Source organism: Leptosomus discolor, chromosome 4, assembly GCF_034619465.1.
Source record: "Leptosomus discolor isolate bLepDis1 chromosome 4, bLepDis1.hap2, whole genome shotgun sequence".
Lineage (NCBI taxonomy): Eukaryota > Metazoa > Chordata > Aves > Leptosomiformes > Leptosomidae > Leptosomus > Leptosomus discolor.
The window spans coordinates 71,544,407-71,616,495 of NC_141394.1; the positions used below are offsets into that span (position 1 = coordinate 71,544,407).

The 72,089-nt window shown below is 40.7% G+C and overlaps 1 protein-coding gene across 1 annotated transcript; it reads left to right on the forward strand.

Moving 5' to 3' along the window:
• Positions 1-18,855: 18,855 nt before the first annotated feature.
• Positions 18,856-44,732, forward strand: HTRA3 (HtrA serine peptidase 3). The gene is made up of 9 exons (XM_086464180.1): positions 18,856-19,279; positions 28,520-28,619; positions 30,349-30,571; positions 31,266-31,460; positions 34,099-34,131; positions 34,788-34,902; positions 41,639-41,687; positions 43,488-43,583; positions 44,567-44,732. Exons 1-9 carry the CDS (start codon positions 18,856-18,858, stop codon positions 44,730-44,732), a joined length of 1,401 nt encoding a protein of 466 aa, XP_086320306.1.
• The last annotated feature ends 27,357 nt before the right edge of the window (positions 44,733-72,089 follow it).

The window sequence follows — 72,089 nt, forward strand, 5'->3', positions numbered from 1 at the left end:
CCCTTCCCTAAATAGTTATAGCCTAATAGCAAAGGTAACACAACTACTAAGAATTAGAAACAACAGCTAATGATAGCTGTGGGCCACAGAAAAAGTCACACCATACTGAAGCTTCTAAGAAAGTCACAGAACCACCAGTGAAAGTGGAATGAGTAAGGAACATATCAATTAAAACAAAACAAAACAAAACAAAACAAAACCAAAACTAAAAACCTCAAAAAACCCCAAATGTCCATCATAAGTACCACAGCATGGACTGGAGAAATCACTGTTTCACAGAAGCTTATGGCTACAGAAATTCAGAGTTTCATTCTGTCCTTCCATTCACCAGTCTGGTCATCTTTGACACAAGTTATGCATAAAGCAGCTTTTTCACAAGCTCTTTGAGAAGGCAGAGACATGCAGTCTCTTTCCCTATGACCTTACACAACGATGTCCTAAAAATGCTTCCTGTGAACAGAGCTGTTACCTCTGATGGTTCCTCGGGAAATGAAATGTCTCACACTCTAGACTCTGGGAAACAGAAGGATGTATTGTCATATATATATATATATATATATATATATATATATATATACATGATTAGTTTCTATCTACAGGAAAACAAGATACATTTTGACTTAGATATGTATGGAATAAAAGGTAACACAATCTTGAGCCTAGCTGAGTGCTGCTTTATCAGCTTCTGAGAAAAAGACATTTTTTTAAAGGAAGAACACATTGATGGTAAGTTTAGGACAGTGTAATTTTTTTTTCTTTTTTTAAGATAATCTCTGCCTTCCTATGAAATTTATAATGATAGCACTGGACTAAGGGATAATGAGCCTAATATGAAAAAATAGAGAGCACACTGAAAAACAGCTGCTTGAGCTTACTTAAAACTATGTATACAATCAAAAAATGGTAACAATTTATCTGTCTATAGCATGTCAGATAATTTCTAGGTCAAAACCAAAATGAAAGACTGGAATTTCTACTACAGCAAAATTCTTCATTATGTTCCACTGTAACATGGTAATTTTTGGAAGTATTATTGCACAGAATAAATATTCTCCTATCTATCAGGGCTTCAAACTCATCAGTGAAGAGGCCTGACGCAATGCCAAATGGAAGCAATGGAAAACCTAGGACAGACTTGAGTGAGACCTAATACAGTCCTTGGAGGAGGAAGCCTGTTGTCAATAAAGTTACTTCCTTATGGTATGGCTTTCCTTGTGTGGATGCGTATTTCTACAATTAAAACTGTTTTCATAAGGACAGTACGTTAACTGCTGCGGCCTTAATGAAGCAGACAAACTGAAGGTCCTACATTACCTTCTTTGCTCCACAGCAAAAGTATGGTTGCTACATCTCAAGTAATCTACTCACAATTATTTGCTGAAGGGCTTTTAGTAACATTTTTGAAAGAAACAGGGAGGAGAGACAACAAATATTAGAATGAAAATCAAAGAATCATAGAATAGTTTGGGTTGGAATGGATCTTTAAAATGTCATCTAGCCAAGCCCCCATGCAGTGAGCAGGGACATCTTTAGCTACATCAGGTTGCTCAGAGCCCCGTCCAATCTGACCTTGAATGTTTCCAGGGATGGGGCTTCTACCACCTCTCTGGGCAGCCTGTGCCAGTGTTTTACCACCCTCATTGTAAAAAACCTCTTCCTTAGATCTAGCCTAAATCTGCCCTCTTTTACTTTAAAACCATTACTCCTTGTCCCATCACGGTAGGCCCTAAAAAGATTGCCCCACCTTTCTTACAGGCCCCCTTTAAGTACTGGAAGTCTGCAGTAAGGTCTCCCTGGAGCCTTCTCTTCTCCAGGCTGAACAACCCCAACTCTCTCAGCCTGTCCTCACAGGGGAGTTGTTCCAGTCCTCTGATCATTTTTGTGGCCCTCCTCTGGACCTGCTCCAACAGGTCCATGTCCTTCTTGTGTTGAGGGCTCCATAGCTGGACACATGTAGCATTTAAATATCAAACTAGGATATTGAGGAGAAAGTTAGCAAAAACAATGCAAACCTTGCTAGTGTTTCCTACAGGACAGATATCAGAACAGTTCAAGGTCCTTAATTTCATACACTGAAATAATTTTAGGTTCTTTCTTTCTGAAATTATACTTGTCCCACAATCCAGTTGGTATCATCAGTTTGGTACTCGTGCAGTGGAAAGGAATTGATGACACAGGAGGATCCTTGCCCAACCCAAACGAGTCTATGTAATCAATTTTTTAGCTAACACAGATTTTCCTGCCTCTCTGGTAATCCTTGTTATGCAGGATATGTTTTTTTCTTAAGGAAAGAGATATTCTTTATATTTAAAAAACACAACTCTTTGAATGCAAATAAAATGACTAATGCTTCTTTAAGCTCATAGTGGTTCCATGCAGTAACTTAAATGAGAGGCTATTAGTTCATCTGTGACTGAAAACCAAAACCAGATGGATTAGCTTGTTAGAGTTCTCACAAAATACAGCTATGAGTTATGGTCATGGTGGGGAATACATTTCTTTTTCAGTTGCCTTCTTTTAAGCTTCTCTTTCAGCTGTTTCACTATACTAGGCTTTTAGAAAATTGTTGCATCTAATCTCTTCTAAAAAGTCTTATTGAGTAAGAAGGAAGGAGCAGATGTTATTTCAAATGTAAAAATGTAGCTAAAAGATGAAACACAAGTTTGCTAGGGACAATTCATAAATCCTGTATGTTCTACCACTCTCTCTTCTGTCAAAGAGAAGCCAAATTTTAAATACAGTTACAACAACAGGAAAAAGAGATATCGGTCTCCTTTTAAAAGCATTTTCTTCTTTTTGAGTTTTTGAATGAAATTAGCACTAAGGAATTAACGTGATGGTGCCTGCTATTCATTGTTCTCTGTGTGTACATGAGCATGCCTAGTGAAACAAACTTGTCAAAGGAATTTGGCATAAAGGTACCAACAGTGTGAATCGTAAGGGATTTTATCAGGAAACAGGCAGCTAGATATCCAGCTTGGTCAGGACAGTACAATTGTATGCATGCCAAGAAGCACAACTCCATACGCATAAGGAAATTTTAACAGGAAAATGACACATATTGCATTTCAACTCATATAATGCACTTCCTTGGTTGTAAAGAGCTCCTGCTCCGAGACTTCTGGCAGCAGCAGTGTGTTCTGTTCATCCTGGAGTCAGTGGCAAGGCCTCCGCTGCTGTCAGTGAGGGAATGGATTTGTTGGCTCATTCAGCATGTTTTAAGAACACTCTAGCCACTCTCAAATTTCTCTGAATCTGACAAGCACTGTGAATGCTCAGTTGCTGACAGAAATGCCTGAAAAGGTTCATCGGGACTCATCATACCATACCTGTCCACTATACAACATGCCTCAACTGTAACTGTTAGGGTAACTGTCGTGCCTCAACCCTCAGCTGTAAGGGTAATTGCTGTGCCTGTTTGGCCTTTGCTTGGTCTACTGGGACTACCAAGCAGTGTCCCACTACAGAACTCTAGAGCGAACAAGCTGAACCAAAGTGCATTTATTGTATTACAAAATATGAGTTTGGGATACACAATCTAGTACCAACTTAATTGGTTTTATTGAGGATGTAGATACCTATCTACAGGACTGAGATACCAAACAGCCATTGGATGAGAGTAAGTTTTGACTCTGACTAGCTTCACTTTTATTTAAAAGGAAATAAAGCAGTCCAGATAGTATCAGTTTGGAGGGCTATTCAGTCTCCCAAGCTGCTACCTTTATTACACATAGCTGAGCTGATACCCATCAAAACCCATGGAAAGACTATTGGTGTCTTCAGTGAAAGATGAAATAAATCCATTTCGAGTTCTCAACTGAAATTAGCCACAATCTATGTGATTCCTGTCAGCTAACTTCAAGGACAAAATTCAGCTCTAATATCAGTGCAGACTGTGATTTTTAACACTTTAAGGTATTCAAATATCTTCACAGGGCTGCCAAGTACAACAGGGCATATGACAGAGCTCTGCCTTTCTGGAATGTCTGCGCCCTTTTGCAGACCAGATGGGAAACCCTGGAGTAGGTCAAACGGCAGTAGATCCATATGTGTGTAACTGAACTGAGTCCTAGCTGCAACATAAATGTCTACATGTAACTCAGGTGTCCAGGCTAATCTTAATATCAACAGAGTTAATATATCAGTAAAATATAGAAAATAATTTGTCTGATCCAGAAGTAGTCATCCACTTTTGATCAAATGAATTGGACCTTAAAACTCCATTGATGATATTCATCAAATGAACTAAACATTCTGCTCTTCTATAACCCGAAGTCCGTAACAGTAAAAATAACTAGAGCCTTTGTTTTGTGGCTGACCACTGACAATGTGCTGAAGTTTTCCTTTCTGAGCCAGTGCCTCCAGATTATATGTAAGGATTTTCTTTTCTCAGAGAACTGTCATGGTTCTCCAGCTCATACCTCCACTTCTATATCTCCACCAAACTGAGTAAAGCTCTCTCAGTTTAAGCATAGACAGATATCTAAGAGGGAGCTGTCAAATTCAAGAGACAGACTTTTTAATAAGATGTCTAAGTTCCCTATACATTTTGTCTTTTCACTAGCAAGAACTCATTTGTGCCTTGAAAGCTGTATTCGTACTGTGCAACTCGCACACTGATAAATGTTAGCCTGCCTGTATAATAAAGAACCTAGTTATCTGCTATTGATTTAAAGGTTTCTTAAATTATAAGGCACTTTCTTCAAGTCAACCACTATACAAACTTAGGTTATGATCTCTCTAGATCTTTTAAAGCAATGCAGGCTCAGAGTGGCTAAAATCTGAATGGAAGCTGTAATCTCAAAGAACTTCCAGGTGCTGCAGTGAAACAGCGGTAGTGATTTAGAAGATCGCAGAATCATAGAATGGTTTGGGTTGGGAGGGACCTCAAAGATCATCTAGTATCAACCTCCCTGTCATGACAGGGACACCTCCCACTAGACCGGGTTGCTCAAGGCTCCATCCAACCTGGTCTTGAACACTTCCAGGGACGAAGCATCCACAACTTCCTTAGAGAACGTGTTCCCGTGTCTCACCACCCTCAGGGTGAAGAACTTCTTCCTTGTATGTAGTCTAAACCTGCCCTCTCCCAGCTTCCAACCATTACCCCTTGTCCTATCACTACCTGCCCTTGTAAAAAGTCCAGCCTTCTTGTAGGCCTCCTTCAGGTACCGGAAGGCCGTTATAAGGTCTCCCTGGAGCCTTCTCTTTTCCAGGCTGAACAACCCCAACTCTCTCAGCCTGTCCTCATAGGAAAGGTGTTCCAACCCTCTGATCATCTTGGTAGCCCTCCTCTGGACTCACTCCAACAGCTCCACATCTTTCTTGAGTTGGGGGCTCCAGAGCTGGATGCAGCACTGCAGGTGGGGTCTCACGAGGGCAGAGTAGAGGGGTAGAATCACCTCCCTCGACCTGCTGGCCACATATCTTTTGATGCGGCCCAGGATGCGATTGGCTTTCTGGACTGCAAGCGCACACTGTTGGCTCATGTTCATCCTATCAATCATCCACCAGCACGCCCAAGTTGTCCTCTCCAGGATTGCTCTCAATCCACTCTTTGCCCAGCCTGTATCTGTGCTTGAGATTGCCTCGACCCAGGTGCAGGACCTTGCACTTGGCCTTGTTGAACTTCATAAGGTTGGTCTGGGCCCACCTCTTCAGCCTGTCAAGGTCCCTCTGGATGACATCCCTTCCCTCCAGTGTGATGACCTCACCACACAACTTGGTGTATCTGGAAAACTTGCTGAGGGTGCACTCAATGCCACTGTCCATGTCGCAGACAAAGATGTTAAATAGCACCAGTCCCAGTACCGATCCCTGAGATCACACAGAATTACAGAATGTTATCAGTCTTCCCTCCAAATCACCATCAAACCAGTGCCCGATGAGCTTCAAAGAGGCACTGTACTGCTGAGAAAGATAAACCTGACTCTTGGAGACTTGTGGTCAATTAAAGATCTTGCAGAACATTTCACATGGGGAAAGACACTAACCTCAGTGTCCTGGGCAGATTATAGAGTACTAGTAAAAGCAAGTCTAGAACATTTTGAGTCTAGTTTTGCATTCCTCACTCTGAGTTGGGTGCCAGGATCTCTCCTGGGAATTCAAATGAGTTCTATCACCTAAAAGCTGCCACAGATTTGGCCCTAGAATCAGTCACCTTCTATATCTGCTGTCAGCTGTGCATTGGGAAATTCACTAGAAGCAGATGGGCTTTTGTTCTGGTTTGGTTTTGATGCTGTCAGGTGTGTGGGAGTTATTTGAACTCCAAAGACAAGTGAAAATCAAAAAGCAATGTAAATCCCAAGTGATTCTGTCCACAAGCAGGTGTTTTTAGACCATTGTGATTAAAAAGCATCAATTACAATAGAAAAAGATTGTTGGCACTTACTGCATTTCAAGAAAAAAACATTACAAAAATTGGGAAAAAAACATTTAATGTTGCTAAATCATATTTACTTACTAAATATTGATACCAGATGAGTTGCCATTTGTTTACAAAAACATTTCAACATGATAAATTCTTCCATCTAAATGTTTTGTGAAGCATATTGTAAGATGTGGAAGAAGAGAAAAAAAAAAAGGGAGGACAGGTTGGTTTATACACGAACAAGCAAAACTTTTGAAAATATCTTGAGTATGATACGAAGGGACAACTATTGTGACAATTCAGTGGGTTGGTTATACCCTGGGAACTAGATACAACAGAAAAACATGAATGATTAGTTTGGCAAACTAAAATTTTGAGGTGCTTGCACTAAGTGTCTGAGATACCAGTGTGAATTTGCACTGAAAGTGTCCCTAAGCTGACATACACCTTTAGGAGCAGTTTTTTTCACTATTCCATGGAATATTTCACCATTCAAAAAACTTTTCAGCCTGATATGAAACACTATAAAATGAGATCCTTACATAGAATCCCTGGGAAAATTAGCTATATATTGAAAAGGGACTGATTTAACTTTAACAAATCATATAATTTATCTGAGTGAAGTTCATTGCATCCAAGTCAGATATCTGGGATATGAGTTACCTCATTAAATGTGGGGGGTGAAGAAGTGGGGGGGAATGAAGAGAGAGGAGAGAGATTCTTCAAGAAGCCAATGAGAAGACAAAGGTGAGGTTAAACAAAGTAGTTCTGATAAGAGATCCTCTCAGGAACTTGTTGAAGTCACTATTGATAGATTAGCTGAAGAGCCAAGAGGAACTGGTGTGGATGAGGTGAAAAGAAACAACAATTATTTGGGGGAAGGGAATGAGAAGTTTGAATTTCAAGTGAGGAGAATGAGTGTATAATGATGGGCCAGTGGTAGGGAAGAGTCAAGCAGTAGCCCTACCCGGGAATATTTAGAGGAGGGAAATTTTGCAGTCACACTGCAAAAAGTGGCAGAGTCCTGCGCCAACATCAAATACCTCTGAAATCCCATGTTACAGCAGTCTAAAAGATCCATATCACATCCTTCTTAACCCTTGCTGTTCCATATAAGTAAAATTAAGCCATTAATGCTATGTTACTCTTTGACACATAGTCTGCATAGCAGCTCCCAAATATTGACCTTTGCTATGATTTTGCAGCATGGAATTCTAATTTTTCACAAAATTTAAAAACAAAGCAAAAGAAACCCACGACCAAAAATTTTCTTACTACCTCTTACACACAAAAAAAGTCCCATCAATACAGTGGAATTTTATAGAACATGTTGATTTCAGAACTTACCTACCAGATAGCGTGTCACAGAAAGGGCTGGTAGGGAGATGCTCATTTTTCAAAAAAACCCTGTCCCTGAAGGAAAGATAGCTGTTTGGCACTGTTAGATTGTTGTGCACAAATACTGCTTAGCAGCAAAAGCCTAAGTATTTACAGGACTTTAGTAGACTTATCCCACTGAGCTGAGTATCCTAAACACTAGACTGTAGAAACCATCTCCCATCTGGACCGTTGCATTTTTACGGTCAGAGAAAATGGTGGGAGCTCTCAAAGAAAATTGCCAATAGCTTGGCAAAAAAAAAAAAAAAAAAAAAAAAAAAAGGGAGATGCAGATTGAAATTCCCTCTGGGTGAGAATGGTCCAGAATTCTGTTGCTTGCTTCCAGGATGAGGTCTCCAACCAGTATATTGCCATATAAAACATGAAAAACTCTCCTTCTCCAGCAGACCTTCTGAAGAGAAAAATTAGGCAAATGTGCAGTCAAAGATGACATCCAGATGCCTAAGTGCAGAAGCTATTTCAGTCCTAATTTTGTTTCACTGCAGCGACTGCCACCAGCAATGTCACACTCGGCCCCTTTCTAAAATTTTCAGCTACCTGGTTGTGAGGAATCCCACCTCCTCTCAGTTGCCCATGTATGTCTTTGTGGCACTGTGCAATGCCAAACATCTCCTCTAGCACCTTTGAAAACTGAAACTCACCCTAATTCTACTAACAGAGGATCTGTGGGTTAGTGCAATGCCTTCTTCCTTCTGTAAGAATAATAGGAAGGGCTGGGGAGAGAGGGACAGGAACATAATGCTTTGAGACTCTTTGGGCTGACTGAATAGCAGCTCAAACGGGGGAAATACACGCCATTTGGAACCTGACTGGTTCAATGCTGTTGATCCTGAACACCAAGAAACTGGCAGATCCATAAAAGAACCTGTCCTTCCAACTTATCCTGCCAAAAATGTCCAAAATTAAAAGGTTTGTCTCTGGACAACCTTCCTAAATCTGTGCACTGCTTTTTTGAATCCTTTTTTACTCTTGCAACAATGAACACCATGTTATTTAAGTTTCTTTTCATATTTGACCTCAACTGCAAATACTGATATATTCATCTTGTTCTCTTCCATATGTAGTCATTGCTTTTTCTAACAAGTCTGAAATGCAGCTGCTCCATGACAAGTAAAGGATGAGAAAACAGGCATGCATGACTCCTTGACTAGTAAAATTTTCCAAAGACTGGGCCAGGAGCACACAGAAGTCCTGGGGATAGCAGTAAATATACATTCCCTTGGGTTCTTTGGAGTGGAGAGAAGGCAAGCATTTTCCTCCCTTATACAAGAAAATACCCTTAAGCTCTGCACGTTTCCAAATACATTTTATGCTCTGATTTCACTGTAGTGATGATTCAGTAATTTCATTATGCAAATTTCTCTAACTTAGAGCACCTATTATTTGCTCTTCTTTTATCCAGTCATGACCAAAAAAACGATGATAGTTTTAACCTATTTGGCTAAAGCACATTGATAAAAAGAATTTGGTGAGAATAATGATTAAAACAAGTTTTTTTCATCATGAAAAACTGCAGGAGATTTCATATACAAGGCAGCTCTTGGCCCTGAATTGAAGAGGGGTGTGAAGCAGACGTGAAGGAGGTACAACACCCATCTGTCTTTCTGTGTGGCTTCGATAATGATACGCAGAATTTCAACAGGCATCTATGTAGAGGGGGTGGCAAGCAGAAAGCCGTCCTGACCGCTAGTGAGTTTTCACAGATAGTCATCCGCAGAGACAAACCAGAGAAATGTGATTAATGAGCTGGAATAACACGATCTTGACGAGGACTGCAGTTTGTGCTACAATGTCTCTTCACACTGCACACATCTGTCACAAACAGGCTCATGAAATCACTTGCCGTTTGCTTTATCTGCAGAAACATTCTTTGTGTGCTGACATCATACAAAACGTGCCAGGGTAAGCAAATAAAACCCTATGGCAAACAGCTTGGTCTAACAGTAACACCTGTCCGCTTAACTTGCTTTGGCCAATTATTTCACAGGGCTAAGCTGATAAAAATGCCCATAGCTCGAGTGAGAAGGTCTAATGACCATCTTTGCAGCTAGCCTTTTCGTTCAAAGTCAGTCTGAGACACAGAGTTAGGCGGGGAGATCCAGTTTAAAATGTAGTAGTGGTGGCAGGATGTGAGAAAACTGCTGCTTCCAAATCAGCAGCACCGTCGTCTAGCGTGAGAAGTGTCAGTTCAGACCTGCTCTATTCTTCTGCAAGGATCTGGTTTAAGTCACCAGAAATGAGAGGACACTGGCCCTGTGGACTGATCCAGAAAGACCACACTTAAGTTCTTATCTTCTCCACACTTGATTCACTGTTCTCCACTTTATGTTTTCACTCATCCTATCAACCTCCCTACCCTGGCATTTGAGTTCTACTAGCTCCTCTCTTGTGCTGTCATTCAGCCTTCAGAGGGAAAATTCAGGCAGTGTTATAATTTTCCGTATTGTGCTTATGTTGTCTTTTTCTTTAATTCCTCAGAAGCAGTTCTACTTACCTCCAACTTAAACCAAAATTTCCAACTCTCATAATTTTACAGCAAATCTTGAAAATGTGCTGTTTTTCTTAAAAACATTAACTACTGTGGTAATTTGACTGTATCCATTCCATAATAAAACAATTTTCTAGCTCTCATTTAATGGAGGGAAGCTCAAAACCACAACTGCCAGGCTTATAAAAAGAAGACAATAAAAAGAAACAAAGTACAGATTATTAATTTTTAAATTCATAATTAGAAAAATGCTCGGGAGTTTGAAAACTTGAGGCTGGTAAGACTCCTAACCCCACCTTTCTTCAGCAGTCTTCCTTTGGACTGATTGTTTAATTAGATACATTTGATGAAAAAAGCACCGTGTACCCTAGGCAGGCACCATTTTTATGGTAAATCCCCGAACCTTTTCCAAGTCAAATTGAACAATTTATCCTTTCATTAATTAAGTCAAATAAAGCTTTCTTCACGAATTTAAACTTCTAACTCTGACTTCTAGAATTTATTCTATATTTTTTTCTGGAATTAATTCTGTTCAGCCTTCCAATCCTCATCTTTCCTAGCACCCACTGTGCAGATCCTCTCACAGAAAGACTGGCTGATATCCAGTGATATCCACACCACCCTTCTACAACGCCAAGCCACCATAAAAAGATTCATAAAATCTGCAGGCCCCTCAACCTTGTTACTCTGCCAGCAAGGAAAAAACCAGTCACAGGAAATGGGATGGCATCAACACGAAATACAGGGAAGAGGTGGAATTCAGAAGGATGTTGATTTTGTGACATTTTAGACAATATCCAAAGTTATAGACGGAATGCCTAGTGATACCACTAACGATACTACAAAGGCAGCAAGTTGGATTAATACATGGAATTTGCACACTTAAAAGAGCATACAAGAAGTCTTTCCTTACTTGCTGAATAGAATTTAATACAATACACTTGATATACCTCTATTTACTGTACATCCCCCTCTTGGCAAGATTCTCTAATCTTGCCAGTCTTTCTAGGAGATAATACGTGCCATCTGGAGGAAATGTTTCTCTTTCCCCAACCCTCCCATCTGTTATATATTTCACTTTGATCTCCCCACCCTCAGCACTTTATCCTCTGATCATCCCTAGACCTCAAAGTCTATCCAACCATTTTCACTTTCAGTCTCACTGTATTTCTATTTGAGTTTTGCCTTGTGGTTTTATCACACTCCTGGAACTACTAGTCTGCAATAGTCTTAACTGATTCCTTCTTCATCTCTAATTCTAATCCATCTCTTTCTTTCTTTTCTCTTGAAATTCTGAGTGAGCTTCCTAAATTCATTTTAGGACTTCTGCCATCTGATTATATACCCTTTAATTAGGCAGATGGTCTGCATCAGAGTCACAAAGGCAGAAAAAAAAGTAGGAAGAGAGTTCAAGATCCTACCTACCCAAGGTAGGATCAGTTCTTTCTAGAGTGATTTCTCAACCATAACTATGCAAGCTTTCTTTTGAAGAAGGCCTTAAAAAACAGAGATTCCACATCCTCTCTGCAAAACTCAGTTCCAGTGCTTTGCTATCTTTATATTTAAAAATATCAGTCCCTTTATATTTAAAAAGATCTTTGTAGTATCAGTCCTAAAGGTCCCTAGCAGCATTTTGAGTCTTTTTCTACTTGAGCTACGCCAGTGAACATGGAGAACAGCTTGTTACCCTCTTCTTTCAGCAACCTTTTACATATTTGAATACTCTTATCATGTCCCTTTTCTGTCTTCTTTTGTTTTAGACTAAACAATTTCAGATCTTTCAGGTTTAGCTTTAAGGCATATTTCTAAACCTCTAACAATTTTACACTCTTGTGGATTCTCTTGAAATGATTCATGGTTTTTTTTGAAGCAGCAAATGCAATCCTAGGCACAGAATTCCAACTGAGACTTTACAAGCAGTAAGGAAAGAGGAAATATGAGGGGTAGGGTTATTTTTCTTTTTGGTAAGATATACAAATATTCTATGTATTTCAACAAAGGGGAGAGGCTTGGGTGGTATTGGTGGGGTTTTTTCCCCTCAATGTGTAGGCTGATGGTCTCTCATAAGCTTGAAACCTTGTATGCGTAACTATATTGAATCAGTCAGTCCCTGTCTCATTACTGGTTTGCTCATTACTTGTGCCAAAGTGTAGTACTTTGCGCTTGTTCTTATTGAATCGCATCTTATTTACTGGAAACATTTCTCCATTTAAAAAACTGAAATTTCCAGTTTTTCTGTTCTTTTATCTTGCAGTCAGCTGCAGTTATAAGAACAGTGCAGGTCTCAAGATATGTTCCTATGGAAACGCCTGACACAATTTCAGGTAGACTATGAAGGACTGATGACCTTTTGGACAGAATTCCAAGAAGTTATACACCATGAAGTTTCACTCAGACTTCAATTTTACTCTTTGCTTACAAAAATATTGTCAAATACAGTATCAAAAATATTAGTAATGTCAGTATGTATTTATATGACAGCCACAGCTTTTACTCAGTCTACAATCCCCATTATTCTATTATAGATGAAAGTAGGTTTGTGGGACGTTGTACATTCTTAATCATAACGTCTGTTAAGTATTACTTTATGGTCTCCTGGAGGTTTATAAGCTGACTTTATTTTCACTCTACTGTGAACCGCACTTCTAGGTTCCTTCTGACAGCTCATTAAGAACGTCCCAAGGTGAAAAGTATTGGGCCCAGCTGAGTAGAAAACATCTAAAAGCGACTCTATCCCTGTAACTCATTCAATTCTAATTCATTCCTCTTTTTTCAATGCACTGTATGCTTTTTGCAGGATCTTGCAGGACATGTATCTCAGGGACGTATCAGCTGGGATGAAGTTATTTGGGATTCTAGGCAGTTGTTCAACAGCAAACCAGAGCACGGAACAGAGAGAAGCAAAATCCCATTTACGTTTGTTTGTTTTCCTCCAATTCACTATAGCCATTTACTAGACGAATAAGGAGTTTCTATGATTCATGATCATTTCCATGTGACTGTTGGTTCCACAAATTCGAATCACACACAAATCTATGAGCTAGAGCAGATGAAGTGTGGGTCTGGCAACATGTCTTGTCTGAAAAACCCACAAAAGTGTGGTTTGAATTGAAGGAAATGTCTCTTTCTTTCAGATAGCCCCACACATACTGAACTGATAGCAGCTGGTGGCACTGTATGTCTCTTTGGAGAGCTAATACGAGGTAAGGAACAGCACAGCAGTATTTTTAGAGCACTACAAACTTAGGTATCCTGCTGAGCAGTGACCTGGCCTTAGGTCTGCCTGGTCCACCTAACCCCTCCCAGCAGCTAGCTAAGCCTGCATGTTGCAGCTTCAGACCTGGTAGCTCTTGCCAAATGGCCCTTCGCACCTTTGTGTCCTAGTAAAGGAACAGCCCAGAAGCCCCTAGAGGCGGGTGGGCTGCAAAGCAGGAAATCTGTGTACGACAGTGGGTTTGATATTTCTTGTCTTTTTGCTTCTGCATAAAACTAAGTATTCTAACACTCCATATGAGAAATCTGAATCTTCCAGAGTAGACAGAATATTTACCTGCAACACCAAAACATCAAAGCCAAGTCCCTGCTCTTGACCAGAAAGATCAGAGAATTGATTCTGAGTCTTCTACAGCTCAGAAAAAAATCACAAAATTTGGTTCTGGGATCTCATGGAGGTCAAAAACAAAGGAGTCTTTTCTTTCCCTCTTTTGTTCTCCATTCTTCCCTCTTCAAACACACATTTTGAGCAGATCTATCGAATTTTATTGTCTGCTTATACACACCCTCATGCATCAAACAGCTCTTCCAAACACAAGTTGACATGCTTTGCTCCTCTGGATACCTTTCATTTTTAGGAATCAGTATTTTCTAATAAAAAATTAGACTTTTTTCTTGTTCCCAAACACCTGCTCAAATATACACTTATCTTTTCACTGCAGACCTTATATTTAATCATGAAGTTTGAGATACAATTCCCCCTTCTACAGCTAGAAAAAGGCCTGCTAAGACTGTGACAGAATTTAAAACATACGATTTCTAGGCCATTCTGTTATTAACGGTCTGAATATCCTCCCCTTAAACATAGCAACACAAACTGTTCTTTTGGCTAGAAGCAGTGAAGAACAGAGCAGGCTGTGGCATTTCCTTCAAATCATCCTGGCTCTGTGCCAAAAGCCTACCTTTCTTCTCTTGCACCAATGCAATGCGTTCAGAGCAGCTGTGCACCACGTTAGAGGAGAACGAGCTCTTGAATTTTTAATTTGCTTTCAGTATACTTTGAGATTATTTCCTGAATACAGTTTTGGACTCATTAACACTTCCAAAAATTATTTATTGGCACTGGTTTGACCAGAACACAGAGAACAAAAATGACCCCTGCTTTTCAACTGCTGTTAGGGGAAGGGGGAAAGAAAGAAATTGTCCTTAAAAGTGTATTTCTGAGAAACAGCTAGCCTGGCTTATGAAGGCAGACGAAAAAGTTCTCACTTTGTTTGAACTGATGTGTTTGTGAAAGCCTTATTTCTCCTCCCCCACCTCTTCGTTTCTTTTGCAGTGTCCAGTCCTGAAAACAAACTGACAGATGTTCTCTTGGATCAGCTTGTGAGACTTGCAATGTCAGGAGTGCAAACAGACTTTAGCTGTTTAGTTCAGGAAATGAGATGCAGACAATCTGATAAATAAACAGTGTTTATTACTCCAGTTTAAAGTGTGCTTTGGATTTCTTTTCAAAATACTCCTACGAGGAACTGAGGATGAATATTAAACATGTGCTCCTAATTTAGAGACCTCAATGGCAAGGTCAGAGTGGCCTTTAACTCACACAATTTTTATAGAGAGGTTATAACAGAAGTGAATGTTTCTGAACTTTAATCATATTAAAGAAACAATTACAAGAAATTTGAAATACATAGAAATTTACTCCAAAGAAACTCCTAAGACTTATGAATACACAGAGATAAAGTAGAATAATAGGATTTAGGACAGTGTGTGAATTGGAATACTTTGTGATTTAAATTGAAAGACAGAGAGACAGATTTAAATCATCTGACGCATAATTACCCAGTTTGGATTGGGACAAGACAGAGTGGAAAATATTCTTATACTCAAGCAATTAAGTATGCATTTTAATGGTTATGGGGTCATAAATTTAGATTTAGATATCATGCAAATTGCACTTCCTTTACCAGCAGCATATAGATCCCCAGTGCAGCACTAAGGCATCATTTCACTATCAATTCTGTGTAGTGTCATGTGCCACCCTACTTCTCTGTCACGACTATGTGGACTACACAGCACAGAAGAGACCAGCATCCGTAACTCTGACAATACACATGCAGCCAGGCAGAAGCAGGAACAGCCAGGGACCATAAACCTGCCCTGCATGTACCCCAGGAGATGCAAACAAGCAGCCACAGTAGGACAACTAACTTCATAAAAAGCCAACAAGGACTTTTTTCCCATTGTGAGAAAGGGAAGATGGTTTAGAATGCAGTAGGTGAGTTTTGGAACTAACTCCTGCTATTCTCTTAAAGGCATGGTGACTACATGCCTCACTGTCCATTGGGACTTGCATAAAATCACAAATTGGCCCTCAAGAGAGAAGACAGATACCCACTGAGTCACCAGTAACATTTCCTGCACTGCTTTGGATTTGTCTTGAGGCGCCTCCCTTCCAGCTATGCAGTAAGCATCATTTCCACCAGACGGAGGTGATTCAGACAGAACCCATGAAACGGTCATTTTTCCAAGTGATGGAGAACTATTACTGAATGAGTTATCATTTAAATAGCTTTTAGAGCCACATTTGAATTTTGAATGAATTCAAATTCTAGTGAAAGCTGTTCAACAAGTAACGCTCACCCATGAGAGCTCTTATTCACTATTCCCAAGAAGAACACCCAATACTCAGTGTGACTTTAATTTTTTTCCTAGCCTTACTCTCTGCATCGCTCTCTTTTCCTAGAATAATGAATTTTGAAAAAAAAAAAAAAAAAAAAGGTTGCAGAGACTGAGGTATCCCTTATAGTTTCTGTTTCATCTCCTATGATAAGCAGGAGCCTGATCAGTGCCTCTCAGAATATAATTAATACCCAGTCCTATCAGTGGCAATACTATACATATGCTTATCTGAGAGAAATTATGTCATCTGTTTTATTTTGGCTACAAGACAACAGTCAGCAGAATATACCTTTCAGATTTTTTTTATCCTGCAGACTGATAAGCCAATTATGAAAGATTCTGTCAAACTCCTTACACGCATCCTAGACTGCAAACTCTCCAGTCAAAGTTGCTGTATTTATCTGTCCATATTCACCCTGTTTCCCATATCCTGTTTGAATATGTGACTACAGAAAGAGGTAACCAATAGGAATACCAATACGACTATGAAAGATTCTGTAGTCTAACTCACAGACTGCTATTAGTAATTTGAAACATTTTCCCCAACCTCTTCCTTGTAACCGTCATCATAAATAACAAAAATACTCACATTATCTACACAGAGAGCTCTTGTCTCTGATCCATGTTTCAGACCTAACACTTTTAATTTTTATTACTCTCCTGTTTCCTTAAAGGGCAAGTTTATATCAAACCACTGACATTTTTCATATTTTAGATATCTCTCTGTAACGAAAGCTTTTTAGTAAATCTTACCTTTTCAAAAAGTGGCAAGATGTGTTCTACAGCAAAATTTTACAGTTTTCCCATCACAACACATGTAGTGTCTTTAGCTATCACATATATAGTTTTTTTGCCATAAGTGAGACTGCAGCTGTTTGGAGAATCCAGTCTTGGACTAACTCTGCCCCTATAACAGAGGGAACAACAAAACACTAACTGTAGCAGGGGATTCTGGATGCTGCCTGCTACATTCAAGAGGTCCTTAATTAGAAGACAGCATGGCAGTTTCTCCCTCCTCGTGATCCTATAGCCAGATGCAGCTGGTCAGTAAACTGTGCCTACTTAAACCTCGTTCACTGGATCCGATCAGGAGAAAGCCTAAGGTAGTACGTTGCAGGATTGCATCAGTTTTACCCCTTGCATGAAAAGGAGGGAAGGGGGAACTGCAGGCAGAAGTCAAGGTTGGAAGTGTCATACGCAGCAAGCAAGACTTGCCAAGTTTGGTATGGCGTCCAGGTGAGCCATGTCAAAGGCCTTTCTCCTGAAGTCAGCTTAACTTTTCCGGGTGCCTGCTCAACTCACACTTAGATTAAGTAATTTGAAAGTTATGACTAGTTGCTACCTCAGAGCAAATGCGAGTGTTTTGTTGATAAAGATGGCACGCAAGGCAACGTTTACTGCGCACGTTATGAAAACTGTGTAGGTGACTAGTTAACAGAGCTCGACAGATGGCTGTGTTCCACCTGACACTGTTACTGAATACTTTGTGATTATTAATAGATTTAAAAAACCCCAAACCTCAGGAATTAAGGCTTTGGCAATACTTTCGATTACTATGATATAGAAGCTACCAAATCTTTTGTTGAAGTAAATGATGGTGGGGAGCCCACTGGACCCCTTTGGCTGTTGTAAAATATCTCATACAATCTCCCGTGAAGACATGTATGAACGAGTGGCTAGGAGGCATATGGTCAGCTCTATGCATCTCTGCTGCATCACCTGCAAAAAGGGATTCACGTCTAAGTGCTGTTGTGTTTAGTACTACGACAGGGGCCCAACCCCGATTACCCTCTGGTGGCAGTGGTGACAAATGTCCTTATTGACGCTGACAACATTAAAGTCAAACACGAGGGACGACAAAATGGCTGCTGGCTTTCTGCCCCCTGCACTCACAAAGGTCACAACTGCTGTCTTCACGTGTGTTCTCTCACATATATATACTCGCATTTTCTTAGCGCACGTCGCGCACCAACAGCTGCTGGCGTCGAGCACATCTCCGCACCCCGGCTCGCCCCGAGCCTCTCCCCCGCGGGGCGGTGATTTACCCGCAGACGGGCAGCATCTTCCCCGCAGCGCCCCAGCTGAGGGGAGCGGGCCACCCCCCCTCTACCCGGCCGCGGGGAGCCTGCCCAGCCCGGCCCGGCCCGCCCCGCCTGAGGGCTCCCCGCAGCCAGGCCCTCCCCGGCCCGGCGGCCCGCCCGCGGGGAGCCGTCCCTCCCCGGTCGGGGTGGGGCCTGGCCGTCGTTGCCGCCGCGGAGGTCCCGGCGCTGCTGCTGGAGGCGGCGGCGGCCCCGGGCACGTCCCAGATATAACCCTGCCGCTGTGCTCGGCGCCGTCCTCACTGCTTCCCGCGGCCGCCTGGGGACGGCGCTCATCTTGCGCGGCAGCTTGGCTATGGCTCGGCGCCTCAGCCCTGCGAGCTAGTCCCGGGGAGCAGCTGAGCTGCCGCGCCTCGGACGGACCGAGCTGGCCTCGACTCTGCGGCTTTACACTCCAGCCTCCTTCCTTCCATCTGCTGCTCTTTCCCGCTCCGCCTGCAGAAGCTCTGCTCGGGGCAGAAGACACTTTCCCGCCCCCGTGTGCATAAAGCCCGACTTGCCCTTCCCTCGCTGCACCGCGATTGCACCTTCCCCGCCTCCTGCCCTCGGGCCGGGCGGGCTCGCACCCCTTCTCCGCCGCTCTCCCCGCCGGCAGCCCGCCGAGGATGCGGGTGTCGCTGCTGAGCCCGTTGCTCCTGCTCTCCCTCAGCTGCAGCCCAGGCGCCGCCGACCTCTCGGCGGCCCGAGCCAAGTGCCCGACCCGCTGCGATGTCTCCAAGTGCCCCAGCCCCAGCTGCCCCAGCGGCTACGTCCCCGACCGCTGCAACTGCTGCCTCATCTGCGCCGCGGGCGAGGGGGACTCCTGCGGCCGCAAGGAGGACCCGCCCTGCGGGGACAGCCTCGACTGCCGCTACCCCATGGGCAAGCGCTTCGCCAAGGGGGTCTGCCAGTGCAAGCTCAGCGCCCAGGTGTGCGGCAGCGACGGCCGGACCTACGACAACATCTGCCAGCTGAAGGCGGTGAGCCGCAAGGCGCTGCAGCACGGCCTGCCCGCCGTCGCCCAGGTCCAGAAGGGAGCCTGTGAATCGGGTAGGAGCATGGCGGGGCCTGCCCGCGGGGCAGAGGGCGGCGGGGGGACAGCGCAGGGGCGTGCTGGTTTCCAGGCTGAGAAAAACCGTGATTTTCAGTGACCTGGGACGACTGGGTGGCTCCAGGGACTGTAAGAGGCTGCAGAGGTCAAGGCACCTCGTCTGGCTGCCGGCCGTCGCTGTGGTGTGGGGAAGGGGTGCTCAGGTCCTTCCTGAACGCAAAAATCCTCCTCCTTCATGCTCAGTGTGGGCAAGAGCCCTCGGGCTGAGGTTTGGGAAGGTTTCCCCTCAGTAGCGTGGCCATGGACGCCTTGGCGTTGGGCAGCGCTGCCGGGAACAGGAGGCAAGTGCGCCGGGCATGGCGGAGGCGAGCGGCGTGGAGGGCGTGAGGCTGTCGGGGCAGGGCAGTGGTTACGTCCTCTGCCGTCACCCCTTCTCGAGGCGGGGCGCGCGGGCAGCGCCGCGGTACGAGCCTGCGCTCGTCCTGCCGGCGCCACGTTCGCTTTGTAATGGCACCCGCTGCTGAGGCGCTTCGGTGGCATCGCCCGTGCGGGTTGCGCTGCAGATCCACTGCACTGTGGCCCGCACAAAGCAGAGCGGGCACCCGGGAACGCGTGTGCCCTGGGGCCTTCCCTGGTGGTGTGTGGGAGGGTTGTTGGATTCACCTCACAGGCAGCTAATGCCTCTTAAAGCCATGTAGCTCAAACAGGGCGGGGAAAACCACCAAGTAGTGTGTAAACAGCCTAAAACATAGTCTTTTGCCTGTATTGTTTTTTTCTCACAAGTTTTGACAGTTGTAGAGTCTAAAGTGGGAATAAAATGTCTGTGAACCTGCTTTACATTTTAAAATACCGACACTCATGATAATCAAATGGTCTTCTGTTTGCACTAACGTGCCAAGGCCTTTGCTTGGATATTATGATATGATATGGCAACTTTAGGCTTGATGGTTTAACTTCAGAAAGTTTAGAAATCACTTAAGGTGGTAATTTCTTTAGTATTAAAACGGGTCATTTTATGGAAGTGTTAATGCTGCTAATATGTTTTCACATACTTGTTGATATGTTGTTCTAAGGGTTTGCTTCTGCTGCCTTTCTCATAGTATTCCTGGAAAGAAAAGTCATATGGATAATGGAGTTTCAAATCGTGCATTAGTGTTTCTATTATGTCCAGGGAACCACTAACCTTCCTGTTTATTCATAGATAGCAAACTTGCCAACATTTTTGGAAGGGATCAGAGGGAAGAGAGCTACTGTTGTAGCCTGTGTGAATAGGGGACCTTTCATATTCTTGAGAGAAAGTAAACCGTGGTGCAGGGTGGGAGGAGGTCAAATGGTGTTCCTGGAGTTCCTTTAGGAGTATATTGTCAGAGCTAAGAATTGCTCCAGATGCCAGCCTGGAGCTGCAATGATAAATCTCTTCAGTATTTTCTAGTTAGAAATTGCTGTTTGCCTGTTCCTCTTCACATCAGCACCCATTAGCTTTAATACTCCTAACACTTGGTTGGAACTGATCCATGTGAAATAATCAGAATGTTTAACCAAAATGAGTGAGCTAGCCTGCATCTAAGGGCTTATGGAGTGCCTGGGGTTTGGTATATATGACATTTTCTTTAAGGAATCCTCCTGAATCTACTGTTAATAGGCTTAGGAATTTGAAGCCATGAGGTAGAGGTAACATTATTTTTTCAAGCAACTATTTCGGTCTTCACTTTATTTTGGCTTTATTTTTTTGTCCCGGAAAACCTCAACTTAGATGAAGCATCTGGTTCTCTGTTAAATTTTAATTTTTTTTTGTTCAGTTCTACAGCTGCACAAACTGAAGCTCAAAGAAACCAAGTGTCTTGCCTAGGGTCAGACTGAGTTGGTGGTTGAGCCAGGAATAGAACTCAATTATGGTATTTTTTTAATTTTTTTTTTAAACAATAACATGCAATGGCTGTAATGAAAGGTTTAGAAGAAAGTCGACAGTTTAAAATTACTGTCGAGTTTCTCTCTTTTCCCTGTTCTTGAAAGAAATCTGGCCTCAGATGACTCAGAGTTCAAAGGGCTAAGCTAGTTACGAAGTAAATCCAGTTTTACTTAACCATACATATACTAAAACAATCTCAGATAACGGTAGCCTTATATAGCGTGACTTAGTCTGTTTTCAGAACATGCGATGACCCTGAGGAGCAGCTTTTCAAGTGTCTACTCCTGTCCATCTCCAGTTGCTTATGTTGATGCTGAGTTAGATTCTAGCTGTGATAAACCAAGATAGGCTAAGAAAACTTATCTGTGGTTTCCTAGTGACAGAAGTCTGGTGAATGAGGAAGTCTGATGCATGAAAGGAGTAGTATAGGATAGTAAAGGATGCAGGAAGGAAAGGAGGAAAGAGGTGCCCAGGATGACTGAGTGACAATTCCAAAATTGATGGAATTTGAAATATTTTTTTTCCTTGTTGAAGTCCTGGATTAGCTTGAAGAACAGCATGCCAAATTGCAAGTTCTAGATAGAGTGTACTAAAGGAGGGGCTGTATCCTGTGTGGAGATACAGGAACTCTGGCGTTGATGTTCTTCAGTATGTCTGTGCCCTGAAAACTATCACTGATGCCGTTAGCCTTGTGCGTCTGAGTAGAGCCATGGACTTCTCTGAGATACTGATAGGAATAGTCTGCAGAACTCCTAGGCAAATTTAAACTGTATGCTACCTTTTTTTTTTTTTTTCCTCTTCCAACACTAGATAACCTTAATATATGGGAATTTTCTGAAGCAGCTAGCTTTTTCCTGCCTTCTGTCACCTGCTGTGAGAAAGAAAAGTTATTACAGGCTAGTGTGGAAGTGATGGCATAAATGTTTATGGAAGACAACCTGTGTAATCAAAGAGCTGTTCTTACAGAGCCGTGTTTCTCACTGCAGCAAATTTAAGTTCACCAGTGCCACATACCTGTCTATTAAAGTGTCAGACTCCTCACTCAAAGGATTCACGTGGTCACCTGCAATGTATGGCCAGTTTATGTCAGACTTTCTTGCAAGAAGGCTGTTTATGGTCTCTCAGTACAACTTTCTTAGTACAGTCAATAATTCCCTGCGATGTTGCTTTGCTAATGGCTTCTGTGAAGACAGTTCAGATGTGGAAAGATTTGTATTTTCTCAACTAGGACGCAGAAACGAAAAAATATTTTTCTGTAAAATAAGGGTGCTGGTTTTTCAGTGCAACAAGGAAAACTGGAAGATTGATGATTGATTAGAAAGTCTTGGAGGAAAGAAGTTCCAGAAAACAAGTGCATTGGCTTTGCAGGGTTCTGTCTGAGAATGTCTGTCCTCTGCATTGTTTAACTGAAGTCACTCTCAGAAAGTGGTCATGATGTAAAGCCTCACGCATGTCAATCAAATCTTTGCAAGATAGGAGGCTAAAAGTTCAGTTCCCTAAAAGAAATGTTTGAGATATGGTTAATGCATGAGCAGAGTCTTTGCACACAGTTCTGCATGGGGTGTTTGGAGTGTGCCTGTACATACCCTTGAAGATACAGAGGCACAACTGAGTGTATCATTACTTTCATTTCTGAGAAACCAGCCCAGTGAGAGATACTAAAGTCTTCTACTGGTATTATTGTCATCAAAGCCTTACAGCTGCCTCCAGCTGTATTTAGGGAAATGCACTGCAACTTATTGGCTGGAACGCAAACTTTAGTCACATTCCGTTACTGATTGTTTTCCTTATGTCTGAGTTTGTTTTGAGTTCCTGCAGGTGAGGATGAATGTTGTACAGTGTTTGGTATGTAATTCAGAGTATAGCACCTCACTGCTTTGTATAGGATAGCTAACAGGAAAGAGATGTTCTTATTCCATCTACTTATGAGAGTCACTTGGGAAGGAGGAATAACAGGCATCTGAAGTCAGTGAGGCAGTGAGGTGTCTGTGCTGGAAGGCTTGTGCCAGTCTGTCTTGGTCTGGCCGGTGTGATTGCTGCACTGCACAAGAAAGCCACTTTGGTGTTGGTTCACCAGATTTGTTTTCATCTGTGCACGGCAGACATCCATTGTATAAACAAGTTGCCTGAACCATAATGTGGCATTAAACTATCACCAAGGCTTTATGGTCAGTGCACAGCTATGCAACTTGATCTTAATGCTGAATTCATCAGAAAAGCTGCCCATGAACCTATGTTTCCAGCAGATGTTTCTGTTTTTTAAGCAGAGACATTATAATCTTTTATTTGTCTTTCATTTCTTTCCATGAAATCACAGTAGGGACAGTGTTTATCCCTGGTGATCAGATCTGCCAGGTTGCAGTCCTCCCTTAGACATAATAATTTTGCTGAACATACGTATCTTTTCTCAAGCTGGTTTTAAAAGGGGAATGGTGGAACAGCCTTAAAAGAATGAGTTTCCCAGTCTCGCAACTTGTTAATGAATATAAAATTGTGGATTTTAATGCAATGTACTGTCTTTAAGAAAACATTGAATGTAATTTGATTTAATTCTACAGGGAATAAGTTGGCAGATACTCAGAAACTTTCAGTCTTTTGCAAATTTAAGTAGGTCTAGCTTTGTTGTCTTCAGTGGGATTATGATGGTTTATTTCTGCAGAAATTTTTTTCCAGTTCTCTTCGTACGAGGTTAATTCTACAAATTTGTTGGAGTGTTCCTGGTTTGCAGCAGTGTTAATGAGATTGGAGTGGGTCTGTTGTCTCTGCAAGAAAGTAAATAAAACACTATTAAATGAACTCATAGCCTGTAGATAACACTACTATCCAGGGAAAGTCTTAAGCTGATAATGAGTATACTCCTACCTGACAGGCACTTAACTTTAGCTGTGTAAATCCAGTATAGTTGGAGCCCATAGAACTGGAAATGTAAGATAACATTTTACAAAATAGGCTGAACATCTTTAACTCCAGTTTATGCACTTACATTCAAATCTAGATTTTGAGTGTTTTGTGGGAGGAGCTGGAGGTCTTCTGGAGATCTAATTGCCTAATTGAAATGATAGGATGGGAGTTCGCGTCTGCTGAAAATCTGGTTGATTTGTGGCTATGGAGCAGATTGGGAAAATCTACTTCTTTTGATTAAGAAAAGTGTGGACAGCTAAAGACTCATACAGTGTAAATTTGAGTTTGCTTCAAGTACAACTTGGTTGCAGCAGCTTTGATATTTTGGTTATACAACAGATAGTTAATTGGATTAAATTATGGCTTTTTGCCAAGATAAATTAGCTGTAGTTAGCATGAGGTGATTTTGAATGTGCAGTAATAACATGGAAAATAATGGATGTTATTGAGAGACCTTTGAAAAAATATGTGGCAAATCTCAGTAGGTCAATAGGTCAAAATACACAAAGCTGCTGTAAACTCAGCTTTTACATTCACAGTCCAGCAGACGTCTGAGAGCCGCTAAAACTGTGCAAGACAGCAAGAGTATCTGAGGCAGGGGTGTGGGGGGAGTGGGCAGGGAGAAAGAAAAAGACACGTTTAATTTTATGTTTTACTAAGAACAGTTTACTAAGTAGCAGCAGCTAGTGTCTACCAACTAACGCAAACTGAAGGATAGATTGAAGGTCTGACATAAAGCCCTGGTTCTACTACTACAGTTGTAAAAGTTGTTTTCAGGGTGACCTTATGCAACTTACACAACATTGGATGTTGCTTCCTTCTTCAGTTTCTCAGGCTGCAATTCCTCCCTTTTAAAGAATATTTAGAACTTCAAATGGAAAACAATAATAATTAGTAATTATGCACTAAAATGTTATAATAACCAACATTTCAGTTCCCTTAAATAGGGCTGTATGTGTGAGAGTTTGCAGTTACACCTTCCAAGTCCACAGTTTGATTTCCTGGCTTGTCATATAATGTGTTTAAAGGTTCTCATCACTCCCAGCTTGCAGAAGGTGATTCAAGAGAGATCAGTTTCTGTGAAGTCATCTCAAATTTGTAAGTCAGTTTTCACCAATATTTAGTTCCCACCAGACAGTAGTAAGAATCAGGCCAGTAGATCTTCAGCTACACCTTTCTTCCAAAGTTTGCATGTCTGTTATTCTTGATCCTCCTTTGTTTCAGATTTCCCTTTTAATATGTAGTGCAGATTTGGATTCACCTTCAGGTTTGAGTAGTATTGTCTTCTGACCCCGGCAGACTGGTTCTGGACTTCTACTCAGACTGAGAAATGCTTTCACTATGGTATGGAAAGAAGACAAGCTTTCCTTCAGTTTTACAGTCTCCTCTCTGTATTGCTGCATTTTATTTTCTTCAGCTTTTCCCATGTTTACATTCATCTGCTACCTCTTTCAGACTTTTTCTCTATGCCTACCCCAAATCTTACCTGGAGAGCCACTGCCACCCATGATGTTTCCCTGGTGGCTAGTCAGGAGTGGTGCGAAACCGAGTTCTTTGGCAGGCATCCTCCTTTGCTTTTGGACGTGTGCAATGCTCTGATAATTTGGCACGGGCAGAACAGTTTGGCACTTGGCAGATGCAAAGGGATTTAGCTGCCCAGACTCACATAGAGCTATGCTGATTTACACCAGCTGAAAGCCTGCATTCACCATGCTTTTTCCCCCCGATTCTATGCTAGCTCATCAGCTAGAGGGTCTAGCCAACTGTCTTCCATAGATTTCTATTAAGATAAATGTGATGATAATGTTGTGTCCTGTCAGTGAACACTGTGGTGTATGCAAGCATTCAAAGTCATGTTAGTAGATTTCAAAGGACAAGCTGCATAATAAGGCAAGCTGCTTGTGAACTGAAGGTAAGATCAATCTTCAGTGGCCCACTAAGAAAAACAAATAACAGTATATTGTGCTTACATTTGACTGTCCTCTGTGATTTCTGTTTGCATTGTCTCTTTTAAACTAAGTTCTGAAACAAGCATATTGAATTGCTTGGAGGGATTTTTCGGAGTGCTTGAGAATGTACATAAAAATAATAGACTGAATTGAGTCCTGCCAAGTTGCTCCTTCTGTTTATACTGTATCATATAAATTCAGTTTGCTAAATGTAAGCATGGTTTCTTTTCCCTCAGAAGTAAATCCAATGTCCAGTAATGGAAAAAGAACTCATGGACTTCTATGGAGAAATGTCTAGTTGTCTTGATCTGGTTTCTTCAATACTTTCTTCCTTGGTACCAGCATTGGGTCTATTCCATAAGTTGCTGTCTTTGCTTCAGGTCTTTTGAATACTGTGGTGATGTAATGCCTCTCACTCTCTGACTTTTTAGGTCCTTTAACACTTTATTGTGAAAGCTTTCTGAGAGACTATAGGAACTATAACTAGTTCTCTGTCACCCACTATCTTATGAATTCATTCAAAGAATAGAATAGATCAGTGAGACCTCTTTTTTGTAAATAGGTTATATTCATCCCAAGTAATTTACAAGTTACAAGGTTTAATGGTCAGTAAAACACCTGCAGATAAGGATTGGTGGAAATGGTCTTTGAGTTAAGAGCTACACAGAATACCAAAATGCATGAGAACTCTTTTAAACTTCTCTCTCTTTTCTGTGTATCTTTCCTTTCATTTGATGCCTCCTACCTACTTTCCTTTTAAAGGCTTGGGTAAAGGGCAGCTGATGAAAGAAAAGTATATATTTTCAAAAGATGGAATCTGTACCTGGACTCATTACTGTGTTATGTGATCTAGAAATAGGCAAATCTAGAACCCTTAAGGCAAGGTGTTGATTTGGTACGCAAGAGCTACTGTGGAATAAGCTTATCCTTCAGCATGAGTTGAACTTAGAGCAAAACATAATGGCACAAAGCATCACTTCTGAAGAGTTGATGCTTTTTAGAAATTAGAACTTAGAGCCTTTACCTCCTGACTAAATGGCAGGAAAAGAATTGTATCTCCTGGGATAAACAAAGTGCTGTTGCACCAGATTTGAAAAAAGCCAAAAAAGTTCTTGCTGTATCTGATTACAATTCATTGACTCCCTTCCCTAGATCCCATAGTTAGTTTTAAATCATCAAGCTGTGAACATGAAAGATTGCTATTTGAGTGTGGTGATATGTCCCCTAGTGTATGTTTAACATATGTGGTGATATGTCCCCATGTATTAGGGACTGCAGAAAGTATGACATTCTAGGACAAGTAATATTATTACTTTGTGGTGTTGTGATGTTAGAAGCCAGGATAACGTGTCATTAGAAGTCAGGATGCTGTGGGCTTTCTTCCGTCTCCAAGATCTTTATTCCACAGAAGTATATTCAGTATTCACAAGTGCTGTGTGTAGTGCTGTTTAATGTAGTACCGCACTGGCTTTTATCAGAACACTTAGTATTTGGTAATCTATTGCTATGCCCAGCTGCTTCTTACCGCTTAAATGTGAGTTTGCAAAACTTTTTACGTGCAAAGGTTGTCATTTACAGCAGGTTTCTAATGTGCTGTTTCAAAAAAACCTGACTTGGGTTCTAAATGCAGTTCCCAAATGCTGCAGCTATGTTACTTAGCACTTGTTAGGCCACATCTAGAATTCTGCATCCAGTTTTGGATTCCTCAATACCAGAGTGGCATTGACAGGCTGGAGTGAGTTCAGGAGAAGGTCATGGTTGTGGAGGGCTGGACATATCTCCTGTGAGAAAAAGCTGAGGGAACTGGGCTTGTTCAGCCTGGGGAAGAGAAAGCTTCAGGAGGACCTAACAGCAGCCGTCCTGTACTCATGAGGAAGTTACCAGAAAGATGGAGTGAGGCGCTTTACAGTGGTGCACAGTGAGAGGATGAGACAATGAGCATGAGTTGAAACACAAGTCTCAACAAGAACGGTTCAGACTAGATATAAGAAATTTTTTTACCTCATGGAGGACAGTGAAGTAGTGGGACAAGTTGCCCAGAGAGTTTCTGGAGTCTCCAGTCCCAACTGGACAGAGCCTTTGAGCAACCTCATCTGCCTCTGTAGCCGACCCAGCTTTGAGCAGGAGGTTGAACTAGAGACCTCCTGAGTTCACTTCCGACCTGACTTATCCTATAACCCTATATGTTTTGGATAAGAATTAGTAGTTGATCTACAAAAAATACTCCAGACAAGGCTTGTAGACTTCCAAGAGAGTCAAAGAAGTTATAGCCAAGTGATGCTGATGTTTAATTTGTTCAGGATCAAGCAAAATGCTGTATAAGTTTTGAACAATCTTAATTAATTTGATTCCTTTTCCAATACCTGTTTGGAAACTATCCCAGTAGGAGAAACAGACCAATTCAAAGCATATTTATCTCAGCTACTTGGTAAAAAACGGTATTGTCTTATTAACATATCCAATTCTTTCTGCTAGTATAGGTCACCTACAGTCCAGCAGCCCAAGGTACAAATTCAACTTCATAGCAGATGTGGTGGAAAAGATTGCACCTGCTGTTGTGCACATTGAACTTTTCCTCAGGTAACACTTTCAATTCTTTGTGTTTTAATTGCATTGTTTAGCAAAGGTCTACAAAGATTTTCCAGTGTAGTAAGTTTCATTTTGATTTCTTGAAGTTCACAAAATATTCTGGAATGTTACAGCAGACTCACTTTCCCGGAGAGCCACCCATTTGTGTGTTTTGTTCCTGTTTAGTAGATTTGTTTTATTTGGCTTACAGTCTTTACAGTACTTTACAATACATGTTGTCTGCCATAAAATGAGTGTATCTCATCTTTGGAGGTCTCTTCAGCCTTCACTAAAATGTGTTGGTTGTTGGATTATGTTTATTATCTCAGTTTAAAAAAAAAAACAGGTCCAGAAGGTAAACTGGAAAAACATATCTCCTTGTTGCTTATTCTGCTTTCAATGAGAGGTGATTTATTTTGTAAGGGAGAGCATTAAGAGGTAGCATGTTGACCAGATGTAACCTATCTAAATACAGAAATGGTTTCTGATAGGAAAAATGTGTACTAAATTTGCTGATCGAAACATTCAATTTACTGAAGCTGAGGCGGCAAGTTGAACATTGAGTGCTCAAAACAACCTGGAAGGCAGGTTTAACATCGAGTGCTCAAACCAGCCTGCTGTCAGAACAAATTACGGCAAATATTATGTGTACTCCATTACCTGAATACCTTTCTGCTTGGACTACTCTAATTTTACATAGGCTTAGGAATTTATTGGAGAATTTTTATAGGCTTTTATAATATGCAAAATCGAGGTAACCGGGTTTTCTGAGACATAGCTTTATGCGCATGGTGACTGGTCTTTTGAGAGAATGTTACAGTTGAAGATGTTTAAGATCTTTGCATATGTAGTTAAGATTGTTTATTCTTTCCCTGTAAGTAGATGTTTGTCCAGTGGCCTGCTGGGCGCTGATTGTGATACTGTCTTCTGCCTGGGATTTGCTCCAATTCTTTACTGCTGAATAGCCCAGAACTTTCAAACAATTTCCTAATAAGGACCACATCTTGGAAAAAAGAAGAATTTGTGGACCTTTTCTCATCTTCTACTGCCTAGACAATTTCTGTTCCCCTAACAAATCTAAGATCATTACAGCAGTTGTTCATAGAGAAAAGTCATAATACTTAACAGTTTATAAAGTCTTTTAACTGTCAGTATTGCAGCAAGTGTTGTTTCCCACCAAGTTTTACTCAGTGTTTTTCATATATTTTATTTCACATTCCCAGTCCTTTCGGTTTCCAGATGTGCTTTTACCTGCCAGTCGGTGCTTGGGCTTCATGATTCTCTGAGACGTCACCTCTTCCTTTACTCCTCTGTCCAGCTGCAAGGTTTCTTCTTCTCTTTTTCCCATTGGAGGATCAGTCCATTTGTCAGCCCAATTGTTTTCTGCTGTCATTGTCTTCCCGTATAGAAGAAGCAACTGGTAGGATCAGATGGGCTCTTCCTCCTTCCCTTTTTGTCCCCTAGCCTGTTTGCAAGGAAGCCTATAAAGACAGAATTGGAAACCAAAGGAAAAGGACCCCGTGGGTTGTCTGAAAACCTTGGTTCCTACCTCCCTGGCTGACTAAAAGCAGTCACAATTTTCAGCAAAGGATCCTTTCTTTGTCAGTATTTTTAAATCTATTTTTTGTAAGGGTTGTAGCATTGGTCATCAAATGCTTTGTTATTTCTCAGGGTGAAAGGTGGTAAATGATTTGTAATGTAATCTTCTCTTACGCTTTATAATTACTTTCTTTTTGTGCAGGCACCCTCTCTTTGGTCGAAATGTCCCGCTTTCCAGTGGATCGGGGTTTATTATGTCTGATTCTGGTTTAATTGTGACCAATGCCCATGTAGTATCAAGCACCAATGCTATATCAGGGAGACAACAATTGAAAGTGCAGCTACAGAATGGAGATACCTATGAAGCAACCATCAAAGACATTGACAAGAAGTCTGACATTGCGACAATAAAGATTCACCCTAAGGTTTGTGGCATAAACAGATGAATGAGTTAATTTGGGAACCCTGTTTCAGTTTCGTTTAGTACAGAGTGATTGGCTGGAATGTATGTTTGGGGATTCCTTGGAAATGTATCTGGGGAAAAAAATGCACTGAAATACAGGCCTGGACATTTTTCAACTCTTAGAATTAAATTACTTTGTCTTCTGTGCTAGGAACTGTGAAAAACAAAGGAAAAAAGTGCGGCTCAGTTAATATGTGGCCAGATTCTCCTATCTTTACCTGAAGAGCCAGGCTATGTTGGCTAATCTTTCTAGCTTTGTGCCAGTACCTGGACAGGAAGGTAGTACATAGTGTAGGAAGAGTGGCAGGCTGGTCAGCAGCTGGTTTGAATGATGCTTCTAGGAGGAAGGAGCAATCTGCTGGAAAATGGGGACATTGATTTCAGGATCTTGCTGGTTTGTTTTTTTTTTCCTGGATGAAATTGCTAGGTAGTCCTGCTAGCAATTTGTTTCTGAAGAACGTTTAAAGCAGTAACACCCTGCAGTATACTGATTTTACCTGGTGTAAGTTTTGGGTATATGGTAGTGACTGGCTCTTTCATTAATGTAATGGAAATGTAATGTAATGCAATCCTAACTTCTTGCTAGTTTTTGATCTTTCCAATCAGGTTATTTTCAGGAATAAACTAATGCTTATTTCTTTCTTTCTATGCTTAAGAAAAAACTACCAGTATTGTTACTGGGACACTCTGCTGATCTGAGGCCAGGAGAATTTGTGGTGGCGATTGGAAGTCCGTTTGCCTTACAGAATACTGTGACAACAGGCATTGTCAGCACTGCTCAGCGAGATGGCAAAGAACTTGGCCTGCGGGACTCGGATATGGATTACATTCAGACAGATGCTATTATCAATGTAAGTACTAGGTATGTGAGGAGCTGAGCTTCACAGTCCTGGGACCTTGAAATCCCCGCCTATTCAGCAGGGAAGTGTGTGCTCTGAAAGATGAATCCACTAAATAAAAGCAGCTTTGTTTAAAATTAGTGATAGGCTCTTCTTTTATAAAAGACTGTGCAGTGTCTGCAAGTTGCATTCAGGCGTTAGTGTTGTGAAAGGTATGATAAATAAAACTACCCTCTTTGAGGTTGTCTGTGAAGACATTATGTATGACAAACCCTTCTCTTTCTTTAGATCTCGTGCAGTAACGCATGGTTGTATAGACCAGCAGTAAATCAACACATTTCTCTCTCTGCTTGTTCAGCTTATCCGGCCAAGCAAACTGTAGAATAGAGCCAAAGTTTTTTTCATTTCCATGCATTAGAACCAGATGGAGTAGTCAAGTTTATAGTATCTGCTTTGATTTAATGACAGAACACCCAGGTAAGAACTTAAGGAGAGGGCTAGATTTTTTTGTTGTTGTTCTTGTTTTCCCTTTGCACATCATATACCCCAGGTAAGAGTCTAAATGTAAAATAATGTAAAGTTTGAGATACAGTTTGGATTTAAGGGTCCCAGCACTGTGTGTTATATACAAATAATGAAAATAATGTCCCTTCAGAGCAGCTTGGAAGGATCCTAAGAGCTTAAGTAAAGTCCTTGGGTGTGTATATAACTTGTGCTGATTCTAAAAGAGCACTGCACGCATATCTGAGGTAGAAAATGGACTGAAATTTTATAGCTTAAATCTGTTACACATTGAAAATATTTTCAGGATTTATTTGCTGGACCTCAATGTCAAATTTGACATAACAAACCCTAATGTTTAGCATTTCACACACGCAAAGCGCTTCACAAATGTTTGTCACCACAGACTTGTCAAGAGATTGTATGGGGAAAAAAAGAGGGTAATTACTTTTTGTGCTAAGATATGACATAAAAGTGAGCTTTTTCAAAAATTTTCTATATGATCCAGGAGCTAAACCTCTTAAGACATTTAATTAGAATTACTCTCTTCAGTTGCATGAGGAGAGTAGGAAAACTTACACAAAATGGGTTACTTGGGGGCACACACTGAACTGGTGGCAGAGACAGAATTAGAACATGGGATTCTTGACTTCACGCCTATACACATTCCTCAAGATCAGACTGCTTCCTCGTGCATACTTGGACGTTCACTGCCCTCAAAAGCTAATGAGCAGGTTTAGACAAGGATAGCAGAGTGTGTCAGGTAATGCTAGACCAAATGGAACAGTGATAGCAGTGGAGGTAAGGAAAATGACAGTATTTTTGAATTGCTTTGCCATTTGAGGCCACAAAATACAAAGATAGTCCCTGGCATAGGGGCGCTTTGTGCTTAGCTAATGCACTAGTTTTCTCCTGAGAATGGGAGGAGTTTGAGAGCTGGTCTATTCAGAGCATTCCTGTGGCTCAGCCAAGGCTTTCCTGCAGGAATGTGCATGCAGCTGCCTTCTGAGAAATGCTAGGACAGCAGGAACATGGGACAGGAGAAAACAGGGCCATCCGTTCCCAAATGGAGCTAGACTGCATGTGCCAAAGTTGATTTATTATCACATCCTTCAAGCAGAAGACAAGTGAATGAAAAATAATATGCTGAGGAAGGCTGAAAAATCATTATCTTGGTTCCTTTGTATCAGTCAGACACAAAAATCAAGTGTGTAGCCTCTGATCACTGCAAAGGTACAATGTAAGAAGCTGATCGCTTCGTTAAACTCGAACTTCGAAGCTGTTTTGCAAACTTTAATTTCTGTTTTATTCTTCTGAGAATCTGTAAGGTTTGCCCAATGCTATCGAAGTGTAAGCAGTTTATATGGCTCATGTTGCTGTCGTGCATCACTTAGCCTTTGTTTATTTTGAGGGGTAAGTTGCTGCTCTTGGCTGTTCGGTAGACCTACTCGAAAACTCTGGCCTCACTCAAAAACAAACTTGTTGAGCCAACATGAAGATGGACAAGGAACTTCTCCAACTCCCATTTCCTGTAATCCTGTTGGATGTTTCCTTTGAAGGTATTAGGCAATTTTGGGCTGCTCAGAGCTGCTATACACCCTCCCTAGAGAGGGTTGCATGGCTGTGGTTACCAAATCAATCTTTACATAATACCCACTTCATAGCAATGCACTGTGATTAAACATGTAAAGCACTGTATTCTTCTCTGGTGGAGAACTAGAGAGACTGACAGTGTTACAAACCAAAGTGATGAATAAAACTGCTTGAGAACTGTACGTGCACCTCACAGAAATGTTACTTTAAATAGCAATTCATTATTTTGAAATCTTGTTCTCACAATCATTAGAAGAATCGAAATACTCATTTAATGATTCTTCTTAACTTAGGGTCTGTCTATTTGGAGTGGTAAGTTGCTGTTCCTAACTTTAGGCCTTTTGCCGAAAAGAAAAAAAGTCTTACCATAAGAAGTGTGAACGAGTAGGGTAAGACCTACCTGTAATCTTCTGTTATCAATATTGTGTCCTTCAGCGCTGCCTAAGAAATGACCTTCTGTCTTTCATTTACTTACCAACAAAATAGTGTGTGAAATCAAAATTGCATTTCCTATAGTGAAGCCCCAATTTATTGTTCTCTTATGTCATTTTTACAGTATGGAAACTCCGGAGGACCTCTGGTTAATCTGGTAAGTCAAGGTGATTTGGTTTTTGTTTTGTTTCATTTCAAGAGCCAGTTTGAAATAAGTGGGAGAACATTTTTTTGAGAAGGTTCATAGGTCATACCAGCTTCCAGTCGTTCAAACTAATAGAGGCAGATACCCTGAAGCTAATACAAACTATGGAAATTAGGTCTCAGTTCATACACCACTGAAAAACATTTACATGTAGAGCGGAGGATATTTTACACAGCAGTGAGGAAAATGGGATCTGATAGAAGCAGTTATGATCATTCACACTGTGAAACGTGGATGCAGGGCAAAGATGGGACCTGCACAACTGATTTTAAAATAGGTTGCTTTAAACCAGCACTGATTTTGCAGGTCAGTGAGTTGTGGCTGTAGTGGTAGTAGTGGCTCCGCTGCCTGCTCAGTGGAGGGAATCTCTTGCTGAGTGGTGGGATGGACCTTGAGTGAACAAACTGTGCTGTAATTTCTCTGGCTGTCACAGTTAAATGTGAAAGGGACTGTGAATCAGAGATCAGATCCTCCCTTACAAGTGATGTTTATTTCTTGAATGATTACAACACCGTAACATTTCTTACACTAGCTTTTAACATGAAATGCTAGACAGTGAGCTGAACGCTGTCACTTAGGAGCAAATTAATCGAGAACTGTCTCAACAGGATGGTGAAGTGATTGGGATTAACACCTTGAAGGTCACGGCTGGAATTTCTTTTGCTATTCCTTCAGACCGCATCACGCAGTTTCTCACAGAGTCACATGACAAACAAAGTAAAGGTAAGGTCTGCAAGAAACAGTGACATCTTCCAATTATTATCCTGATCTGTTAGTGAAGTGCCAAAAGACATGGGTCTGGGATCCTGTTATGGAAGGGAGCAGCATTATTTTACAGTATAGAACACCACAGACTTGGAAACAGAAAACAACTTCACAGAAGTGGGAGAGATGTTATTCAGACCCCCAAAGAGTAGATAGTATCTGTATAAGTCTGGGAAAAAGGGCCTCTGAGGATAGTGAGGACACAGGTAAATCATTACAGTCTCACGTGATCTTGAGAACAGATGGTGACTTGTTCAAGGAGTCTTGCCCTTCTCTTTCACATGTTGTCCAAGCAAAAAGGAGATTAAGGTGAACTGTGGAGAATAAGGTAAAAACTTTTTAAAACACTTGTCCACAGATGGAGTGTAGCGTGTGCGCTGTCAGTGGATGGTCTTTATTTTGCCACAGTCATCTATGTCAGTGCTATATAATTGGGTATTAAGATAGACTCTCAGACCTTGGTGGAAGAAAAGCTGTGTGCTAATTCATGAAGAAATACATGGGGAAGCCAGGGGAGAGGCATTAAACAAGAAAGGCCTGTGCACCAAAGAGCATATCAATCTAAATATACCAGCAACTGACAACTGCAGTACTCTGGACGTTTTTTATGTGCCTGCCTTGTATCTATTTCACTGTATGAGGTGTCATACTACGTGCTGCACAGCCAAAGCTGATCTAGTAATGCTTCATCCAGGCCAAAGCTTCCTTTCTCTTTTGCTTGCCAGTTTATCTGTCCACACCCTACTCATCTCGTGTCATGACTGCTGGCTGCTGCTTCTCTTGAATCTTTTTGATATTAATTGTGTTTTCTCCTGAGTTCATCCAATTTCTGATTCCAGGGTTGTTTCCCTACACCATTGTCCTCTCAGTGTTCTCTCAGATACTGCTATTGCAGAAACTTCCCTCAGTCAGAGGTTTTAAAGTTATGCATCTGCTTGTATATTTGAGACCATCAAGGACCACAGGTTCCCTCATCTGTGTTTTGCCTAATTCCCCAAATTAAATTGTTTTCAGTTGCTGATTTGGGGGGCGGGGGAGGGTGTGATGAAAAAAGTTGTTAATTATGTGCAGAAAAGTTCATTTCAAAGTAGCTGACATAATTTTGTTCCAGCCAGTAAGTCAAAACCCCTATTTATTCACCCAGCTTACTAGCTGTTTGTTGGCTTCTGAGAGGAGCAGGTCTGTATCATTACTGATGTTACCGTTCAGAACCAGACTGCTCGTCTCAAAGCAGGGAGGAGCGATGGCTCACCCTGCAGGCATGGCTCTAGAGCTGTGAACACAAGCCTTGTGCAGAAAGCCCACCATCTGCCAGTGGGTTTCTGGTAACTGGGGCTGGAAAGTCAGTGAAGGCTAGAGATGCCACCACTGAAATCAGCCACCTTGCTCCTTCAGGCACCTTTGCTGAGAATGATGAACCCGCTGAGCCCAGCTAGAGGGCCTAGAGATAACTTTGCCTACGGAACCCTAAGAAAAACTATAGTGAAAGTTTCAAGTTTATCTTTTGATTGCAATATACTGTCTGATTTTTTTCATCATTCACATTATCCCCTAATCAAAAGAAAAGGATTCACACTCTTAGCATCAGTGTGACCGTCACTGCTGGGCATACCCTGGGCACAGGCAATTTTTAATTTTATTTTTTTAAAATATTTTTTGCTTTTGCTTGTTTGAAGTACCTCATGTACTTCTGCTTCAGGCAGAAGAACAGTCATTTAAAGCCCTGGATGCATACAGAAATATAATTTCTAGGAGATATTTTCACCATATTTGAGACTTAGTTTGCATTTTTTAGGCCTTTAGTAATAGTTTTCAGGTTTGTTGTTTAGATGTTCTTTCTTGACATAAGGAATTTATGTAAGCAAAATTTTGGGGATGTTTTTATGATGTTTTCTTTTGCTCCAGTTACATTTCAGTAGTTTCAGTGGGATCCGCCCTGATGGTACAATTAGATCATAGAAGTAAGTTTAAGGGTATTACTATTTTGCTCTAAATATATTGCCTGAAAATGATAACATTCCAATAGGAAACCTCTCTTTTCAGATTTACGCTGGCTTATAGGAGATACTCAGAATATTGTTTAATAAGCTTGAATTAGTCTTTTAAATCTCAGCTGATCAGGTAACTACCAGTTTTGTATAGAAGGCATATATTTTTTGGAGTCCCATCCATTGTATATAACTGCAGATATATGATCTGCTGAAGTACAGGAGTGGAAAAAAAGGAGGATGGCATTTGAATGAAGTATTTGCACTGATGATTATTATCTAAACATTCTATATTACCTAATGCATGGGTAATACATAATAATACCTAATGTATTTTTGACCAAAAGTTTTACCACACTCTGCATAGAGATATCGATCTGTTGAATGGTCTGAAATTGCTAATTTGGATTTATCACTAATAATGTTAAACTCCTTTTATAGTTAGGAATTCCTAAACTGATGCATGAAGTTAAGCGTGTCCATCTATATCTCAGTTTTAACCATTCGTGTATTCTGTCTTTACCTCTGGGGGTCATCTGTATACTTAAGCATTGACTGAATTTTTTACTTCAGTGTCTTTTATTAGTATCTTACAGGAATTTCTCAGTTTCAGTCTTGGCTCTGCCATCTATTCCTAATTCAGACTTCAGCAGAACAGTAAAACTAGAAAGTGTTCATACAATCATAGAATCATTACGTTGGAATAGACCTCTAAGATCGCCAAGTCCAACTGTCAACCCAACACCACCACGCCCTCTAAACCATGTCCCAAAGTGCCACATCTACACGTTTTTTGAACACCTCCAGGGACAGTGGCTCCACCACTTCCCTGGGCAGCCTGTTCCAATGTTTGACAACCCTTTCGGTAAAGAAATTTTCCTAATGTCCAATTTAAATAGAATCATAGACTTGGATCCTCTAGAAGGGAAACCAGTAAGTTAGCAATTTGACAAAATATTAAAGAGAAAATCCAGATTGAGAGGTCAGCCTGGCCTCTCATATAATCTTAGCAGAAAACTGAGCAAACTTGTTTCAGATGGGCAAGGAAAATTGGGGAAGTTCTGCATTGGCCACAGCCAACAAGTCATTTATATGAACCCTCATTTACATCCCCAGAACACTTTATTAGTTGTCTTTAAACTACATGCTTACCTGTGTATTTGTATTATTAGTGATAATTATTGCCAATAGTCTCGATGGCTGCTTAGGAGGCTCTCTGAGTGTAGAATCAGACTACTGATTAAATTCAGGTGTACAGTTTACATGGGAGATACACTGCACATAATTCAGCATTATAGGCTTGAGCTGTTTTCATGGTTTCTGTTTGGCAGTGGAGTATCTTTTTGAAATGCTTTCAGAACTGCTCATGCAATCTGCAAGATGATCTAAGTGCAAAAGGAGTGAGCAGAGAAGTAGGAGGTTTGCTTGCTGCTTGAATAAAAATGTGCAGGATTTGTTTCTTTACTGGGAGATCTTGGTGATATCCTGGCCCCAGGATATCACCCATATTCCTCCTGGAATGAGGGTAGTCATGTGCCAGAGTTACTCATACCCATAAGAAATTGAGTACCCAGCCCTTTAATTTGGATTTATCAGGTTTTTTTGCCACAGTTTGTAAGTCATAAACACTTCTGCCTTCAGCCTGTTTATCTGTCTGGTTTGTATCTCTACTGTTACAAGCATCAAGAAACAAAGAAAAGTTTAACAATAAAGCAAGTGCTTTCCTTGTGCAACAGAAGTCTCCTTAAATTATGAACTGCTTCTAGTTTCTTGGTGTCAGCTGCTTGTGACTTTCTATAGACATAAAACAGATTTAAGTTTAAACTAGTGGTTGAGGCTGGTTTGCTTGACTTTGTACCACTGGAATTGGTGTTTAATCTGGCCTGGTGTTTACAAAAATTAACTGTGATTTGAATATCTCTCTTCTGTGCAATGCTTCAGCTTTAAGCCGTGATTGTTTCACGTTTGTTGAAACTGGTTATTCCAACGTATTAACCTTCTTTTAACACTGCTGGGACTTCACCCTGGTGACGTGCTGCTTAGATTTACAACCTCATTTCTCTCAATTCTCCTAATTATTTTTTCTTCTGCCTTATGATTGCACAAATTGTCAGAGTGACAGGTTTTGAGACCTTTTTACTCACAGACCAGATGTGATATAACAGGTGCCACATGCTGTTCTGCTAATATGACTTAACCCTGATGTCAAAATGCCTGTCCTTTGGGGGTGGTAAAACACTACAACTGGTTGTCTGTGCCTGTTCGGCCTTTGCTGGTACTTCTAGTAAACTGGACAGTTATATTCCCTCTAATCATTGTTGATGAAAACTCTGGGTTTCGTGCAAGATGTTTGACTTGGGTTAAATTGAATTGAATAGACTTTTTCAAAACAAAAGGCCTGATGGTTTTTTACCTGTATTCTGACATATGAAATGGCTGGAGGGTGGGAAGCAGGGAATCTAGACTCTGCTGCTAAAATAATCTATAGCTCATAGCTATTAGTTTTACTTTGTACAATAGCCTGCTACTGTTCTAGTATGAGCCGCTGTTTGCAATGTGGCAAACCTGTTGTGGAAAGAGGGCAGAAGGCCATTTTGAATTTTAATGCGTGGGCAGGAGTGAAATAATACCCCAACCTGCCCAAAGATAAGAGTAGAATGAGATTTTTAATTGTGAGTCAGTCTGTATTTAACCAGTTTTTGTATTATTTTTTTTTTCCCCAAAGCCTTATTTTAGCCACTGGGGAAATAATTCCCTTTTAGATCAGTGGCATTTCTGCTGTGGTTTTTCATTCTTTCCCAGTCTTCTCCTTGCTGTTTTGTTTCTTGAAGATCAGTTTCTTTTGTCCCTTCTTTCAGTTTCGTTTTTCTTTCATGTGAACATTCCTAACTCAGCCCCCAGAGTATGCTTTCTGCTTCTGCATGTTTCTGCATCACACAGGTGGTGACCACCAGTGAACTGTTTAATGCCAACAGAGAGCTGTCACCAGAGAGTCTATGTGTGTCATGAAGACAACTTCATCATTTAACTGTCCACATTGCAGGGACGGGGGGATTAGTTTCAGGTGGGAGAATTATCATGTTTGGGTATTTTTAAAAAGTGAAAACTTATGCCATGTAGACTAGAGAAGCACTATGAGTGCACTAGTTCCTGGCCGTGCCTAAAGCTTTTGAGACTTCAACTTTGAGTAATTTGACTTCTTCATGATACTCTTACTGTAGCTGATTTTGATCTCGTTAGTTTCACCTTAAAATAGAAGAGAGCCAGAACATTTCAGGGAAAAGTAGGGATGACAGTTACAGATGTAATATTGTTCAGAGTGCAGTAAATTCAATGTTTAGTAGTCAACATTTTCACTGACACTAATGGGAATATTGACATGCGTAAGATTCAGGACTAATTCCTTTACTTGGGACTATTTTTCTTGGAAAGAGTAGGAGTTAGAGGAGACTGTGTACATCTCTTTTTCAAACTTTTTCCTCACATGAGAACATGGAGAAGCTCAAAGAAATTATGAAGTAGTTATGCTGGAACAAGTAAGGGGAAATATTGTTTCATACCGGATATAACTAACTGCTGAAGCACTCACTTTAGGAAGCCATCAAACCTCATTTTTTTCCTAAGACAGCTGTGCAATATCAGGACTACTAAAAGCCAACTACAGAAATTTGGTGCCGTTCCTAAAGGAGTGAATTTTCACCAATTAAAATTCTGTAGAGTCCTGGCTGCTCATAGAATCATAGAATAGTTTGGGTTGGAAGGGACCTTTAAAGGCCATCTAGTCCAACCCCCATGCAGTGAGCAGGGGCATCTTTAGCTACATCAGGTTGCTCAGATCCCGGTCCAACCTGACCTTGAATGTTTCCAGGGATGGGGCTTCTACCACCTCTCTGGGCAGCCTGTGCCAGTGTTTTACCACCCTCATTGTAAAAAACTTCTTCCTTAGATCTAGCCTAAATCTGCCCTCTTTTACTTTAAAACCATTACTCCTTGTCCTATCACAGCAAGTCCTAAAAATATTGCCCCATCTTTCTTACAGGCCCCCTTTAAGTACTGGAAGGCCGCTGCAAGGTCTCCTGGAGCCTTCTCTTCTCCAGGCTGAACAACCCCAACTCTCTCAGCCTGTCCTCGTAGGGGAGGTGCTCCAGTCCTCTGATCATTTTTGTGATCATTTTGGCTAAGCTCTATGTTGTTTTTTAAAAAAAACCCACTTGCTTTTCATACTTTGGGGTAGGAATAACAAGCTATTCGCATTAGAATCAGCATGAGTCTAAGGTTGTCCTTTCTCTGAAAGGTGGGAATTTTAATTTCTTTAAATCCCATTTCTAAATTTTAATGAGAACACCATATGATTAAATTGTCTTGCCCAGTTTCAGATGAAACAGTAGTTGGTTACGAAATTTTCCATTTACTGAAGTCAGGCAATACTAGATCACAGAAATTTTCATAAATTTCCAAAGAAAAACTTAACGGAGTATATATGAGCTTCTCTCTTACCATTACTTGCAGGGAGAGGGATTGTCATTCTGTACAGCAAGTCTAACCAAAATAAAAAATTACTTCAGTATGGATATGTATGATATCTGTTTAGTTTTGCTAGAAGCTGATACATCCTGTTTCAACTGACAGGTGTTTTGGGTCATCAAAGTAGTTATTTTTGGCAGCGTTTGCCTACGTTTCTTAAATATCCTTTGTGTTATTTTCAGACGGGAAGAAACGTTTCATTGGCATCAGAATGCTGACAATAACACCTGCGTAAGTATCTTAGAAAGGTAATCTGTGTGGTCATGCATACAAAATGTGGTCAGTAGTGGTTATGGAGCTTCATCCTTCAGCTTTCATTACAAATCTCCAGAGAATCCAGAAGTGTGCATTAGCTTCTATGAAGTCTGCAAACATTTTCATGGTGTTGGTGAAACAGATACTCTGAGACCTAGAAAATCACAGTCATTCTCTAAATACTGATAATGGTGGACGCCCTGTTGATAGCTGAGGGAAATTAGGAAGAGCTTGAATGTGGATTTTGGTTCTTGACAAGGATGTCTGGAGTTACACCACGTTTTAGGTGGCATTTAAACAAGCTGCTGCTTTCAGGTGACTATGAGTGCCAATGACAGATTAGCTGCTTGAGGATTTGGCAATAGTTTTTTCAGTGCCAGTGGAGGCCATATGATGTGTGATTTGGTGCCTAACCATTAGCTGGAAAGAAGGTAGTTGCTAAAGTGCAGAACTAAAGCTTCATGCGTCCATGTTAACAAACCAGAATATGGATACTCTCCTCCAGTTCTTTACTGTCATTTCTCTCTCACATTGCTTTGTGTCTTGCCGTTACCCGGATATATTCTGGGATAACAAATGAAGGCTCTTATGCTCGTGTTCTTTGCCGGCAGTAGGCACGCTTCCAATGTGGCAGTAGACTCCAGAATTAAACAAGACAATTTCCAGCTGGGGTAGTAAAGCCATCTTTGTTTTTTGAATTACACTCTTGCAGTCCTCCCCAAAGGGTCAGATCCTCAGCTGGAACGAATCGCTGTAATGGCATTAACATCACCAGGCCACCACCAATGGAGAGAAACTCAGAATGTTTCTCTGCGTGATTGTGAAGTGAACACGATGTGAAATTTTACTGCTTTTGTGGCATCTAATGAAGCAGTATGATGTCTCCAGGCCTGCTTTCAGGAAAAGACTACTTCCCTTAGTGAGTTTGCTTTAGTCATTTAATTGTTAGCTTCCTCAGTACAAAATCAAGTGAAGTGAAGCTTTGTGCAGCCATTCTGGCTTGCTTTCCATCTGAGGGACCCCAGGTTTTCATGGCGGACAGCAGAGTAATCCGACATTAGTTTAAACCCCTTTATTTCTAGAAATGGGTTTTAACCCACACTGTACACAGACCTGAAATGATGTCATCTCCTTAGAAATGAGGGGATGTTATTAGAGTCTCTATTTTGCAGCTGGTTCCTGTCTTCTTTCTTTAGAAAGGGATGCACAAACAACTCTTCAAGAATGTTTCCACTTGAGGAAGCTGAAGTTTCCTTGTAAAACTCTCACAGTTCTGATCTATCTTATGACTGAAGTTACCAAAAGCTATATTGTTCTAGATAAAGACAGAATAAGAATGACTTGCAAACTGAGAGAAGCAAGAAACATTAGCAAATTTCTGCCCCATCACCAGCAGTAGTAATTCTTGGGGGCTGGAATATCTTTTGTCCCTGTACAGCACCTGGGACAGTGTGTTACTGTCCCTGTGCTCTTCTACAGTGCCCTCTGTGCTACTGCTGCAAATAGCAACAGTCAGGTTCTTGCAGGAGATGTATGAGACCATTAAATATAGCATGCTTTGCATAGGTAGGTAGTTTTGACTCTCTTAAAATCTTACTTGTTATAATCCAAATTCAAATCCGCTACATTCTCATCACAATAACAAGGGGCAAACAATTAACTATTAAGTCATTCATTTTGGGTCACAAAAAAATTGAGAATAAATAAATAATAATTTTTGAATGCTACTGCTTTTGTGGTGGAATCAAATGCTATATAATTTTGTTCTTATTTCAGCTTGGTGGAAGAACTGAAACACAGTAATGCTGATTTTCCTGATGTCAGAAGTGGAATTTATGTACATGAAGTTGTTCCAAACTCACCTTCTCATAGGTACGTAGAGCATGTTATTTTCTTCACATAAATAAATCTCCAAATAAATACCATTAGGTAACTTTTCTATTTATATTCAAGTACTTCCTCATACCAGTCTTGATTTGTATTTAAACAATTAAAAATTGTGAGTTTAGGTTAAAAAAAAGAAATTAAAGTGTTTGTGCTAAGATTCTACTCACATCCACAACAGTGAAATTCTTCAATATTGGAACTTTTTTAATGATTTTAGGAAACACTAACAGTGTGCAAATTTAAAGAACATCCCAAATACAATAAACCAAATTTTGTTTTTGAAAAGTATGTTAAATATTAATAAATAGAAACTTGGATTGAGTTTAAACAGGAAACAGGATAGCATTCACGTAAGACACTGTCAGAGCTATTATCTGAGACAGTGCTTTATCTTAGAGGAGGAGCCTATTTTAAAGAACAGTTGGAAAATAAATAAGGCCACTTTGAAAATTACTTTAGGAATTACTAAGAAAATGCAAAGGCAATAAAAGCAGCTATTCTGGATTACGTTTGACCAGCAAGAGAGAAATAATTTACCTGCAGTTCAGTTGGTAGTCTTTGCTTGTCTTGAAATTTTAGGAGTGGTTTAATTCCCAATGCTTGAAATACATACTGGAGAGATAAAAGTGTGTTCTTGCAAACAGATGGAGTGGAGCAAGTCGGTCATGGCTGAAAGTCTTTTCTGTTTCTCCTTTGCTGTAGTTTTGTGGAAGACAAAGATAGACTACTTTTGGTGTGTTTTTGCTGTTTTAGAAGAAAATCCTCAGTGAAATAATGTGAGCTTGATTTTGCATTTAGCAAGTGCTACCCTTTATTCTTTCACAGTCAGAAGGGTGGAATTTCCTTTTAATGAGAACTAAAACAAGCAGATATTTATCATGTCAGCCAAAGAGGTGGCGAGTAGGCTTTGTACTTTTTCTCTGCACAAAATGCATGCTTAACTGCCTATTTCCTCTTGTCTTTTGCAGAGGAGGGATCCAAGATGGAGATATCATTGTTAAAGTCAATGGGCGTCCTTTGATGACTTCCAGTGACCTGCAAGAGGCTGTGATGAATGAATCACCTCTACTACTTGAAGTTCGAAGAGGAAATGATGACTTGCTATTTAACATTGAGCCTGAAGTTGTCATGTAAATAGAATTGAGGAAGCTCTCACCATAATTAAACTCACTTATTCTGGAACACTAGATACCTCCTTTGCAGCTACAGTAATTATACTTCCTGTTGACTATTGACAAGGTGGACTAACTTAATTGCCTGAGCCATTTCTGTACATAGTAGCTAGAATGAATTCAATTATGCCATTTATAGAAGATTTAACTTTTAAATAAATTTAACTGTGTTCTGGGGAGAGGGAGGAGGAAAGCAATTTTTGGGTAGCTGGTAAAAATGGGGTCCACTTCCAGTTCCTGCAGGTTCAGAGCAGATTCAATTCTGCATTTTGAAAGACCAGAATACTACTGGAAGCGAGGAAGCATGCTGAAAGGTGAAATTATTCTTAAACTACAGTCATGGCTGGAGCAGTTTGCAGCTATTGCAATGCACAATTGAGCTTTTTTTTTTCGTGTAAGTTTTTCAATGTGAACCTAGTATTGGCAAAGCTTGTATTTGTTCTTAGTGCTTCTATGCTATGTGTCAATGCAGGTAGATTAAATTTGTAAATATCGAAAGGAACAAAAATGGTATCAGGCTATAGAGTGTTACACCTAGGTCATGCGATTTTGGAATATAGTAAATGATTCTTATAGAATTAATGCCTTATTATATATAAATCAAAACGATGTGCTGAACAAAGTTAAGTTTGAGAAAGTGCACACTTTTTTAAGACTTTGATACAAATTACTTTTGCATTTTACTGGTAAGCTTTGCTGTAAAATTGTTACACTACTTTTGGCTTGTACTGTGTATGTTTCTACTGTAAGGAGATTAAAGTTTACACAAATAACGTGTTGGTGTAAACCTCTTTTTAAACAAGTACGTGCTCCCTCCCTCTTCTGTTGGACTGGAATAGATTCTCCCAAGAGAAAATTTTCTTACAGAAAATTGGGCCTTGATGTTATGAAAACCCTTTGCAGCCCTATGGTATAATTATTCTGCCTTTATTTAGACTATATTTAGAAATGCTTTGCACACGAGTCATTTATTTACACTGTTGTTTTTTTTTTCATATTTATGAATTGTGCTTTGATGTCATTTAGAGAGTATCTAGTTGGGATCCTGTTGTCCTTCATTCTGCCTGTAGGTGACAAGAAGCAGAAGGGAAGCACTATTAACCCTGTTTTACAGCTAGAGAGTGTGAGACTTCTCTGTAATAAACCTGGGACAAAAATTGCTAACAGCTAAATCCAGATCTCCTAGATACCCTAAACCACACAACTATCTTATTTCTTAGTGAATATTGTGACTGTTCCAAAGAGAAAGAGGAGTATCTCCATCTGTAGCATTTTCTACAGCAAGCTGTGCTTTCTAGACTTGGTTCTTGTGTCTTTGTTTAAGTCTTTTTTGCATCAGAGTATGTCTTTGGGGCAGCTAGAACCTTCCCTTAGGTTGCCATCATGTCTAGACTTTCTGGCTACACCAACTGACTTGTGACAAGCCTCGCACCTTTGGGTTTGTACAACGCCAGACATGCCAAAAAGAGCAATCTTTTACTGGCTGGCTGGCTGTGACTGCAACTGTACAGTTGAAAGATGGATGGGGTATATTCCTCCTAAAAATGAATACTGTTTCTTTCCATCACTTTATTGCCCATGTCTTTAATAATGGTGTGACACCCATGCGGCCGCTAAGAGAAGAGCTGTTTTCACCCCTCCAACAAAAGATGCTTAATTGTATCTGTTGAGTATTCCATATTCAGAGGGATCAACTCCTTTACATTAAGATACAACCTTAGCATCAAAGCTTGCAAAAAGCAAAAGTGTGTTCTCAGCTTAGGATAGCTGTGGCTTGCAGAAGGGTGCTGTCACGGCTAAAGTCAAGCCTGTCCATACCATGTCAGGACCACCATTTTACATCTTGTGAGGGGCTGCTTGACACTCTGTGTCTGTTGATTAATATTAGACATGTTAAAATATTGCCATGAGTTTGTTGCTCAGTTTTTCAGATTTTTGACCAACAAATTGTTTGGTAAGAAGACCCACAGAATGATTAGCTTCTCATATCGTAAGAGAAGCATTTTGGCTTCCATATAACACCATAATGATTTTGAAATAGGTTGCATAACAAGTCTTATTACATTAATATGAATAGAGTCTGAAAGTGACATAGCAGCATTAAAATCAAAACACTTGGTTGTTCTTGGCACTGGCAAAGTGCCTTGGCCTTTCAATCATGATGCTGTATGGAGGGGGGAAACAGCTGTTTCCATATCATCAAAAACTTGGGTTCTACCAACGGTTCCTTTTTTCTAAGCTTTCTCTGGAAATCTCGTGGAGCTTTCACATCTCAGAGTCTGCAAGTGCTGTTGCATTGTAGCAGGTTTCGCTCTGAGGGAATAAAGGTCAGGTGAGGCTCTTTGAGAAAGAAAGCATTGTCACTTCCTTTGGCTGCTGGAGCGTCGGTGTCACTTCAGCTGTGTTGTGACCCTTAACTGCTGAGACAGAAGAGCAGGCTTTATTAATTGCCACTCATCCCACTGACATCAGCCAGATCTGCAAAGGTTAATTGCTCCGTCTTAATATAGAGTCAGCATCTACTGGTGCCAGCAGTTAATGTTAAGTCTATAACACAACCTTGATACCTTTGTTTCTTGGCTAAGATAAAATATAACGGCAGTTGGTGTCTAGAACAAAACATTCGGGCAATAAGCAGTTACTGGCTGTGTCTGTCAGGCAAAAACGAAGTAACAGAAGTGTGATCTTGATCTCTCAAAGAAACTGGAATGGAACGTGCAGCTTTTCCAAGTCAAGGTTGGGCCAACAAGATGACTGGTTTTGATACTCATTAGTCTGATGCTCTTTTATTACCACAAAGTTTTCTAAAGACTCTTCATTATTTCTGCAAAGCCTAATCAGCAAAAGAAGGAAAGGGAGAGAGCTCAGCCATGACAGTACGAAAGACGTGAGCATTCCCAGCAAGGTCTGCAGTGGGAGCTGTGGAGCTCTGCCAGCAAGCAGGGGAGCCTCCCTGTCGTCTGTCCTGCCTGCCTGTGCCTGCTGTGGGGCTGAGCACGTTAAAGACAACTTTTCAGGCTCAATGCTCAGTAGAAAACAGGAATGAGCTACCACCATGCATAATACAATACCATTCATAGACAGAGATGGTGGCTGTTAGGAAGACAAGGTAATGGGTGAAGCAGAAATCAGGGAAACAGCACAGAATGACAAGAAAACATATTCTTAGGAGATAATTTTTTTAAAGACAAGAAGATATGTCTGTTACTTTCTCTTGCATAATTAGGTGGGCATGACAGTGGGATGGATTGCTGTACAGCTGCCTGAACCAGGTACTTGAAGACCCTTTTCTGCAGGGATGGCATCTTATATTTATCTCTGTACCCCCAGAGCAGTTTGGGATAGAAGGGATGGGTAACATCCCCAAAACAGTGACTCTCCACAAGAGGAACAGGTAATGGAGAGATACCCTTTAGACTGCAGTCCGCGTGGCACACGCCCTGCCACCTTCCCCAAGCAGCAGGTAGCAGCGAGCAGCAGGTAGCAGCTCCTACGGCTGATGATTTGTGGCTATTTGCTCCACTACTACACGGCAGTGTACCTCTGGTATCAGTTCAAAAATGTATCACTAGAAAGAGAGGCACTTCCTATTTGCAAGCAAGGAAAATGGAGATAATTCCTTCCCTTACAGGGGATCTTGTAGATCTGTCCAGGAACTGGACGTGACACGAGAGGTGCATGAGTCTTGGGGCTTGCCTGCGTGTAAAAGGCTGGCAAAGCAAGCTGGTGATTTGCAGGCTGTGGCTGCTACGCTGCACAGAGCACTCTCACGGTCCAGCAGCCATACCTGCTGCAGACCCAGGAATTTTGGCCTGTGGGGGTCTGAAAAGGCCTGAAAAGGGAGTAGAAATCTGAATTATTGAGGAGTTTCAGTGGTCACACAATCAGTGCAGAGCAGCTCTTCTGCATAACCTGTTCTCTGCTTGCTGTTCTGTCTGTTCTGCACAAGCTACTCTGCACGACCACATACCAACCAGCAGCCCCTCCGTTCTATACATTTCTTGTGAACGCCTCTGCACCAGCTATTCTGTGCAAAACTCTTCTGCACAGCTTCTTGCAGAGGGGCTGTTTTGCACTTCTGTATTTTGCCCTCCGCAGCAGCTGCTCTATTTGCTCTTCTCCACTGGTTTTGCACCAGCTACTCTGCACCACCATATAGCCCAGACAGCAGTCTGACACTCTTAATTTTGTTTTGACTGCTTGTTTCTTGCTTGAGGCTTTGTTGGTTCAGCAGAAATCCGGAAGAAAGAAGAATTTTTTTTTTGTTCCCAAGCTATGAAATGCTGTGCTGAGCATTTCAAGCCCATAGCGTAATACTAAGGCAGTGGGTAGAAGAAAAGTTTATTTAACCGTAAGATGCTGCAGGATAGAGAAGGTGATTCCGCCTCTGTTTAGGCACCACCAGCCAGGAACTGGTGTTCAAAGACACGCAAGTTTGAGAGCTTACCCCAGAGGGGGTGTGTATGGATATGAAGGGTATGCTTTCTGTACCCACATACAGAGCTGAAGTCTGAGGATTGCTTTGAAGTAGGGGGAAGACTTAAAAAGGGAAGGGAAAGGGGGCGTAGTGTGTTTATTTTATTTTATTCCCCTTATTTACTTGGGTTTCTGTAATCTGCATTTAAGTGGACATGCCTGGGGAAAGCACCCAGGTCTCTGTTTGTTCCCATCCCTCTTCCCACAGTAGCAGATTATTTTTGCGACTTTGGTGTTCTGCAAATAGTAGATTTGGTTTTTTATCCAGATCTTTCCAGTGCTTGTGTCAGCATACACAGCTTGGTGGGGCTTTGCTGTAGAACTTTGCAGGTCATGCCATGGGCTGTAAACCAAGGCAGAAAGAACCACCAGCAGCTAAGGCAGAGTTGCTTAGAAGACATTGCTGGCTGGTCCAGTTCTCTATCATCTTCTCACAAACATGCAAGGCAATGTTATATTGCATTTTTCTACTAAAAATGCTCAACACTAGCAGTAAGATAGTGTTTGGGGAGCAAGGAGCATGGAGCATGGATACAGGAGTGGAGCTTCAGGCTGCAAATGTCACAAATAAAAAAAGAGGAAAAATATATTTATTTTTTCTCTTTTGATTTTTATCCTCTGGGGAGAAAGGTCAGACAGAGCAGGTCTCCCCCCATCCTCCCTTCCTTTTCCCCTCCCTTTCTGTCAAAAGCTTCCCCTGGAGACTGTGAGAATATGTCAATATTAAACAGCATTTTCCCTATGAAGATCTCTGGAGAATAACAGAAGCAACTTCTCGCTCTTTCTTTCTTCAACAAACACTGGCCAGGCCTTCACAAACAGCCAACTGAGGCATAGTCAGGAAAAAACAAGTTCTTAGAGGAAGGAGTCGCCAAGGAAAATAATTGGGCAGCATGAGGGGTTTGGTGACGCAGCTGCACAGCTGCTAAGTTCAATGACTTCTCGATTGCCTCCATCTGAAGTTCTGTTCCACTATGAAATGATCTTCTACCTCCGCAATTATAAATAGCCGGGCATGATGATTTGCTGCTTGAAATCCCAGAAGCAGCTTGGGAAAAATACCAAAACCAAACCCTAACAACTAACAAGAAAACAAAAAGCCTTCAACTGTCTTCTCGGTAAGATCCGAACATCAGAGACAGTGAAGCTGGAGAGTATAGTGCAAATGCTTTTGAAGATGACTTTCTAACCTCTTGGTTGGTCAAGAAGATGTGCAGCACTACAGCACTAGTACCAACTGGTCTGATCTCCTTCTGCAGGAGGAAGTCCACCTTAGGGTTTGTGTCACACAGACTGCCAGTCGTTGCATCTGAGCTACCTGGCTAAATGTCCCATAGCATCAAGGGAAAGAAACAGAAGTTTCCTCTTCTCAGAAAGCAGAGGTTTAACACAGGTCCAAAAGGCTTCATCCTAAAAATATTTTTGCTTTTGTAGATATTCCTTCTTGCAAAGAGGGACTCAGATGACCAGAATTGATGTACATGTCTGTGCCGTACAAATCCAAGTTAGCTGAGATGTCTTTCAACCCTATAGTCTTAAGCTGGTTTCAGAATTATGAAGGTTTTGCCTTTGGTTACCAGCTAAATTTCAATCCTGATTTTGAGTGGGTGAAAAAAATCATACCTTTGTCTCGTGTCCGGCAGAAGTAATCCGTAAAGTTCTGGGGCAATGGGAGAAAGGAACTTTCTGAGTGTAATAATACGTGGTACTTCATGGTATTGCCTAGGTTTATCTACAAGAGCACAGGCTAGATCTTCCAATCAAAGCTAGCAAAATGATGGATCCTGCCTTGCTCAGGTGTCAAGCTCACTACACCATGACATGCCTACCACAGCCACCTACCACAAATGATCGGATCAGAGTTTGAAATGCATTAATCACATTTGCCTTTCTAGCCATTTTACATCTAAAGCTGTGTCTTTTCTGTCTATAAATCCAGATGCAAAGAACGTAGGAAAATACACCTAAACCACCAGAAATGCTCCCGAATACCTTTTTTATGTACATAAAAATATCTGAGCTTGAAAAGTCTGTCATGTTGGTAGTCGTTGTGGTTAGATACCAGCACTCTCCCACGGCAAGTTACGCAGGTCACCTCCTGCAAGCTACACATCCCACTGGAAAACTGGCGATTGCTTACATTAGGGGCATAAAGCTGCCAGTTGTGCCTCTACAGAAAGACTTCAACATCTGAAATATGTTACTCCTATGGGACTGAATGTTGCCATTCTGGTGTACTAAAATATCGCCATTCTGGCCCATAAATCTTACAGTGAAATCACCCATTTAGGGAAAAGCACAGAAAATTTTGTGGCATGTTAAGGAAGTTCTGATGTTTTGAAAAGCTTTTTACAGCTTCTCAGTGGTCTGGGATATCAGATGTTATATGCAGAGGAGAAATCAGTGGGCAGAATCTGAGGAAGAGGTGAGAGGTGCAATGATAAATATATACACCATTGTTTCACTTTTTTTTTTTTTTTCCTGAAACGTCTGTACATATGGTTTATGTTTTTGCTGGTTTTGTTGCAGTAGATTTTTCTGAGTGCTTCTGGTATTCTTTAAGGGAAATTTATCTGATTTCTTGCTGATCAATGTCTTTACTGTCACTGGTATAAGGCAAAACAACCACAAACAGAAATCAAATATCGTATGAAAGTTGAGGGAGCTGCTTTGGGGGGGTTTTGGGTTTTGTTTTTGTGGGTTTGTTTTTGGGGTTTTTTTTTTGCTTCACATCTGTAGCAGCAGCTGCAGAAAGACACATGAGTAAATCCTGTTAAATTGAAAAAGAGTAGGCTCTGAAAGCAGCCTGACGAACTTCTGTAAATCACCATCACCATTTAGAATAAAGCAAGCTTTCCTACAGCTTAAGTTACACTATTGAAGCAATTTAGTATTTATGTTGAAAAGAAAAACAGTAATCTTTACACATTTTGCACTGGTAGGAATCAGAGATTTGCCTTAACTTGGAACAATATTTACTGAACTTACTTTTCAAACTGCTTTACCCCAAAATATGGTAGTTAGTTAAGTAAAATAACTATTTTCTTAAGACAAAGGTGAACCTTGTCTAAGGTTAATTTTTAAACGGGCAGTATTTTCATAACACAACTTTTATTTTGCATAGTACTGAGGAAATTTGACCAGAGTCAATTGCTAATGCTATCGACCCTAGTGGCATGGATCCAGGTTCTGAAATGAAAGACTAAGGCATAAAGGTTCTATAAAAGATACCTGAAAGTTAGCTTGTCAACTAGCAAAGCCCTCCCATGGACTTTGGGTAGACTTCTGTAACTCTGCTGGCTGCTGCAGGTCAGGCACGCATTTGCCTCTACACATAACTGTGAAGGCTGTGAGAGTTTGCAGCAATTGCTATTAATTACAACAGCTGGGGAGAAGTTATCTCCCCCAGCTTGCTGATAGCAAAGACCTTCCTTATACACCTCCGTCTGACCAGGCTTGAGAACATGCTTCTGCAGATGATAAATCAGCATACAGTGTAGAGTTTCCTTTTCTCCAGAAAACTTCGATTCCTGTTCAATGCCACCTACAAACCTCTTCTAACATGTAAAGATTTGCTACAGTTATTATCCTGTTCAGGTCAATAAAGTTTGGGGGGTAAATGCAAAGAGATGCTTAACCTTCAGAAGGTGAGGTAGCAAGGAACTGTGCAGTTAAAAAAATCTTAGATTTTTTGAACAAAAGGAACTCTTGACACATTTTCATTTTGCATGTGCAGCATGGGTCTATAGTCACAGATGCACCCTCTGTGAAATCAAGCCTCTGTGGTCCTTTCTTTTTTAGAGAAAAAAAAAGAAAGGAAGAAGTCAAAGAGTGAAAAATGAGCTGTGTACCATCCCACTTTATTAGTGTGGAGGAAGAAGTCGTCTTCTTCTTCCATGAAAGGCAATCGTGGGCTGAAATGTCAGCTAGCTCTTCCTGGGTTAGGAGTGGTTGGATGATGCAGAGGTTTATTTAACTGTCTTATGTCTTTATGCAGGCCCATTCCCATGGCATTTGAGGTCCAGACTCTCCAGAAGATGTAGGTGGTATGCCATGAATACCTTATAGATTACATGATTCGCTGTGTGTGGCCCACCGGTACTATGTTTCCTAGAGACTGACCATAAGACAAAATTTGTATGCGTGAGGCAATATCTGACACCACAGCACTGGTTTGTGTCCTGATTTAGGGGACAGAAAGTAGAATGTAAATATCTTTCTTGGAGCAAAGATTTTCTGCAAGTTCATCTTGATGCTTCCAGTCAGTGACACATTTTGGTATTAATTTATCTCCCTAAAAACACAGCAGCAACTCAGCCAGAAGTAAAATCATCTACATCACAGAGCACACAGAGAACCTGGATAGAAGGTAGGGCAAGAGGTGAATAGTTTTTATTTTACATATTATAAAGCACAGAAATTTATTATTAAGTAGATCATACATCTGAATCCTACACTGTATGTGAGTAGTAGGTAAAGAAATCTTACCAGCACCTGGCAAGCAAAAGACAATCATCACAAGCATATTTTGTCATTGTACACAATTTGTCAAATTTTTAACGGCAGCTATGTATTAATAATAAGGAAAAAAAATGCTCTTTCACTCTATAGTGTCTTAAGCTAAAATCACAGCATTTTGAGAATCTGCTTCATGTCCAGTTTTTAAATTTATACAAAATAGGAGCTGCATGAAATTAAACCTCACTGCTTAACGATGTGTAGTAGAAGTCTTTCTGCTGTTAGTACCAAAAATACTTTAGCTCATTCTCACTGATAATTCCCCACCTCTGTTTGTGCCAACATTAACAAACAGAAAGTCATATTGATTGTAATATTCGACACAGGGTAGGTTTGGTTTAGATTTAAATTCTCCCCTAAAAACAGAAAAGAAAAACCCAGTCAGTGTGCTATTTAACTTTCTTTTTGTGTGTGTGTGCACAGAGATTAGGAGGATTAAAAAAAGGGGTCTTAGCAGCATAGAAGGTGTTTTGGGTTAAACCCAAGATCTAATCCCATGGCTGTAGCAATAGTATTTTGAAAAATCATTTTTCAGCTGCTATGGTAAATGTTTCTAAAAACAGAGGAGAGGTTTACAATCTGTTACAACAATGAATCAAAATAACTGCTCATTTTCCATGCTAAGTCTCAAGAGCATTGGTAAACGCCACATTGGCTCATTTGAAACAGAAGAATGACTGACAGTGTAATGCAACCAAAAATCCAAACGAGAAAACAGGTAGAATAATTATCCCTTAAATTAATACTCATCTGCTCCTCAGAGTTCCAGTCACTGGAGCTGGGTCTGCTTAACAAATGAGCTGTCCCTGGGTCCAGCACAAGTATACCATAGAAACCTAGGGCCTGATCCTAAAATCTGCGAGGGAAAACATATGCTTGAAGTTAAACACATGATTAATACAGTGGTGAACACTGAAATCTGGTCTATGCTGGAATTCTCATGATACAAATCTTAAAACATTCCTCCAGTCTCAGCGAGTGAGTGATCACAATTTGCCAGTCCAGCGCGTATTTCATCTGCTGTTGTAGCAACTCCATAGTAGCCCTGATCTTGCAAGTGATGAAGACATAGCACACACACCTAATTAACTCCAGGTTATATAAACCGTACACAATTCATTCACATGTATTAATTTTATGTGTACATATGCAGTCTATACAAATACAACATATTAAAAGGGCAAATGAACATAAATAAGAATATAAAAGCTGAGCAAGTATTCAACAGGGAGATGCAAAGATGAAAGATGAATTTTGTGGCTAGCAGACATAAAAGAATCTAACCTTGAGAACTTTAAATGAGTTGTCCTTACTCTTGATCACTTAAAAAACTGGTGGAAGTATTGGCAACAATGCAGAAAAAGTCGTCTAACAGATATTTCCATCTGTGATTAGTACAGAGGTCTTATCAAATGAGATAATACCAAACATGACAGTCAATTCATATGATAATAATTAAATACTTTCCAGTTTAACAGTAGCTCAGGAGGAAGTTAGACAGCTGCATCTACAGCTAGGGTTTTTTTTTTTCCTTTTATTTTCTTGTTGGGTTTTTTTTTACTTATTTTATCGTCATGTTCAGATAACTTGTATCTGTTTTAAAAATTGTCTAAACTGTTCATGTTAACTTTCTGTAAACCTTAGAACTGTGGTGATGCTCCAGGAATTGCTCCAAGTGGAAGATTGGAAGATCTCTGACATTTTTAAGGGCTTCTAATTGATGAACATACAAATAACCATCTTATACAAATAAGATTTTGATGAGATTTTAAGTCAGACTAATAACTTTGCAGCTGATAAAATGAACTGAAATTGGAAATGATAAATTCCTGGAAAAAAATGATGATTTCGACTGCATTTTGTGCAGACTACAAGAATGAAAGTCACGTGATGTTAAGAGGACAAGGGAGGAGATGGCTGTGGTAAATAAGCTCTGACTCACATAAAGATAACATGTATTCTGTAACTTATTTGAAAAGTAGGGAGTTTGTAGTTCAAATCTATTGCAGACTGTAATTGATGCTGGGCTAATTGTTCAACCCTTCCTCTGCGTCAGTTCCAGCATCCATTAAGTGTAACTGGTAGCAATGCCTAACGTGAAGCACTCTGAAATCTCAAGCAAATAAGATTTTACTATCGAACTGCAAATGCTGTCTCTATGTGGTTTAAAAAAAAAACAAGACTCAATGAGCCCGTGTGGTCTGCAAGAAGATGGATGTCTAAATGGACATTGCCTCCTCTTGGATGTTCAGTCTCTTCACTGAAACCTTAGTTCATGACTGTGAATATGTGCTTTTATAGATGTCTGATCAGGGTAAAGGCAATGCGCCCAATTACTCAGGCTGATGTCTCTAAGCATCCTAATGCTTAATTTGGACTGGCTTTCAGGTGAAAGTTTAAATTTCAATGATTTATTTTTTTTTAATCCTAATAATCCACCATCCATTCTCTAACTTGTTTTGTTTTCCTGGCTCAAATTCATACTCTACACTTTATCAGAAAGAATCAGTTTTAGTGTTTGTTTTGTTTTGTTTTTTTCTTTTATATATGTTTTCTTTGTGTGTCAAGTCTAATAGGATATTAAGTTTTTTAGAATTTAAAGACAGAATAGTAAAAATGAAATTAAAATGTCCCTTAGAACATTTGCTTTTTTGACCTTTGTAAACTAATGCCATACTTTGTGTCATTGGAAAACCTCAAAGCTGATATGTCAAACAAGATAAATTCAGCCTTGCCAGAAGATCTTTCACTTTCTTGTAATTTTTTGAGATGAAATGTCCAGTGCTTGAGTCAAAACTGGCAGAAGTCAAAGGGCAAGGGTGCTCTCAATTTCTTATAGGATTTGGAGGAAAAAAACTCAAGTGAAGTTTGCTTCCAGTGGGAAACACTTTGTGAAATGTGACTTGCTGCTCTCTTAGTTATATGATACAAAATACTTGAAGTAACTTATGAAAGATATTTGCATTAATACTTAGACATACAGGCTCGTTAATTTGATCTGTCATCATCCAAGACAAAAAAAAAAAAAAAAAAGGCAAGTAAGGTTCTTGACGTCCGTGGTGTTACTCATGTCTATAAGCTGTATCTAGTGCCTGAAAGGTGATGTATCAGTAGCTAACTGGACTGGCTGACTCTGCTGTGGAGTAATGCGTTATTGTGCAAAAGTTGTGCCTATGTTGACAGATCTTATCTGCACAACAACAGCAGATGTTTGCCTGAAAAGATCGGGTTTTTTGAAAACAGCTCTCATTATCAGTCAGCTGCAAAGTAACTCAGCACTTGAACAACCTAGAAAAGGAAAAATCCCCATAAACCTCTTTGCACATTAACAATGCATTTGATTCTGGAAGGTCTGAAACATCTGGGAGCTGTTGGAGTGCTTGTGCTATGAAAACCAGCTGAGGGTTTTAAGGTGCTCTAGAAGTGGCTAACTGCGAGTCACCTGTCAGCCTCCTCGTAAATCTGTCTGAAAGCAGAATATGTATAGACTTGCTTGTATTCTCTGTTTTTATGCATGGAATAATATAGCAGCAAGTGACTGCTGCTATAAGGCAAGTAATTTATGCACATTATAAAGTATAAACTCATCAGGCAGCTATTTTGATACTGGCAAGACTTCTGAGAAAGACACTTTTGAGGAGGAAATTAGAAGATGAGATTTATTCAATTTTCTTTGATTCCTCAGGAGGCAAGAAAGCATCCAGCCTTTCCGCTACTAAAGCATCCAGAAGACCCATTAGGGATCATACTATAGCTGCATGTTATGTGCTTCACCACTTAAGTTAGGTTGTCAAATTAAATAACCTCTAGCTTTATGATCCCCATCTTTCCACTCCCACTCGTTGCTTTTTGCCAAATTGTCTTTTCCAAATAGTTGCAGCAGACAAACCTGGGGAAACTTCAGGCAAAGAAAGGGAGGATTTATGAACAGAAAAACCTGAGAAATTCTAACTTTTTAATAAGACTCCCTACATTATAAATACCTATATACAATATTGTAAAGGGGGGGGGGGGGGGGGGAAGAGGATGTGGTGAGGCAAGATTTATTCATTAACTTATCATGAAATGTAGCTAAATAAGAAATCTTCATTATAGCACGGAAAATAGTAATTTCTTCAAAATAAACTTCTTTTTTTTTTCAGGAAAAAACCCATTGTCTGAAAAATGTTGATGAACTCTATTTTAAGTGATGACCCTGAGACACGATATGAAGAAGGCAGAGAGTAAACCCAGACACCAGTCAATCACTTCCATCTCTGTTACAAATACGGGTAAGGTACTAGTCTGTGTGATTACTGAGAACTGGACTGAAAGCAAGAAAGTCCTTTTGCATTTGTCATGAAACAGCTATAATTTCATGTGAAGGAGTGACCTGGGTTTGAGCCAAGTGGCCAGCTGGAAAATATACAACCAGTTTTAGGATCCATATAAATTACTAAGTTGACTCCTTCTGAAGAAACAAAGCTAAAAGTGCTCAGATCCCTTTGAAACTTTGCAAGAATCAAATTGCAGATACATCAAATGGAGGACAATCTAATCCTGTCCTGTCTTGTCCTCTCCTGTCCTACCCTATCCTACCCTACTCTATCCTACCCCATCCTATCCTATCCTATCCTATCCTATCCTATCCTATCCTATCCTATCCTATCCTATCCTATCCTATCCTATCCTATCCTATGGATAAGGGGCAATTGTCCCTTTGGACAAGGGGCAATGAGCACAAACTGGAGCACAGGAAGTTCCGCCTCAACATGAGGAAAAACTTCTCTACATTGAGGGTGACAGAGCACTGGAACAGGCTGCTCAGGGAGGTTGTGGAGTCTCCTTCCCTGGGGATATTCAAAACCTGCCTGTGTGACCTGCTCTAGGTGAGCCTGGTTTAGCAAGGGGTTGGACTAGATGATCTCCAGAGGTACCTTCCAACCCCTGCCAGTCTGGAATTCTGGGATTCTGTGATCCCGTCCCGTCCTGCCCTACCCTACCCTACCCTACCCTACCCATTCTTTTTTATGTTTTGTCCTGTCCTGCCCTTAGTGTGGTAACAAATTAAAAATGTGACTAGGCAGTTGCAAGGTGTTATTCTCTGATAGTCTTCTCATGGAGTTGGTAAAACTAATATGATTATGTAGCGGTCTGTAGTTTTTAGCTAAATAAAACAGTAAATTTAACCTCTAAGAAAATGTTGCTGTCAAATCAGAGGAGTTTTACCCTGATCAGGATGAATGCCGGAACAGCTTAAGTGTATCCTGAATTTTAAATATACTTAGCTCAGACATTGACCATTTTGGAGAAAAGGGGTTGGGACCTTGAGCTTTGTTAAAGTATGTGACAAGTCAGAGTTGTACCCGAGTTGTCACTGAAGAGATGGGCCACAGTATTTTGCACTGACATTTCCTAAGGATGAAGGCTTTTAGACTAAATAAATAGCCATTGCTGCTGTTGAAGCAAGAAATATAAAGGCACAAGTAACTGTGGTTACTTGAAAGAGAAACAGAGCACATGGTTCTAGAGAAATAGCCTAGATGTCATCTTCTTCCTTTTTTCCTAGGCTAATGAAGGGGTATCTCAATAACCAAATCATTACCTTTCTATTCAAAATACCAGATCCAGTGTATAATTAGAATAAGATGCAATAGCAAAATCTGGTCCTAGTCTCTATAACGCTGTTTGTCTGTCTACTCCAAATGTATAAATACAGAACTAAAAAAATTGTATTTTCAATACTGATGCTGAAGCAGGATAAAATTCAAATCAATGCTAAAGCCAGTTTCACAATATTTGTTGTGGAGCTGGATATACTGATAGAAAGATTCAACTTCAGTGATCGCCCTTAGTCTCTTACAGCCTGGAGACACATTTTTTGGTACACAATGAAATTATTCTTGTGACATCTCTTGCAACAGTATCTTATTGTTCAAACAGGATTTGAATATGAAAGAGATATATCTTTTTAACTCCTCAAATTGTGGCAATTGTTTCTTTACAACAGATGTTTTGTTCCTCTGAGAGAATCTCCCAATTAGTGGTGGCCTTTTGTAAGAATGCTTTTTTAAATGAGGCTTCCTACATCTTTGGCTGAAAACTGAAAAAATAACCCATAGCTTCTTATTGTTGCCTTGATTCTTGAGGCTGTACTTAATTCTGCAATTAGATCAGCTGTTTTTCCAGTTACTTTTCTAAATCCATTTATGGTGATGCAGAAGGTAATATGACCAATAATGGAAGATCAAGAAGACTCCCATAGAATACTTTAATCCAGTCCTCAATAGGGTGTAATAGATTTCTATCCTTTAGTAAAGAGTTATCAGATCTCAGAAAATAACCTTTACAACCCTACTTTCCAGTTCTAAATAAAGTAGACATAGTTCTGATAAGACCATTATTAGGATTTTCCTTTCTGGGGCATAAATGAATTCAAATTCCCCTTTTGAAAACTGCTGCATGTACTGCAGTGAATTGGGTCTCCTTTCCTACTGCGGACTGGAACGTCTTCAGAGGAAGAACTGACTTCACTCTGTGCGTGCGCAGCCTGAAGCTTTCAGTCAGAGCCCAGCTACTACTGAACTCTAAATAAGTGCATTGACTCACACGCTCACTCTGACTTAGCCTGGGTTTGTGGTTTGATAGATTTCCCAAAAGCTTCGAGAACTTAGTCTGAGATTTTTTGCATGCCAGGCATATGGCTTAACGAACAAGCAAGAGTGTGGGAATACACTTTTTTTCCTACTTCTCCCTCATCAATAGTAAAAGACTTCATCTGTGAAATTTTCTAACATAGACCAGCATGCAACAATGGAGCCACAGAGGTGGAAGCTAGTGAAGGTAAGTAGTCATTGACTGAGCAGTTCTGGGATCAGTCCTACAGTTTGCATTTAAACCCTCATTTGCACCTCAGTTTCCTTGATCTTCTGTTGAAGAACTTATCCCAATGTGGGCTACAGGCAGTATCTGTCAGTCCACCCCATACAGCAGATGTGCTGCAGTCAGCAGTGTGCTTACTCATTAAGAGGAAGAAGAGACAGCATTTGCTTCATTTTTGTACTTACTGGAACACAAATATTATGGAAAGAGTTTGGGTTTTTTGTTTGGTTGTTTTTTTTCCTGTGTCTTTTATTTCTTCCTTTCCACATAGGAGATGGATTTAGTTCCATCCAGACCAGTTGACCTTTAAGCCCTCAACAGATCCCTTCATGAATTATAGTAAATATGTTAGCTAATTGCGCTGGAAGCAAGAATGGGACAAACTGGAATTTCTTACTCAGTGTCCTGTGAGTGCTGTGTGATTCCTGCCCCAAAGGGAAAAACAAAGCCCTGATTGGATTAGATTATGAGGACTAGGGTCTGAGAAGCTATCTTAAATAAGTCTTAACTGAGATTAGATCCTGGGGTCTAGTATTGCAATATCAAAACATCTGTCCTCAAGTGCCATTGATGCTAAGAAACACCTAAATTCCAAAGATGTGCATATGTGCAGATGGATCTCTGCATCTATCCTACATCAATGCAGTTGTGATGAGACTAAGTATTGTAGTTAAGCCAAAATGTATGTAGGATGTTGGAATCTGTTCCACAGCTTGCTCTTGTAGATCTTTTTGAAGGGGTGCTGTACTATGGTATTTTCTGGCTCCTTGTGGTGGTTTCCTCTTTCTTCAAACAAACAAACAAACAAACAACAAAAACATGTTTAAGGAGGGAATATATCCTTTCAATACAGCATACTTGTGACAGCCACTTGCCCAGGAAATATGGAATAAGGCTTTGATTCCGTTCATTGGTTAAAGGAGTTCAAACTAACATGTCTCATCTCCTAGTAAATTGGCTTCACTAAGTCACTGTTGGCAAAATGGCAACAACTGAGCTTCTGTGAGAAAAAGGATTTAAGAATTGTTATTTCTAAACAAGGGCATAGCAACAAGCATGACCTTAGCTTAATTAGCAGGGTGACCTAGGCTTGGTCCTTGGGTCTTAATGAATTTTATCCAAAGATAGTTTTAATGGGATGCTCTGCAGGTGCTCGGGACCTAGCACAGAGTTCTGGACTTGGCTCTGGGAGCAAGTACTGCACAGCAGGTCACCTGTACACAAAGTCCCTGTGTTATTGTCAGCTTTAGAGTTCTTTTCCTTTCACCTTTTTTTTTTTTTTTTCATTTATGCTTAATTATTAGCTGTTTTTAGAGAGCTTTCTCTAAAAGCAGTGGAAGTGAGCCCTGAATGGAACAAAGTCTTAAATCAATGTGAAATGCTCTCAAAAGGTTGTCCATACACATCCTTTCTTCTTTGTGGGTGGCTCCAGAGAATAATGATCCTATTTTTTATACACAGGCAAAAGGGTAAGATAGGAGAAAAAAGTCGACCAAACTGTAAGCATCACGGTAAGCAGCTCAGGGGGACAAGGGTAACACAAACACAGTTTCATAAGATGGAAATCACTTTATTAAAAGCATCTGGCATGCAGAGAAATAGGATATTTTGGCACCATCAGAAATTTTATCAAGACTTAGCCATGTAAGGCTGCATTGATTGATTGTTATTTATAGCATCGGCTTAGAGGGGGTACAGAAATTATACCAGGAACCTCATTAGTATCTGCATGAGAGCCGTGGCAAATCTCGCTGCTCTAGTGATTGTATTCATTTCATAGCACAGATACAGCAAGCAGCCAAGGGAGAAATCTTCTCAGTGCTTTTCAGCCTTGTTACGGAGGAAACATGTAGAAATAGAGAGCAACTACAATACTGACCAGGCAAGACCTTTCAGGGACTGTTACCTGTCTTTTCTAGGGTCACAGACATATACTGACATCCCACCTGCCTCCCTCTCCAGTGGAAAGCAGATTTCTGTTTTCTTCAGAAATTAAGTCATTGGAAAGGGGAAAGTTTCTAGAGATAAACCTTTAGAAATTTGTGATTGTTTTCTTCAGAGGAGAGTGTACTATAAATTTAAACAGTCAAGGAATGACATATGCCATTAGCAGATGTGCAAATTATCTACTGCAAGCGTTGTGTGGTGAAATCTGGCATGAAGTGGTTTCAGTTGTAAACCTCTTATCACTTTGAGAACGTTTTCAGTCTTACAGACACTTAGTTTCTTTAACTAGGTCACCTGATAGTGAGCCAAATCAAAGAGATGGCTGATTTATCGCTTGCTGCCAATTACTAATATTGCCTAATACCACTATAGGTGTCATAGCTCTGACTGATCCCTCATTTTCAGGCAGTATGTATCTGCTACAGACTCATTTTGAATGTTTGGTGTGCTGATGCGTTTTGCTTCAAAAAGCCCTTATTCAGGTCTGAGCAGCTGGTGTGTCTGTCACACTAGCCCTTGTCAAGGGAAAAGCTGAAAGAGGCTTGGTTTTCAAATGGTTTGAAGTACTGGTATGCATATTTGAGGGGTTTGGTACTTAGCATGTTTGCAGACTGTATCACCAGTGAATTACGGAGAGGACAGACAGAACTTGAGGAGTCTTATTCCGTATAAAGAACAGTGCTGGAAAAATGTTATTGAAAAGAAAAATCACGGCTTGAAGTGTAGGATTTTCCCTATGGGCTTGCTGCATTTAATAACATATCCAGATTTTTTAAATTCAAACTCCTATGCAATCTGACTTTAATCTATTAGTTTTATATCAGGTAGATGAGTGGAAAAAGACATGCAACAGCACTGTATTTTGAAATTCTGCATTCCTGTGGGAGTCTGTTAATTTTCAAAGGTTACAGTTCAGGCTCTAGATGAACAACTGCAATAGAAGTTAACAGTCTGAGAGTTTTAAGTATTGTGTCTTAGCTGAACTGGATTTAAAGTTGGTGGTTGGGTTTTTTTTAATCAAGATGTATCTTGCATTCTGTATTGGCCTTAATTGTTTTGTTTACTAGATGCTTTATTGACAGTAAACCGAGCGATAAAGTGCACATGAAATGAAGCCATGTAATTGAAACACCTGATTTAACTTGTCTCTCCTGTTTGGTGCAGTCATTCCTAGTTGCTTTACCTCCGAACTTTTCTCCTCTGTGGATTAATTACCCAGGAAAACTTATCCTGACAGCCTTACTAGTATCTGAAGTTATATTATGTTCAACCAGTACACCCATCCACTTTTTTTCCCTTGGGCTGAATGTCAGTTTAGTACATTCTCTTGTCTTATACTTTGGATATTACATGAAAGTCTGAAACATATAGGCCTTGGATATGCTATTTTCAGGTGGGATTTTTATATGCAATTTTGTTTTTTCCTTTTTGAGAACATTCTCATCTGATCTACCCTTTACAACAGTTCCCTTCAAGTCCTTATAAGGGCTAATTAGATCTGCTACAACATATGTACCTCTGAATTGGCATTTTAAAAATTATTCTTCTTCATTCTTTCCTCTTATTGTTAAAAATAAGGTGGAGTAACATTCCATATTTTTAAAAAACTAAATGGTATCCTTTTACGCATTGCCAGTATAGAGATCCTTCTGCCTCGTTTATCTACGACATTGCTTCCTCTCCTGGATATTATTACATTTGCAGACAAACTTGAGGATTCCTAGCAGGCATTTTTACTGAGAAATTGCCTGCACTGTGCATTTGTCTGCAACTCTGAAATAGTGTCTTTTATTTCCTGATAATGTTTTATGCTGCTTCGTTTAAGATTAGGCTTCTGCAGTCAGAAACTTCCAAACTCCCGGAGACCTTGTTGACTTACTCTCTTGCAAGCTGTCAATAGGTGATTGCAGTTATGTAATCTTGTGTTTTCTGGGCCACAACTGTTGAAAAGGGAATCACTCTGTTATTCTCAAATGAGCTATTAAATAATGATAGAGGATTGCATGGTTTCTGGTAACTGCACTTGAAGTGCAGCAGACAGACGTTAAACATCCTGTGCCTCCCATTTGTATAAACATTCGTTTAGAAATCACTAGGTTCAGTAGTCTTCAAAATCCTCAATAACCGCTTGGCTACCGTTAGAAATTAGATGTACAAGCCTAACTTCAGGACATGAGTGACCACTTGGGAGATGTGGTTCAGGATCCTGCCCAGGCTATGACTAACACCTGAGCTGGCGTGACAGCTGGCAGCCAAAGGGATGCTCTTCACACCTCACTTGATAAAGGGCAGAGGGAGGGGAGCAGAACAGCAAAAGGACAAATGACAAAGATCAACACCAGTATATTTATACCTTGCAAGTCATCACTCCTTTTAGTTCCTTAAAAATTTAGCTGGAAAACAGAACCACAAAAGAGACGTTTCTACTTTCCTAGAAGGAAATCGTATTTCTTACATGAATGCTTCTAAGGCCTCTGTGTCACATATTTAGAATTGTTTAAGGATATTCACTGTGCCTAGTACCTGTACCCTAGTTAGAAAAAGCATTATTCTCCACTGACTCTCTGGGAAATCAGAGCTTCCTGAAATAGGTGCCATATGAGATATGAACATTTCCCTTTGTAACTTGTTGTTGGGTACCTATTCGAGCGTGGTCAGGGAGACAGCAGCATTATGCTTTAACTGTAGAGTCCAGAAGTAGAGTTATGAAAGAATTTTAATTATGTAGAGATTCCCGCAGAGATAATGACAGCCAAGGAGAGAGTTTGATAAAGTAGGTAGGGGAGGAAATGCTATTAGGCAAATTGGAAATCTGGGGCAATGTGGTGAAAAGGAACAGTCTGGAGAACAGAGGAGTGTCTGGCAAATGTTATATAACTGAAACTATTCTGGCCAGCTTTGGGTAGAGAAGAGCCAAAACCCAGAGCAGGCTCATGTAAGGACTGCCCAGAAAGAAGAACTGGAATGGAAAAAACTTGTGAAGCACTTTCCAACTGTCCCAAATTCCTTTGACAGTAATGCAAAATGCTCTTTACCGATTGCCTTGGATGGGGCTGGAGGTGGTGAGGTAGTGTCTAAGCTTTTGCGTGTACCTAGCAACTTTTGCGCATGCGCAAGCCAAACTAGAGGAGAGGAGAGGTGAGTCCCCAACACTTCCGCAGAGAAAAAAGAAGTTGTTCTATTTAATTGCTGAATTTTGCCCAGTTTGCTTACCAGCACTAAGCCATTGTCAGAACACTCAGCTCATTGTCTCTAGAAAAGACATTACCAGCAGAGCAGCTGAGGTGTTTCAGTGAAGCATCTAAAATTAAATCACATGAAGCTGTCTAATTTCTTGTATTTTCATTCCAGTAAAGCCTGTTTTCTGGTTCAAAAACATCTTGAGTGCCCTCAGCTTTTCATGACCTACATTCCATGCATTAGATAGTTTCACCCTGCCCCCCACCAGTGACAGACACCCAAGGACAAAATGTCAGTAATATTTTCCCAGAAATACAGATGATGCATGTCTGAGTCAGGGACAGAGAAACCAAAGGGTGTATAAACAAAACAAGCACAGAAAGATGAAGATGATGCAAAAGAATCTGCTGGAATTTGTTGTCTTCATAATTTTACATGAACAGTCAATATATTCCATATCAGAGTGGTGCTATTTGCCTTTCAAAGTCTTGGAGGTGAAATAATTATTATTTTGCAGTTTTGAAGATATTGTTAAATTAGATGTCTTATTTTTATTCTATAATTCTCTGGTGTGTAAATTGATCTGGACAATTGTTTTTAACACATATACCTCAAACGTGTGATGATGCAATTCTCATTTTTTACCTGGAAATTTATTAATGACATTTATTAGCAAGACGTATGAGTGGTTTAACTATATGTTAGGTATATATTCTTGAAATATGTCCAAGTAGTGTTATTACTGAAACTGTGAAGCAGAGGCATGGAGGGATTTAAAGACAACCCAGAACAACTAACAGTGTAGTAGCTTGAAGTTGATGACAGCCAGAAAATATGTAGCCTCCTTAAATATTTAATCCTCCTTTTCTGTCTTGATCCATATGATTAAGATCTCATACTTTGGAACATTTATCTTTCTTGATAGTATGAGATTAAAGATTGTGATCCAAATGCGGTGGGCATGGTGGTTAATCTGCTGTTTTTTAGAACAAGAACCCAGATGATGAACCTTAGAGGGTACAGAAAGAACAAAGGTCTTTTTAGCCAAGTATCCCGTATTTTTGAGTGGCCAGTAACATCTTATAAAGAAAGAGAGTAAGAACAGGGCAAGTAATCAGTGATATGTGGTCCTTTTATTATTTTCCCAGCAAAATATTCCCCTGTGACTTGGGGAATTTGAGCTTCAGGTTGTATCTGCATTTTTGTGTGCAGTAATATTCCTAAAAAGACTTCCCCTTCATTATTTAATCTTCTTGCTGTAAGAGGATCAGTCTACAGACTCCCTGTTTTAATATATTCCCTCTAAGCGTCTGCAGAGTATTCTCAAAGACAAAATGCTAGATTACACAACCAGAGCTTGTTCTCCCTTTTTCCATTCATCCTTATATTGCTTGGCTGCTTTGATTAGATTGGCTCATGGTTGCACAGTTGTAGAGTCTTCATTCTTGGAGGTTTTCAAGACCAAGCTGAACAAAATTACAGGTGGCTTGATCCAGCATTGGTGACCATCCTGCTTTCAGTGGGAGGCTGGACAAGGTGACTTCCAGAGGTCCTTTCCAGTCAACATTTCTATGATTCTGTGATAACTGATGTGGTTGAGGGAATCTGAAATAAAAATTTCATTTCTTTTGTAAGGCATTTGTAACTCTTAGGACAGTAATTGGAAAATGTGGATGAATCCAGTGGAATAGTATTTGTCTCTGTAGTCCTATTCACATTAAGGAGAAGTGATTATAGATTGAGCTGGTTCATCCACTTGTATTAGGAAACCAATTGCACAGACTTCAGCAGAATATCCTGGATGGCTTCAGTGGCTGGATGGAAAAGTGTTTAATTGGAACTACAAAATGGCAACACTCCAGCCAGTGGTTTGCTGTGACTGCTACAGAGGGCCTTTATGCCTCCATTTCTGCGTCCAAAAAAATTGGTGTTTAGATTCTGTAATATGATTTGTAAATGTTCTGCTTGTCACACTAATAAATTGTTTTTCTGTTTCGAGGGTAAGTCTGTGAACTGTGGATGTTTTGGATAGGCCAAGTAAATTAAGATAACGAATTTTTTTACACAGACAGATGATATTTGATGATATGAACCTATCCCATAGATCTCTGACTTGGTTTGCTAAGAGGACTTTGCTGCCTTTAGAGAACAGCATTTTTAGTTCTTTGACCCTCTGAGTGCAAAGAGTAAGTGTATATTAAATACATAGGCTCCCTTTGAACAGCAGGGGGAAAATTAGACATCTTGGAAAATACATAACACATGTATTAAGCAAGGAGACGATTAATGCTAACCTACAGGAAAAACTAAGAATGGGGTTTTTATATGTTGTGAATACTATCCCTCTCCAGAGCATAGACTCTGGATTCAAGCCTACAGAATGGTGTATCCATCCATTTTAGAGCCTAGGGTCTTCTGTGGCTAGACATTTACATCTGGTTTTTGAAAGAATAATGCTCATGCTTTTCTTTAAAAATAGAACTTCTGAAGATGAAAGCAGTACCCTTGTTTCATACAATAGTCTTATGCTTTAAGCGCTTACCAAGGAAAGAGCTGGTCCAAACAGGCACTGAATGTAGGGCTCTCGACTGTGTTGCTCATACGAGATACCAGTGCCCTGGCCTCCTGGGCTGTGCTGCAGAGAACTCTCCCTCTCCGCTGTGCCAAAAGGAATCCAGGGTCCAGCAGGAAACAAAGCCAGAAAGAGTGTGCAGCTTGTGGCTACTGTGGAGGAGGGGGTTTTGGGTTTTGGTCTGTTCTAGCACAGATAAAATTTGCACTGAAAATTCTTTGAACTGAATATATGAAGAAAACTTGTACTACATATACAAAGAGTGTTCAGTCTTTTTCAGGATTAGAATTTTCTTTAGATTAGAAATCTCTCTAAATTATCTGCTTGGACCTCTTTGAGCACAACTGGAGGAATGGTTTGTTCCTGTAGCCCAGATGGGCACAGGGCAGGCAGCATCTATCCTGAGACATTTAGGCATCGGTACCTTTATTCCACCAAAATCCTCTCTTCATGGTCTAAGTTCTTCACTGGCTGTAGCTCTCAGTGACTAGCTTATATCTAGACTGTTTAAACCAATGACTGAATCCAGATCACCTCAATCTAGCCTACAGCCTGACTACAAAGCCACTGCTCCTCAAAGGCATAGTGTTTCTTTAATAAGCAGCCTGTGGGCTCTTAAGTTTGTGGATGAGTGGATGATTTCCCCCTCTGATAATTGTTCTCAGATTTCCTCCATTTTAAGAAGATGCAAAGGCTTTTCTAAGAAAACCCCAAACCAGCAGTGCTTGATCAGAATCCTAGCAAGTCATTGAAACCTTTCTGTTGAGCCTTGCAGTATGACGCCTTGGAGAGCAAGGACAAAATATAAGCTGCTTTAGCTCAAGATAAGCTTCAAACTTTCTGCTGTAGACAAAAAGAAGAATTTAATTCCATAGAGCTGAGTTTCCTGTGTTTGATGCTGAACGAAAAGGAAAGCTTTGCTGGCACTCGTGGACACAAACTAAAACTACACAAAGTTAGAGGCCAAGCCAAACAGTGGAAAAAGCAGTGACTGATTCTTTGTAAGCTCAGCTGTAGGTGAAATAACACCTTAGGTTTTTCCAACCAAAAAGTCAGAAATCTATGTTTTAGTATAAAAACTCAGAAAAAATCTCCAGAATGATTTGTAATTTTCTACTTTGGTTTCACAAATAAACAACTGAACATTGAACTGAACTCCGGGCAGCACAAATTCTGGCACCCAGAATAAAATTTCTTATATCAGGAAGAGAGATAAAGAGATCTGATGTGACGAAAAAAATAATGCACAAGGAACAGTTCATATTTTAGGGAATTACATGTGTTGGCACATGCAGAATCTTTTAAAATGTCACAAGTGAATTTAGAGACCAAAATCAGGCACTGAAATCTTAGAAAATAATTCTTTGAGCACAAGCATTTTTCTTCCATTGATATCCTGCAGCATTTTCCACAGGCCCACCACATCATCATGGTACCAACCGAATTAACAAAGGCCTATTTATTATTTTTCCACTTGCTTCTGAGTCTTGGACTATGTACTACACAAATTCTTTCATTATTCATTGTGGTTTAGGTCATGTCCTAGATGGAGATTACTGTTGTTATGAGTTAGGTGACCAGATTGTGTGAATACTCATCACAGAATCATAGAATGGTAGGAGTTGGAAGGGACCTCGAAAGATCATCTAGTTCAACTCCCCTGCCAAAGCAGGACCACCTAGAGTAGGTCACACAGGACTGCATCCAGTTGCGTTTTGAGCATCTCCAGAGAAGGAGACTCCACAACCTCCCTGGGCAACCTGTTCCAGTGCTCTGTCACCCTCAGAGTGAAGAAGTTCCCTGGGCAGCTTGTTTCCGTTGCCCCTTGTCCTGTCACTGGGCACCACTGAGAAGAGCCTGGCCCCGTCCTCTTGACACCCACCCTTTAGATATTTATATGCGTTGATAAGGTCCCCTCTCAGTCTTCTCCAGGCTAAAGAGTCCCAGGTCTCCCAACCTTTCCTCATAAGAGAGATGTTCCAGTCCCCTAATCATCTTAGTAGCCCTTTGCTGGACTCTCTCCAGCAGCTCCTTGTCCTTCTTGAACTGGGGGCCCAGAACTGGACACAGCACTCCAGATGTGGTCTCACCAGGGCAGAGTAGAGGGGAGAATAACATCCCTCGACCTGCTGGCCACACTCTTTTTAATGCAACCCAGGATGCCATTTGCCTTCTTGGCCAGAAGGGCATAATGCTGGCTCATGGTCATCCCGTTATCCACCAAAACTCCCAGGTCCCTCTCTGCAGAGCTACTCTCAAGCAGGTCGACCCCCAACCTGTACTGGTGTATGGGGTTATTCCTCCCCAGATCCAGGACCCTACACTTGCCCCTGTTAAACCTCATTTTGTTCCTCTCCTCCCAGCTCTCCAGCCTGTCCAGATCTCACTGAATGGTAGCACAGCCTTCCACTGTATCTGCCACTCCTCCCAGCTTTGTATCGTCAGCAAATTTGCTGAGGATACACTCTCTCCCTTCGTCTGGGTCACTGATGAATATATCGAATAAGACAGGCCCTAATACTGACCCGTGGGGAACTTCACTATTTACGGGCCTCCAGCTGGACTCAGCATGCCTGATCACAACCCTCTGAGCTCTGTCCTTCAGCCAGTTCTCAACACACCTCACTGTCCACTCATCTAGCCCACACTTCCTAAGTTTACCTATGAGGATGTGATGAGAGACAGTGTCAAAGGCCTTACTAAGATCAAGGTAGACCACATCCACTGCCCTCTCCTCATCCACCCAGCCAGTCATTTTATCATGGAAAGCTATCAGGTTGGTCAAGCACGATTTCCCTTTGGTGAATCCATGCTGACTGCTCCTGATAATCTTCTTTTCCTCCATGTGCTTCGAGATAACAACCAGAATGAGCTGTTCCATCGCCTTCCCAGTAATGGAGGTGAGGCTGATTGGCCAGTAGTTTCCCAGGTCCTCCTTCTTGCCCTTCTTGAAGACTGGAGTTACATTGTCTATCCTCCAGTCCTCGTGCACCTGTCCTCCACGACCTTTCAAAGATGGTGGAGAGCGGCTTTGCAATGGCATCTGCCAGCTCCCTCAACACTCATGGGTGCATCTAGTTTACCTAAAAGATCCCTAACCCAATCCTCCTTGACCAAGGGGTAGTCTTCCTTTCTTCTCACTTCTTCCCCTACTGCCAGAGCCAGGGATTCCTAAGGGCCAGCTTTAGTAGTAAAGACTGAAGCAAAGAAGGCATTCAACAGCTCTGCCTTCCATATCCTCCGTCACTAGGGTACCCACCTCATTCAGCAATGGGCCCACAGTTTCCCTGGTCTTTCTTTTACTAACAGTGTATTTGAAGAAGCCCTTCTTGTTGTTTTTGACATCTTTGGCTATATTTAATTCCAAGTGGGCTTTAGCTTTCCTTGTTGCATCCCTGCATTCTCTGGCAGTGTTTCTGTATTCCTCCCAAGTGACTAGCCCCTTTTTCTACCTGTTGTAAATTTCTTTCTCCCCTTTGTGTTTCTCCAGAAGCTCCTTGCTTATCCAAGTAGGCCTCCTGCCTCCTTTGCTCTACTTCTTCCTCATAGGTGTGCACCAATCTTGAGCTTGGAGAAAGTGCTGCTTGAATAACAACCAGCTCCCTTGGGCCCCTCTGCCTTCTAGAACCCTAGCCCATGGGATTCCTCCAAGTAGGTTTTTGAGGAGGCTGAAGATGTCTCTCTTTAAGTCCAGGGTTGCAATACTACTTATTGCTCTGCTTCTTCCACGCAGGAGGCTGAACTCCACCATCTCATGGTCACTAC

Coding starts and splice junctions, on each gene's coding strand:
- HTRA3 (XM_086464180.1), top strand. CDS start 18,856: ATGCGGGTGTCGCTGCTGAGCCCGTTGCTCCTGCTCTCCCTCAGCTGC. Junction 28,620..30,348: donor CACATTGAACTTTTCCTCAG/GTAACACTTTCA, acceptor CTTTTTGTGCAG/GCACCCTCTCTTTGGTCGAA. Junction 31,461..34,098: donor AGACAGATGCTATTATCAAT/GTAAGTACTAGG, acceptor TCATTTTTACAG/TATGGAAACTCCGGAGGACC.